At 47.2% G+C, this 67,500-nt stretch overlaps 2 protein-coding genes across 2 annotated transcripts in view; both read right to left on the bottom strand.

The window, feature by feature from the left end:
• The window catches only part of pdgfra (platelet-derived growth factor receptor, alpha polypeptide), a gene marked incomplete at its 5' end in the record, with an annotated part of 16,676 nt that extends 10,817 nt beyond the window's left edge, over positions 1 to 5,859 (bottom strand). The window contains 11 exons of the mRNA XM_084444204.1: positions 121 to 310; positions 900 to 1,068; positions 1,202 to 1,614; positions 1,786 to 2,085; positions 2,228 to 2,343; positions 2,497 to 2,689; positions 3,025 to 3,187; positions 4,345 to 4,475; positions 4,983 to 5,246; positions 5,367 to 5,651; positions 5,802 to 5,859. Of these exons, the coding sequence (XP_084300330.1) occupies positions 121 to 310; positions 900 to 1,068; positions 1,202 to 1,614; positions 1,786 to 2,085; positions 2,228 to 2,343; positions 2,497 to 2,689; positions 3,025 to 3,187; positions 4,345 to 4,475; positions 4,983 to 5,246; positions 5,367 to 5,651; positions 5,802 to 5,859 (2,282 nt within the window). The remainder of the gene's footprint in view (positions 1 to 120; positions 311 to 899; positions 1,069 to 1,201; positions 1,615 to 1,785; positions 2,086 to 2,227; positions 2,344 to 2,496; positions 2,690 to 3,024; positions 3,188 to 4,344; positions 4,476 to 4,982; positions 5,247 to 5,366; positions 5,652 to 5,801) is intronic.
• Positions 5,860 to 16,881: 11,022 nt separating this feature from the next.
• gsx2 (GS homeobox 2) lies at positions 16,882 to 17,832 on the bottom strand (the record flags this gene model as incomplete). Its single annotated transcript, XM_084444192.1, has 2 exons — positions 16,882 to 17,222; positions 17,454 to 17,832. The coding sequence occupies 2 exons, from the start codon at positions 17,830 to 17,832 to the stop codon at positions 16,882 to 16,884; spliced, it is 720 nt and encodes a 239-aa protein (XP_084300318.1).
• Positions 17,833 to 67,500: the final 49,668 nt, after the last annotated feature.

Below are 67,500 nucleotides of genomic sequence, written 5' to 3'. Positions count from 1 at the left end.
CAGCAGTACCAGGTGGTAATGAGAGAGCAGACCCAGGATTGACCGGGTGCAGATAAAGCATAGGTTCTGTCATTAGTCAAGGAGAGAAGATTTGGAGGGGGGGGGGGAGGGAGCTCTCACCTGGCCTCGCTGACCTGCCGCAGGGTGCTGGCTATCTCCGCCGCCACATCATTTAGAGGGCGGCCATCTTTGAGCCAGGTGACGCGGGCGCTGGGCAAGGACTCAATGTCCGCCCTGAACTCCCTCACCTCGCCCAGCATAGCTGACTCCTGGGGACTGAATGCCGGACGCACGGACACGAACGCACTTTCTGTAGGGAGAGGAGGAGAGAGGAGAGGAGGGGGGAGACGAGGAGAGGAGAGGAGAAGAGAGGAGAGGAGAGGAGAGGAGAAGAGAAGAGAAGAGAAGAGAAGAGAAGAGAAGAGAAGAGAAGAGAAGAGAAGAGAAGAGAAGAGAAGAGAAGAGAAGAGAAGAGAAGAGAAGAAAAGAAAAGAGAGGAGAGGAGAGGAGAGGAGAGGAGAGGAGAGGAGAGGAGAGGAGAGGAGAGGAGAGGAGAGGAGAGGAGAGGAGAGGAGAGGAGAGGAGAGGAGAGGAGAGGAGAGGAGAGGAGAGGAGAGGAGAGGAGAGGAGACGACGGGAGAGGAGACGACGGGAGAGGAGAGACGAGAAGAGGAGAGGAGAGGAGGGGAGGAGAGAGGAGAGGAGAGGAGAGGAGAGGAGAGGAGAGGAGAGGAGAGGAGAGGAGAGGAGAGGAGAGGAGAGGAGAGGAGAGGAGAGGAGAGGAGAGGAGAGGAGAGGAGAGGAGAGGTAACAATATTAACACATTTATCACTGCAAGTAAGATAATATTTATTCTTCTGGCATGGTATTTCCTGGGCCCATCAGTTGTGCGTTTGTACCGTAGACAGTGATTATGAGCTCCTTGGTCTGGCTCTCGTTGCTCATGATGTCAGTGATGGTGCAGGCGTAGGAGCCACTGTCCTTGACGGACGCCTGGGCGATGGTCAGGGTGTATTGGATCTCCTGATCCCTCTTGTTCTCACGCACCGTCTTCACCCCGCGATCCGCCTGACACACACACACAAGACATCACAGCTTAGAAATTAACTACCACAAGCATCCATCATAATACAGCACAATCTAAAAAAGATCATCTGCATAAAGACTGGGGTCTCGCGTCCGTCACGTCTGGCCGCCTCACCAGTTTTCCGGGGTATTTCCAGTGGTCATCCAGGATCTCGGGCCCCCGGGCCACGCAGGTGACGGTGAGGGCGTCGCCCGCCAGCAGCGCCGTCTTCTGGGCCCTCAGCTCCACGCTGAGCTCCGAGCCGCTCGTCCAGCCGTGCACGATGTACTCCTCGCTGTAGTGCTCCTCCCCGCCGACGACAGCCCTGCAGACGTAGGTCCCCGCCGTGAACAGGCCGACGGCGCCGCGCTTGCTGTCGTACTCGCTCGGCACCACCTGCTGGGTGTCGACGTTCACCAGGGTGACGTCGGCGCTGGGGTCGGACACGCGGCACTGGATCTCCATCTCCTCGTGGTTGGTGAGGACGTGGTTGTTGAGCCCGAAGGGCACCAGGGAGTGCCCGGACGGCACGAAGGGGACGTCAGGGTCTGATGGACGGACGGATAGGAGAGGACACGTTCAGCTGGTGTAGCCGGGGCCCTACCTCAAAACAGCCGCGGGACGTCGGCGTATCCGGCCGGACCGACGCGGACGTATCGGCACACGTCCCTAAAAGACAAAAGACCTTGTCCCGCGTCCCGCCGCGGCGTTCTCCGTACCTGGCACATAGACGTAGATGCTGCTATCCTCCGCCTCGTCGGTGGCGTTCCCCCCACTGTAGAAGCAGGCGTAGTAGCCAGTGTGGGCCGCAGTGGCGTTCTCCACCGCCACCGTGGTGATGAACAGGCCGCTGTTGTCCTCCTCGGTCTGCTCGGCCAGGTAGAGGGGCGTGTCCCATGCCAGCTCCGCCTCACCGCGACAGGTGAGGAGGAAGGAGGTGTGGAGGGGGACCACCATCTCCTCTCTCTGGGGGAACAGCAGTGGGGCTGAGGCCGGCTGAAACAACACCGGGCCGGACACTGGGACACACACATACACACACACACACACACACACACGGACACAGATACAGAGAGGGTCACACCTGACTCACGGGAGGAGATGTGTACAGAGTGAGATCGGACAGACGAAGATGAAGAGGAGGTGCATTTCTACCCTCACCTTTGACCCTCAGGCTGAAGGAGAACTGGGCCGTCTGGGAGTCGCTGATGGCCACGATGCTGTAGTTCCCGCTATCTTTCTCTAGGGGATGCCGAAGAGTCAGAACACTCTGGTACCTTGAGAGGGGAGGATGGAGACACATTCAGAGTTCCAAAGACAGATCCACAGACAGGGTTGCGGTTATGGTTATGGTTAGACGATGAGGTAAGGGTTAGACCTTAGGGTAGACCCCAACTCTGAACGTTATGGTAACACCGAGGTGCCCCTACCGGTTCCCTTCCAGGTGAGCGGTCTTGGTGCGGAGGTAGCTGGTCTCTGGCACAGGGCTGCCGTCTCTCTGCCAGCTGACCTTGGGACTAGGGTAGGCGTCGATCAGGATGGTGAACTCTGTCTCCTCCAGGAGGCTGACAAACTCCACCGGCCCGATTCCGCTGTGGTCCAGCGTGACGAAGGAGCTCTCCTCTGGAGAGAGAGAGAGAGAGAGAGAGAGAGAGAGGGAGAGAGGGATGGAGGAACGAGACGGAGGAAGGAAACGGAGAAGGGAAGGTGTTGGGTAAAGTGAGGATGAGATGGGGAGAGGGATGAGAGACAGTAGAGATATGGAGAGAGGGGAAAAGGAGAAATGAAAGTCTGGCACACATCTGTTGAACAAATCTGACAATCCTGGAACCTGATGATGAAAGCAGAGGTGTGCTCTGCTGAATGGGGGTGGGGGGGCCCTCGAATCTTCGACTAGAGGACGTCGGTGACCTGTAGGCGTGCGGTAAAACGTCATGGTTGAGTTTGTGAGGCCGTACCGAAGACGGCGACGGACACCCTGTCCGCCCGCAGCTCGTCGTTGAACTCGTTGGTGATGGAACATTCGTAAACGCCGCCGTCCTGAGCAGTGGCTCGTGGGATATGGAGGGTGTAGACCACCCTGTCTGGCAGCATCTGCTTCATCTGCACCCCATCCACAGCCTGTGAGAGAAGAGTCATGGGATTAATCAACACACACACACACACACACACATAGAGGAAGGCCCACACTGTCTGTTCACATCTTCCCGTCTGTGCTCTGCTATTTACAGGTTTGGTGTTCAGGTCTCCCTGGCTGGGGTGGAGAGGACTGATGTTTAAAACACGTGCTGGTCTACAGGAGATAAATCAGGATCACAGAGCTCTTTAAAAGCTTGTAATTGCAACTGAGACCAAAGCCAGGAGTCAGGGAGTCCTGCCTTTTTACCCTAACTGTCTCTGGAAAAGGGCTTAAAGGAATCCCATGCACTAAAACAGACGCTCTGGCACAATGTGCTGCAGGGATTACTGCATGGTGCGCACACACACACACACACACACACACACACAAGCACGTGCACACACATATGGAAGTGCACACTTTCACTCTTTCAAGTGCGCACTTCCACACACAGAAATGCAACATGCGTGGATCTTTTTTAACTATCTGAGGTTAACACAAGACACTCAGACACTCTCTCTGTCTTTCTCTTTCTCTCTCACACAAACACACACACACTTCTGTAAGCCCCTCTGGTTTACGTGGAAGTGGGGTATATATCTGTTCAACACACCCTCCCAGTGGGCAAGAAGGTCAGAGGTTTTATAGCCCTCCCTGTCTTTTGAACTTCCTCCTTCCCTCGAGCCATTTGTCCTGAACTTTACCACATCTCTTTCTCACCCCCATCTTCTGTCTGTCTCGCACACAGAGAGAGCAGGGCCGCGCCTCTGTGGTACTGACCAGGGTCTGATGAAGAGCATTTAGCTCGAAACGTCACTCGCTGCAATAAATTCTATTTTTTGATACTGGAGCCCAGCAGTGTACGATCGTTTTCTTGTTCCTGCTCATAGTCTGGTTTATTTTCGGCTCAGCACCTGCCCTATTTGGCAAGGGGATGTGCGTGTTTATCTTTCTGTTTAACAGACCAGGGTTTAGACTCCAAGACCCTCTAACCCTAACCCTAACTGACGGAGTGAAAGAGTTGGATAGCGGGTAGGTATATAGACAGAGGTAGAGAGACGAGACAGATTGAAAGAGGGACAGTGAGAGTAAAAGAAAGAGAGAGAGGTAGAGAGACAGGGACAGACGGACGGAAAGAGAGATGAGGCTCCTTGCTTGCCTGTTTCTTGGGGTGGAGCCACTGCTGCTGGAAGGCCAGTCCTGTGGGGCCCACGCAGGTGATGTTGAAGGGGTCTCCCACCCTCACAGCCTCCTCGCTTGCCTTCACCTCCACATGGAAGTCCTCCACCTCTGCAGAGCACCCAGGGGGGATGGGGGGGGGGTTGGAAACACAGTCAGAACAACCTCCCTCTGACAACTATGACCTCAGCCACGAGCGGAGCCTGACGCCATCATATTCTCGGAACACAGCCGGGTGAGGTCATCTCCCCGGGCGCTATGGTGTCAACCGCCTCTACCTTTCTCTCGCTCACACGGTGACATCACACTGCTCCGTCTAGGGAGACGTGAACAGCTGCTCTCAATATTGTTACCACTTATTCAATCAGTGTCTTCTAATCTCAAGTAAAGCCTTGGAGAATAAATGCTATGCTTTTTACAGAGTGTGAGCTATCATATGGTGCATGGTATCTGAGCATGGCGGCTTTTTTTTTAGTTACAGCATTAATTGTGCCTTTGTTACTGCTGCCCTCTGTGCACTCTGTGTCTTTTTGTTCTGTGGATTGTTGTGTGCATGCTACAACTCAGGAATTTCCCATCGGGGATCAATAAAGTTTATATCCATCTGCTTGGGCTGACCTTTATCATCCTGCACTGTGTAGGTGTCACTGCTGAAGGTCTCTCCCCTGACGCTGGTCTCACACAGGTAGCGGCCGGCAGGGAGGCTACCGATGAAGCCGATCTTGCTGTCGTAGGCGGCGGGTACTTCCTCCCCGCTCGGGACGCTCCTAAGGGTGACGTGGGACTGAGGGTCTGACACGCGGCACGGGATAATGGTTCCTCCGGGGAACACCGGGACGGCCAGGTTCTCCGGCTCCTCGGGCACGAACGGAGCGGCGGGATCTGAAGGACGAGGTACCGCAGACGGGTCAACACAACACACAGGCGAGATAGTCTTAAGACATTCTAGGGTATCATTTTACTTCATGAAAATGACAATCATCTGCACCCTGTAAAAGTTACCTGGAACGAAGACGTATATTTCCGCCTCGTTTTCATAATCGTCCTCTTGAGCGTCCTCTGTGGTTTGATATTTGCATGTGTAGTATCCGGTGTTGGCCGCTGAGGCGTTATAGATGAAAAGCGTAGATGTGTAGTATCCTGGAAACACAAATGTGTTGTCCGGAAGAGGCTCGACCCAAACTACGTTCCTCTTCCCCGTACAGCTGATGTTGAACACTGATTGCGGCTTGAGAACAAACTCGTCATCATTCGACACGAGGGTTGGTGGAGACATTCCACAGGTAACTGGTGGGGAACATGACAGTTACATGCATTATGGTCTGTCGCCACGAGTAGACCAAACGATGGATGGTCTGCTAGTATTGGCACAAATGTTCCCCGGTGTATTACACACTACAACTTTAAAGAGAAACTAACTCTATGGGGTTTTCTTACCTGATATAACCCCAAACAAGACAACCCCAAAGATGAGATGTGTCTTCATGTCATCCATGACCAAGGACGTTAAGAGAACTGTGAAGAGAAGAACCCAAGCACGTCATAAGCCAATGAGGATGTAAACTTTGAAACCGACAGGAGATACCACTGTCTCCTCCACTAGAGGAAGAACACACTATTCATATATCAGGAGCTTGCTCGATCGCCTCGTTGAGAGGGGTCAGGGAAGAATTTTTACAGCTCACTTATCTGGCCCCCGGGTGATTACTGTTTTTTTGCTTCCCTCTGGAATATGTAGGGGTGGGATGTCTGCACACCTCCCTTGTTCTCTGTAAAGCGCATTGTGTTGCCTCTGGGTATGAAATGCGCTATACAAATAAAGCTTTGATTGATTGATTGATTGATTGATTGATATAGCATGCCAATGAGGATGTGAGTCTTGAAACCAACAGCAGGAGATACAACTGTCTCCTCCACTAAGCCTCTAGGATAACATTGCAATGTAGCCTAATCAGTTAAAATCAATAGGCTGACTTTTCTTCCTCTTCACGTCCTGGTTGAGATTATGTTTTCCTGATTCTCTTTCACATTGGGGTGATGCAGGTATTGTGAAAAGCACTTATAGTCATGGACAGCTAAATGATTGCGCGGTTTCGGTCCCAGGAGGAGTTAGACATGGTTGAGTCAGCGCAGTGGCGCCAGCATCTTCTTTCCCCAGATGTGCTCATTAGCCGGAGCAGTGGTGTGGATTTTAGGCACCGTCGTTAGAGGGCGACATAGTCCACCCTTTTGTTTATTTCGGCCATCCTCGGATTAGGCCTAAAACTTTTCTCTCCAGTTGTCCTCAGAACGGAGGAAAGACTAACTTTTTTGTTCCATCAAAGTAGCATAACCTACCCGTAAATGTAATCTTTCCTTCGGGCTAACGAGACTTGTCCATTCCATTATGGTCCTCCCTATTTCCTATAAAAGGAACAAAGTAATTTTACGGGAAAAATATGAACTTTTGGGGGCATTTTTTTCGTTTCCTGAATTAAACCTTTCTCATTTCAATCCAGCAGTTGGCTAGGCTATAAAAACCTTGCGGCAGAATTCCATCATGGTAGATAGTCCAGATGGATGAGTCATTCGATGTGCGTTTTTAAAAGACCATTATTAGCCTACCTTTACGGACTGTAAAGTATTCTTAAATGGTTGCAGGCTTTATTTGAAGTGCTCTAAACTCCACAGAACCTCTTGACAAATAACTCATCTGCCTGGCTCTAATCACTCTTGGTCATGGACCTCTGGTCGACAGACATTCCCTGCCTGGTCTGCGTGTTATCTGTCTGTCTGGCTCGCGCCCTGTGATGTTCGGACACTGGATTCCATCAACGGTCAAGCGGAGCGAGACGGCAACGGCGCGCGGAACAGCCAACTTCTTCAGATGCGCCTTTTTTTTCGTTTCCACGCGTTTAATTAAACTCACTTAATTTCTGTTTGCAGTCTCTTCCAAATCGTAGACTAGGCCTAGTGATATTTCTTTAGGCTACAGGCCACAATTCATATTTTTGACACAAGTAATCTTTTATTAAAAGATAGCAATCTCAAAAGACTTGGAATACGCTTATCAAAGTATATAGGGAAACAATAGCTTACGGTCATAAAACTGTCAGGGCCTAAAGAGCCGTTTGTTCTCTGGCTCATCCGGACGTGCTAATTATCCCTGGCAAACCCGGGCTTGGGAAGAAACTATAATTAAGCGACCCCAATCTGGAGAGCGGCTTGCAAGGCAAACATTTTCGTGGGAATCCTTTGACAACGCGTCTAATCCGTTTTGACATGTTTGCGCACACTGGCTGTTTCAAAAAACGTAGGGATTTTCTGGGCTATGGTTTGCACACTAGGGCTTGCCCTCTTCTCTCCGCTCTGCTCCCCGGCCCCACCAAAAGCACAGTCCTAACAAATGTGCAGCTACCAAACGCTCCCTTCTGCTGTAGGCTCGACACTTTGGAGCAGCAGCTGCGGGTGGGTTGTTCTGTCCTCCACAGACACTCCAAACTGTAAAATTCAATCCCACATGTGCAGAATCGATTTTCATGGGAATATTGCAGAGATAGACGTAGCTAAAGATAGCATTGCAGGCAATCTTCAAACTGAACTGTTTGCAATTATCCCATAGCCCACAATTTAATATATTTTTTTAAACAATAGGCCTACACTGAGACTGCTACTCAGTTTATATTTCACAACTTTAACATAATTAATGTTTCTTGGTGGCGAATATTCAATTTCATAATCGTCAAAGTCCCATCACGAAAGGGGTCCGCTGCTGTTAACCAGAAAGACTGTAGGTCCATTCGGCTGCGGTCTGTGTCCCGTCTCAGCGAGTCATTCCAATGCACAATATTCCGTTTTAATTCCTCACATTCCACGTGCAGGAACGAAAACAACTTGAGATCCTCGTTTCCAATGTGTTTCCCATTAAATGCAGACAGCATCCCACAATGGAGCCTCAGTCCTCGAGGTGACACCTCCAGCTGTGAGGCCGACATCGAGCGCTTTCATCCAGCCGAGTCAGCTCCATCTCTCCGCTAGGCATCCGGAGGTGAGAGACCACATGTTGCAGGGAAAACGAATTCCGTTCGAAATGAATGCATAACCCATTGCCTGCAGATTATGCATTTTAAAAGTTTTGAGAAACGTTTCCACGTAGCGAAATTAATGAGGGGGGGTCGTATGGGTCCATTACGATGAATGCTTTCTTCTCTGCAAACGTTTTTCAAAAACTAGGCTACCTTGTTTGTGACTTTTCATAGGCTACATCAACTGAAATGTACATTCTCAACATTTTCTGAATTAAAATGTTGAGAAATAGCCTTTAACCCTACAAACACTGGATAAATAGCCTAAAATTTAGAAAAACTGAAAATATCACAGAATTTATATTTTCTAGTGTCTAGAATTTTGTTGACCTAAATCTCATACTATACCTTTTTAATTCCCCTTTGATTATTCCTCTTGATAAAAGAAATGCGATAATTAATATAGGCGCATAAGCGCTCCGGTAGGCGCAGTTCTCCTATGCAGTAATCCGCGGAGCCCGGTCCGTCTCTGTGAGAGCTAGCATATGTGCGCCGCTCCGTCTGCGTCCGCGGCTGCGCTCACAAATGCGCTTGAGCTACAGCGGCCTGTAATTGATTCAGTGTTACAGTCCATCCTTCCCAAAAAACTAATCATCTGGCTCAAAGTAAATAACTCTCAGGAAATGACCCCCCTCTCCTCCCCTCCAGCTCTGAAGCTACTTTCAAAATAAGAGTCCCTTTTCTCTCAGTGAGACTGCAGCGAGGGACACATTTCTCTGCTCTAGACAGAACGCGGGGAGACATTTAAATACAGTTATTATTTTATTTTTTTCTAAAAAGTTTCTAAGATGACGGAATGAGAACGTCGATGTTCAGCTGAAGTGCTTAAATACAACGTCAGAATGACCAAACTTCATTTCAAAACGTAGACTATTGTTTCGCGAGTGTGTCCGTGAGTTATAGGCTAAACTTTAAGGATAAAATAAAAAAAACTCAATTGTTAAGTCACCATGTTGTGTCGGAGATGCAGCGAGAGTAGGCTACGCCAGCTCATCTACAACGACGTTTGGCCCCATCTGAGCTCTGGACGCGTGTAGGGGGCGCTCCAACACCATTAAATAGCATCCTCTCCTCTCCTCTCTCTGCTCCACACACTCACTTCATTAAAACTTTGCAAGAGGAAAAATATGCCTATTCATTGTAGCCTACTGCTTTTGCGCAATTTGGGGAATATTTGAGGAAAACCGAAATGTTGGTAATATTGTTGGAACATGGTTTAGTCTATTGTCTATTCACTAACTGAAGGTAAAGGGGGGAGGGGTCCTAAAGGGCAAACTGCACGGCTCATCATGAATGACCTGTCTCACTGCGCTCGGTGGCGCGGATCCCAGTCAGACCAGACGGCCAGGCCGGGGTTCATGGAGCAGAGCCCCGGGGGCTGAGGATTGACCCCCCCCCCACCCCCACCCCAGCATCCAGAGGTGCCCGCCCCGCTGCAAGCAATCGCAGGGAAACACACCACTGCAGCCGCTCAGCGCAATTACTTCCACATGTTCCCTCAGCCGAAGCGCGTAAAAGAACAGTGTCCCTTGTTCTCCAAACAAAGAAGTCCAATTTTAGTACATCAATCTGGTTTAGGACCCATGCGCCGCTCTTAAATCGTATCATTAACACACAGGCATAGGCAAAAACATTGTTTCAAAACTGCTAGACGTTGTACTTCAAGTTAAATTGGTTATAACTTACAAATTGGTTAAATATTCTTCCTGTTCTCCCTCTTCTTGAGCCTCAGAGCTTACTCCAGAAGATCAAGCCCTGTTTGAATCACGTAGCCTACTGTAGAAAAGTAGTGCAGTACAGTCGTACAGTTACACACTCCTCTCTCGTAAACATGTGAATCAGATATGATTCAATTTGGATATTTAGACAACATTCCTCACATTTTAACAGAGAGGAATGTCCTCTATGGCACCAAAGTGACGTTTAGTGCGTCTGCTCTTGCGTCTCTTTCTGTCTGACAAACAAGCACACACACACACGCGCACACACATACAGGCCTACAGTAGCCTATAGCTACATATAGGCTACAGAGAGGAGAGAGAGGGTTGAGAGAGAAAGAGATGGCGTGAGCTGTAAAACATTCTTCCACAAGGGGGCGTTCAATTGATTTTTGGTTTTTTTATTTTTTTTTTATTTGTTTGTTTGTTTGACTTGTTTTTGTTGCAAATGTAGGGCCTACATATAAATCACTGTCATAAAATGTTATTTCACAGAGTTATAGATGTATGGGCTCTGCCCTGTAGTGCGGACATGGTCAAGTCAACATTCAGTCCGTCGCCTCCAAAGCTGTCCAGCGTGCTGAAATGGGCCCCACGCCTATAGGCCTAATTGGGATAACAAATCTGTGTGTCCCTTGGTTGTCACTTAGTGCTATGTGCGTGCGCAGCCTACTCCTATATGTATCTTATAACCTCTGACTCTAAGAAAGAAGACCATGTCATGCACATTGGTTACTCTTTTCAAATGAGTTTTTTTTTTTCTCGAAATATGGGGACAGCATACAGAAAGAATAAGGCCTAAAAATGTTCCTGACAATTTTAAGTCGCTTTCAATAAAAGTGTCTTCTAAATGGCTGTAATGTAATTTAATAATGTAACTGCAACTGAGATTTAACCTCATTGGAACAACCCAGTAGGCTATCAAATGAAGCTATGTGTATGTCAGACAGCAGCTTCTATCAGCAGTGGTTCTTTTTAGACCCTCTCCAGACGCCATAGTCACCTGCTCCTGTTTATGTCAGTTGACTTGAGTTGCTTGGAGACCTGGATTTGCACTTCCAACAGGTGATATTATTGTTTGCTCAAGCTCGATGGGCCGAAGTCACACAGTAGGCTATCCGTCATGCTGTTTCATTTGTGTTTTCTGAGCATTCTAAGCATTACATTTACCAAGGTCATGGCCCGCCCTTACATTCAAATGAGTTCGGCTATGGTGAATTCTGTAAACATTTCAATATTGAAATTTCTCCGTACACCTAACAGGTTTTGAGTCAAGTTATAAATCACAAATTGGCAAAATATAGAGGAGGAAAAATATAAGATGTTATATTTTTTCATTTCAGTAGGCTACAGGCCTAAAATGTGACGTCAATTATATTCAGGCCAGTCCATTTGTTGATCTATCACCTATCATTTTGACATTTGGTCAAGCCAATATTGTTTTCATAATTGCAATGAGAATGATTCAGCATAACCTAATAACATCCATGGAAATACATGAAAATTACACAAGGGAAAATACAATAGGCCTACATTTTTTACTCTAACCAGGCAGTAGTGATTGTGTAATTGATAGTTCTACTGTAATTCAATTATTACACATTTCTGTAGCCTACTGTACATATGTTTGAATTAGACTGTGAAGCCAGCCATCCTTTCAGTAAAATTAAGCAGTTTAGTGATAAATTGACTAATGGATTGACTGAATGGATGGTATACTCCCCACCAAGGCTTTCGACCAGCTTTAGGACCTCATTTAGAAATCATCAAGCACCTAGCTACACAATTAAAGCTCAGATAACTTAAACACAATGCACTGGGTGGCCTATTCCAATGTTATGATGTTGATCTAACTGGGGGTTCCTGGACGGGATCTGCGCTCCTTCTTATTTTCCTGTCCTCTTTTTTCCACTTCATCCGACGGTTCTGGAACCAGATTTTGACGTGTCTCTCAGTCAGGTTGAGTGCTGTGGCCAGCTGGTATCTGCGGGGCCGGGAGATGTACTTGTTGAAAAGAAATTCCTTCTCAAGCTCCAACAGCTGAGACCGGCTATATGATGTGCGGCTCCGTTTGTGTTCGTCCGGGTTATCGGAGTGACAACCATCTTGGAAGATAAAAAGGTTTAATGAAGGATGACAGTTGCTCTCTTTAAAGGTCCCTATGTTAAAGGATGAATAGTGCTTGTCATGTGAGGCCCTGTATGTACATCCCTAGGCTATTTTAATGGGACCTATAGCCTACGTCAGAATGTTTGGCAGAAATATGGCTGGTTATGTCTATTATTAGGCCTATACTTTGTTTTATTTTTTACAATACATGGTTGACTTACCGGTGTGTGACGAGTATGGATTTAACCTGGAGCTCCTCATCCAGGAGAATTGCACGGCTTCTGCGACCTCCCCCTCTCCGCTCTGCTCTGCCCGGTACTGCCCCCCGCCTCCACGGCCTGGCAAGCCCTCCTGACTGTGTGTCTGGCCTTGGGTCAAGTACTGGCATGGAGGTAGATTGTAGGACAGCAAATTCCCCTTGTCCCGCGATTCCATAGCGGTGCACGGTGGCGCGGGTATGCGCACCTGGCAGGAGCTGAAGCGGCAGGAGGGATTATAATCATACTCAACCTGTGAACGCAGTTGTTGACGCGCACCGTCATAGTAAATATCCGAGGTATCCATTTGACCAGATGATACTGGTAGGCTAATACTTCCAGTGCAGACCATGGGCTATGTGCTGGCGCCTCGAACACACCTAGGCTAATACAAAGCTACCTGGCGTCCTCACGTGACTGACTCGTCGGAATGGATCTCCTCGTTACCCTACTTGTTGCTCACAGAGGTTTTTAAGAAGGAATCTTAAAAGGCAACACAACAGCATCAACACAAATCAACGAACATCTAATTTTGAAACTTCCTTGTGGGCGATTTCCCACACATCGTACGCTCTGAGTTAGAGAAACAAATGTGCGTTCGTCCACCTTTCGTAAATATGTAAACTGTCATTCATTACGGGTTTAGGCGATAAGATTATAAACTGACTCCTTTTATGGAACAAGGCCAGGGCCGGACTGGCCATGTGGCGTACCGGGCAAATGCCCGGTGGGCCGGACCTACTTGTGGGCCGAACTTAAAAAAAAAAGAGCTAACGAACGGCCCATAGAGCAGGGACAGCGGCCCATTGGTCCATTTTCTATACTGACAGTGGGCTGGCCCAACTGGCCTGTTACCCCGTCACCAAATCGCGCAGCAGCACCCCCCCCCCCCCCCCCGTCAACAAATCGCGCAGCAGCACCCCCCCCCCCCCCCCGTCAACAAATCGCGAAGCACCCCCCCCCCCCCCCCCCGGTCAACAAAACGAAACTGAAGGTGTTCCATCTCTCCGCGTCAGCTCGGCTAGTGGCCTGACTGGGGCTACATTTCCCGGTAGGAAATATTCACCCAGTCCAGCCCTGGGTCCGGCCGATTGTGGTGGGCCGGTCTGGGCCAAAAATGCCAGGGCCGATTTTTTGTCCCAGTCCGTCCCTGAACAAGGCAATGATAAGAAGTGAAGTTTCCCAACACACCCACACACAAACACTATTGTCAAATCTGCTTCTATACAATTGAATAGTCTACCAATAATATTTCCATTTGTGGATTGTGATATAGGCTATGTTTAGGCTAAACTATATTTTATCATACGCCTATTCATACAACATCGTCTATACTCTTTTGAAGATCTATTCATTAAATCCGTGATTAAATGCAGTTGATGATTTAAGAGGCACGCTTTAACTCAACAAAAGAATGTTTTTTAAAGTGGTTGACACTTTAGAAAAGGTCTGTTCTGAATAGCACGACAAAAGCTCATGGCACATATTGTGTGGTGACCGGGCACCCACTAGATTAAGTCGCCAAAGACAGCATTGATGGGACGCGTGTCCAGAATTCACAGTTTCATCATCTTTGAAATGAGCACCTCACCGGACTCTCCTGGACCCCTGCCTCCGCGCTGCCCGGGGTGATTCATGGGGCCCCGAAGCTCTTGGACTCAGGGAAGGGGCGTGTCACATTTATCGAGGGCCAAAATTGTACTTGCAGATTCATGGCCAAAGCAGAGGTCTCTGCGGGCACAGACAAAACGTTGTCCCTTTTTACGCATTGACACTCGAGTTTCCTCCTATATCTCCACACGAGACAGCAGCTGCAGACGACTGAAAGGAAGTCTTATTTATTATCTTTTGTCATGCGTAATTGCCACATTTTCAATAGTAATTCTATTGTCTTTGGAGTGCTGGCCTTGTTCGCTTTTGTATTTGAGTGGGCGTCTTTTACCTCATCAAAAGTAGCCTAAGAATATCTTCATATAGCCTACTTTGGAAACCGTACCGGTGCCACATAGCCTACTTTGCGCAGGTCCGTGGCCCTGTTGATCACTGGCACTTTGGAGCATCTTGGACTGAGACCTGGAGGGTATTTTTGTTTTAGCGTTTACTCTTAACGGATTGATGCACGTAGGCTATATTCTCTCTAAATGAGCTTCAGGCAATTATAGCAGACTGACAGTCCGGGGTCAGGCCCGTCAGTCTGAAAAGGAGAGACATTCCCAAAACGGCAGTTAACTTCATTGTTAATCAGTTTTAATGGGACGATGGTCTTTCACTCTCACACCTGCAAGGGGTGAACTCTAATTCGATTAATAGGAACTTCAATATATATTCATTAGGTGGCTTTCCCTCAATAATATATGATCACCAGCGGGATGTGAAAAGAGACCATTTATTTCTGGTCTGAATGGGCCTGCGTGGGACCAAAACTTCACCTGCTTCCCCTCTCAATTAGGAATGTATCCCGAACTCCGACAGAAACGAGTTAAATTAACCGTTAGCTAATTTCCCATCACCCCTCCTACGTAATCCCTCCATTTTCAGCATGCCTCCTCAGTTTAACATAAGTTGAAAGGTTCAAATAGTGCCTAATGAAACAGTGACTAAATCGTTCTCTCGCGCTCGGAGGAACCCTGTAGCTGCCTCTTCAAAGCCCTCAGAGCCCGCAGCCGGCGGGGGTCCTCCGCTAAATGCGAGTCCCATGGCAAGACAATCTAACCTGTCAAAGCCTTTGCCCACTTCTATATATCCTTATTCTGTGGTTTTGAAGGAATTGCAGCATAATCAACCAACGTGGGACTGAAACTGCAATTAAACTCCTTTAGGACAAGCAAAATCTCTTCAAAAGCGAACATTAAATGGACGATTGGCTAGTCCCAGGGGCTTAATAAGGACCCTTTTGTGGTCAGGATTTAGGGTAAATTATGTAGGCCTACGTTCTGCTATCGTCCAGTGTTGGAGTAAGTTCCTAGGCCTATATAATAATAACGATATTCTAACAATAACGATATTAATATAGGCACAGTAATAGCCTACACATAGGCTACTCACCATTATTATTAATAATAATAATAATAATAATAGGCCTACTTTAATAATAACCTTCATCATCATCTGATCATCATCATAATTAGAAGAATTTAGACCTTGGGACTGTTTAAAACGAAAGGCGAGATTGTCTTATTTTTCTTTGGAAGAATTGTGAGGAATCATTAAGGCTAAACCCCATTTAAGGGATTCATCGCCATGACAACTTTTGCATAGCCTGCATGCAGAGAACTAGAGTAAAGTCTCTTAAGTTTAGACAATTAGATCAAAAGTATGTATATAAGATGTTGACGGTGTTTTCATTGCAGTGTATATTGATTTTATGTAGCCTAATACACTGTCATTCAGGACTGTCCTTTGTGATGAAGAAGTCAGGCTTGCCTGTATGCGGTAGGCTATTATACATTATAACAGCCTACAGTATTGGCCAGACTTTAGGCCATTAATTCGGCCTATAGGCTATATAATGACCATGCTGACCCGAGCTAACACACTTCCACTAGGCAGTTAGCACACTTCCATTAGTCAGCTAGCACACTTCCACTAGGCATGCTAGGACACTTCCACAAGGCATCTAGCACATTTCTACTAGGCAAAGGTCTGCCATCTATGGTGTCAACAACGGATGATGTCATGGTTTTTATGAATTGTTATGGTTTTTATGAATGGCTATGTTTGCCTGCACTGCTCTCTTTCTCTGCAGGCATAATAGACTGCGATCTCAGGTACCATGAGTTGGTAGAAATGTTGAAGAAACTAACCACATGAAATAATAAAACCCAGATAGGCTACATACAATTCACGTTTTTATTAAAATAAATACAAATATACATATTTAACATAACAACACTATGCACATTCACATTCACGTGAAGGAATGTCAGTTATCCAACATATTTTAACATTTCAGGCCGTCATCTAAGACTGACAGTCTAGATAACTGTGACACTGCACAGGTATGATCCAAGCACAAGGGGGGCACATCAAACATTGTATGACAACTACTGAAGATGCTCTGTTTGACATTGGCTTGATAGAACCCTGTAACGGATTAAACATCACGATTAAATAGGCCTACGTGTTTTTCAGATATGACAGATTACAACATCTAGGCTATATGTTCCCGAAGGTCAACGTGAAATTAAGTACAAATAGGCCCACATATTTGAAAACAGGGAGAACCTGTCATATTCCCAATACTCTTTTCAGGCCTGTAGCCTATGGACCTGAGGTCGTCTGAGGTTACGGATGCCACATTGAAACCAAATAGAGTATAAGTAAGAGTAAGTGCCAGCAGTGGAATGAAAGTCTGTAGTGTCTGATGCCTTCAGATGGGTGATATCTCTTTCTCCTCTAATGCGGAAGCAGGCGATAGGGATTCCTCGTCCTCTGACCTTGGGTAATCTGTGTGACCGGTTGCGCACTTGCAGCCGCTGTGCGCACTTCTCTGCGTGCCCTTGCCCTCCTTCTTGTGTTTCACCCTCCGGTTCTGGAACCAGATCTTCACCTGCTTCTCCGAGAGGTTCAGATATGTGGCGATTTCAATTCTTCTGAGTCGAGAAAGATACATGTTGGAAGAAAACTCCCTCTCCAATTCCAATAGTTGTGTACTGGTGAAAGCCGTGCGCATCCTCTTACCATTCTGTATGTGACTGCTCTCAGAGGTGCCTATTGGGGACAGGACAATGATTTAGTCAAACATCGTAGTTGTAGTCGAAATTACAAGCGCTGCACGGAATGTCATGCAAATTGGGTTCTCTGTTGCTGTGCGTAATTACTTTCGGTACACCGTCTGGCAGCATGATAAGTATGCAGAATAAGTGCCGTGTGCAATTCTACCTAAGAGCGCAATACGTCAGGTTATCGCAGAAACAATTTGTAGAAAACATTCACTTTTACCTAGGGTGAGACAGTGGTACCTCCTCGGATCTGTGACGCTGTAGGTGGGCGTGCAGACAGGTGCGTGTCCCGGGTGCGCCAGTGCCGATGAATGCTGGTGCGCTATTCTCTGACAATACTGTGCCTCCGCACCCGGGAACTGAGTCTTCAGCATCGGAATGCCGCTGCGAGGAGAGTGGATGTGGGACGTGACGCACAGAGGGCAGACGCAGAAAGTTCCGCTCTTCCTGGAGGGGCAGAGCGGCGCGGTGACAGTCATGATGCTGGGCGAGTGTATACTGATGGGCACAAGGAAGTCTTGTCCGGGATGCTCGTGAATAGGCGCAGGACGCACCGTATCCTTGATTATCAAAGAGTCTACGTAAAAGGACCTCGACATGGCTGCACAACGATAAGCGCTCTGTTATATGGCTCCTTGCACAAGATGTTGATCGTTCCTCATCTGAAGACCTCGGGATCTCGGAAGGTGCTTATGTTTGATGCTTAAACAAAAGGGACCCCGGAGAGGGCTGGCCCTAACGTCACCCACGTGCGCTCCAGGCTTGAAGGGTTTCAGAACTGCAAGTGACCCACACCACGTGATGCCCCAGAGAATTCCCAATCGCAATCTACCCCCGCTCTCCCCCCTCTAAATTGCATTGAAAATGTATTGTCAATGCCAACTCTCAGAACATCTTAGGTCCATGCAACCATTACAAAATATGTGAAAAATAACACTGCTTCATATTTTACAAACAGTTTCTTTATTATGAAAAGCCAAACGAGATAATGCAAATGTCCACACTGATGCTATAGGCTAGATATATTTTATGTATGAATGATCAATTCTAAGTATTTTGAAGATATTACATGTAGGCATGTGCTTTTTTGGCAGCAGTAAAATAAAGAAAACCACTTTTTAGTCCATGTTTTAGGCTAGTATTCAATTGCCTCCAAATAAAGCATATTAGACTATTTGCAAGTTGGATGAACAAGGATATGAATAAGGATATTTAGGACATGAATGCCTAAATGGTGACCAGAGAAGGTGCTAACAGTGAGAGAAACAACATAGAAACTCAGTGAATTCTGTCCTGAAATAGCAGAATTAGTTGCTTTGTCGTATCTGGCTTTGTCATATCTGGCTTTGTCATATCTGAATAATAAATTACTGCCTGTATCCAACTCTTGTTTGGTAGTTGTACTCAAGGATCTCAATTAATTAGCAAATTGTGCATGAATGAATAAACCATGAATGCTTTATTGCCCAAGTAGTTAAGCCTATGTTGAAAGTAGGCTATAGGTTTAAATCTTCTTGTGTTTGTGAAAGTCAAGATATTTGTAGAAACGCGACTTAAGCCGCAAACAGTGCATGTGACTTAAGACTTTAATTTAATTGCTGTGTAATCATACCCTGCGTCCGTTTGGGAAAGATTTCAAGGTCTATCAATAAACAAAAAAAATGAATTGCTGCCGAGTCTTGTGGCTATTTGAGAGTGATTAGGATTCAATTAGAAAGTGTTTATTATGGCCAGTTTCTGCCGGGTAAACAGGCAGCTATTTCAGAAATGCGTTAATCCCTCATCTTGTGACAATAATTAGCGAGTTTGATCTCCTGGCGGGTCACCGTTGGGTTTAGTTCCTACTTTCATCTGCTAAGTAACGCCTCAGAGTACAGACAGCGCGAGGAGGCGAGCGGCGCGCGCTGTTGGAAGGGTTTAATGGGGCGAGCATTTCAGGTGCAAACATCCAACAACATATTATTTTATTGTTTGTGTATAAATGAAATCTGGATCTGGAATCTATCAAATATCAAGAACACTTAATTACAGTGCACTTTCATTGTTAATTAGAATTGGAAGAACTAGCCAATAACTTACAACTATATTAGCTGAATTCTTATTAATCTAATTAATGAGTCATTGCGTATAGGTGGCCTTTGTTCATGTTAATTCAATTGATATCTTTAAATAAATAAGAGTATGACTTTAAACTTGGAGAAATGAGAGAAAAACCCAACACGTCTGTTACGCATTTGTAATTGCATTAATAAAGTGTACACAGCGTATGACAGGAGCGGAGCACTGGGCGGCTATGGTACAGAGAACCATTTCAAACAAGAGAGACAGACAGAGAGAGAGATAGGGAGAGTGTTGGAGAGAGAGAGAGAGAGAGAGAGAGAGAGAGAGAGAGAGAGGATCAACCAGGCGGAATGATGTGTGGCGCGGGCCCTCATCACACTATCCATAGCTCCGATATTATCTTTCCATAATTCTGCACGATAAAATTTCATTGTCTATTAAGTAATCCCACAAATGAGACCCTTTATGAGTCTATAATGAGGTCTAATTGCCTCGACTAGTGGAGCCACGTGGAGGGGTTTAAGAGGCATTACGCAGTCGGTAGAGCACAGACTGTTACCTAGCCATTACTTTCATAATTCAAGGAGAAAATTAGTCCTTTTAAGGGAAAAATCCTTTGATTCTTTTAATTCTGCTCGGGGTGACAGGAGGACTACAGCTTTCTTCACTTTGGTTAAGAAGCGCGTGCAACAACGAGACCTTAAAAAATAACCTTTTAAAACACATTTGAAAGGAATTTCAGAAATCTATACAGCTCTCATGCAGGGCTTCACACAGATGACTTCCCTTTCCCATGTTGTGTGTAAACTACAGGCCTATCATATCATCAGCCACTCTGCTCAGCCCTATTCAAACGGGGATGATGAGGCGATTAATCATGTATCCATTCAATATAATGAGTGTTATTAATCGTAGATTTATGCCCCCAGTGATATGTTTTTCGTCTCAGTGGGTAAATAATTATTAGGTTTAAAGCTCTTTTAATTGTTTTTGTTTGGCTGATTGTGCATGTGTGTGTGTATGCTCGCTTGGTGCGTGAGTATGAGAAAGAGTGTAGGCCCATGCGAGCGCACAGGCTCCCTGAGCAACAAAAACATACAAACTTGTTAAAGCGCAGTGCTGAAGCAGCCCCCTCTCATTCAGAACCCATCCCATGCCATATTAGACCGTGAAGAAGTCCATTAATGTTTTGTTGAACAAGCGTCATTAACTTGTTTCAACGCCTTTTTACAAAAGTTGTATTGTTGCTCGGCCGGCTTGCCCATCTTTGCCAATACAGTGGATGATTTCTCCTTTTATTAGTAACCAGGCAACAGATCCTGAATACCAAAATTCTAAAGAAACACTATGGTCCTCAATATCGTCCTCAATGGCGATGGGAAAATGAACAATGATCCTGTGGACAACATAATGCCACGCAGTGACTTTTCATCAACAATTATCTCGTTGATGTGAATAGCAGCTGCAGTGGCCACTCTCCATCTCCAAAAGGAGGGAGAGAAAGAGCCAGAGTGAAAGGGGTCCTGCAGGAGTTGGGGTCCCACCAAATGGGAAATCTAATTTATATCTCAATGAATGATTAGATTTCTATGCTAAAATGAATGTGAAATAATTGCACGTGTAAAATAGCGTGACACTAAAGTGCACCAGGCACTAAAACACTAAAGTGCACCAGATGATCTGTTTACGCATGCGCCAAATAGCCTACCCTGTACTACAGTGAGTTATTATGGACCCATTGCTAGTTCAGGATATTTCTTTGCATGGATGTGTTGTCTAATTTATCATACCCCCTGGTTGGATGATGGCGGTTGGGTTAGTTAAAGAGCTGTCAAACTTGAGAGAGCCACCCAAACGATGCTTTGCCCATTGGTCCTACAGTATGTGCCAATTAATTTAGCCGTATGAACAATATAAGCACTTTCACCATGAATGTGAATAGGAAACTCAATTCTAGACAATCCTCTTCTGTGAAATAGAAAAGGAAAGTGACACCCACAACACCGGGAGAGCCTCGTGAACAAAGCCAATCCGCCTCTATTGTCGGCTAGAGATGCGCTAGGCGCGCGCTAATTAAGGAGAGGTCCCCCCCTTCTCACGGAGCTGCTCAGCCTAGACACTCCAGACTGAAGTGTGTCCGTCCGGCAAAGAGTCTGCGTGTCTACACTCAGCACACACAAACACAGGGCTACTGTGTTTGTCTACAATTTGGTACCCATGCTCAATTAACGAGGCTAGAAAACGAGACAAACACCAAGCAATGATGATGTTGACTCTCACGACGATTTTAGTTTGCAGTGTGTTTTTATCAAAGCCTCCCATTAGGGGCCTGCTTGTCTCCTCCGCCTTATCCGTTTTTTCCCCCAAAAGACTAAGCAGATGCCATTATAGGGCCAACATGATCGAGCAACAGAAAACAGGCTTGTCCTTATTCCAATCTCATCTTGCTTGAGTTGTCAAAAAGTATTGAAAATCCATCCTCATTTTAATAGGAAGATATTTCTGAGGTTGTTTTGAGATTCATCTCTGGCCTGGTTTCATCTTTGGTCTGGCCTCAATTCCTTTGCTCCTGTTGTTGAAGCTGAGTCTCATTGCTCGGTCCTACTGGTGGCTCTGGTCAACAAGATACTGTCCCTTTTAATGGTGGTATTTTACCCAAAAAATATTAGTAATACTATGAAGGCCATCTGTAGACCCTCAGCATGGGTTCATTGATGGTCAGAAGGTGAATAACAGAGGAAGATGCATTTAATATATAACCACACACCCAAATTGATGTTTCTATTAAGCTTACAAACATAAATCAAATCGTATGTCCATTCATTCGCTTGCATAGGTCACACACTCCCATTCCAGAGGAATTCCTATTGATAAATAGGTGTGATATTAGGAGCTTCTCCCCAGGTAAGAGGATTCTACCAGCTGTTTGGTACCTTGCTGTAAGCTGGTCCTCACCCCTGCTTTAGTTCAACAGTCATTAATTTGAACTAGGAAGTGTATCACTGAGTGAGTGACAGGGCTCTCTCTCTGGCCAGCCATCCTACCCAGCTCTCCCCCAACATAAAGAGGAGATATTGTAACCGTTTTCTCCCCCCCTGAAAGGGGAAATCCCTGCGACTGAGCTTGTTTGCTGAAGCGGAAGCAGGCTGGAATGTGTGCTAGGCCGTGTCTTTTGTCACCAGTCTGTGAATAGACATGGGCTGCAATCTCTCTGCTCCCAGTTTAATGGATGAGGGCAATGGCAATCTCTCTCTGGTTTTGCCGGCCCTGGAGAAGCAAGCCAACGATTAACACCCCCCCCCCCACACACACACACACACACACACACACACACACACACCTCCCACATCCTCTTATTCCACTATTCAATATCTACACCTGCCATCTTCCCTGTCAGACATGGGGCTGGCGGTGACAGAGGTGAGGCCTATAGCCCTGGACTGGAGGGCATCTTCAATGGATGCTCTCAGTGAGGGACCATTAGATCAGGACTAGGCTGGGAAACCAAGCCAATCAACTTTTACCTGATAGTTCGTCACACCCCACCTGTCACCCTGGACTTGTGACTTGTCATTTCTTGTCGTTTCTTGTTTGTGTCCCCCTCTCGAGTCCCTCTCTGGTTCCCCTCTAGGCCCCCTCTGGTCCCTAGTTTCCCCCATAGTCCATAGTCCCTGTCTGGTCCCTCTGTAGTCTCCTTCTAGTCCTAAATTCCCCCTCCAGTTACTCTCTGGTTCTCCTGTGTTCCCCCTCAAGTCCCTAGTTCCGTTCTGGTTCTCCTGTGTTCCCCCTCAAGTCCCTAGTTCCTCTCTGGTTCCCCTGTGTTCCCGCTTAAGTCCCTAGTTCCTCTCTGGTTCCCCCTTGATCCCCCTCCAGGCCCTTGTTCCCACTCCAGTCCATAATACCACCTCTAGTCCCTAGTTCCGATAGCTTCTCTCTAGTTCCCCTGTGCTTGAGACATCCCTGACCTGATGTTGATGAGTGTTCTCTCTGCTTTTGTGTCACCTGTTGGTGTGTCTGTGTTTTCTGTTGGCGTCTCTGTTTGTTTTTCCTGTTGGTGTCTCTGTGTTTGTGTTTCCTGTTGGTGTCTCTGTGTTTGTGTTTCCTGTTGGTGTCTCTGTGTTTGTGTTTCCTGTTGGTGTGTCTGTGTTTGTGTTTCCTGTTGGTGTCTCTGTTTGTGTCTCCTGTTGGTGTCTCTGTGTTTGTTTCCTGTTGGTCTCTCTGTTTGTGTCTCCTGTTGGTGTCTCTGTGTTTGTGTTTCCTGTTGGTGTCTCTGTGTTTCCTTTTGGTGTCTCTCTGTTTGTGTTTCCTGTTGGTGTCTCTGTGTTTGTCTTTCCTGTTGGTGTCTCTGTGTTTGTGTTTCCTGTTTTGTTTGACTCATTTAAACCTTCCCTCGCTGCCCTTGTGTCTGTGAGTTTATTAGTTTCCCCTGTTCCTAGGTGTGATTAGTCCCCACCTGCCCCTCGTTTCCTCGTTAGTCCTCCCTGTGTGTGTTTATATACCCACTGGTTTCCTTTGTCCATTGTCTTTTTTGTGTTCCAGTTTCTCCGTTTTTGGATTATCATTTTGTGTTTTGGACTTTCCTCATACTCTTGCCCGGGACTATCGTCCAACCCCTGCTTCTATACGCACCGTTCATGGCAAAGTTCTCATCTCAGGGGGCTCATTTCTATTACAAAAAATATAAGCTCAAATGATAGATGTATCACAATGAGCCTTAAATAGAAGAGGCCAACATTCAGGACCTTCCAGCCTCTCTGTTTGAAGAGTGGAATGGATATTTGCCCCTGAGTTCCATTACTGGACCTGTGTTCACTTAGACAGCAGAGCTCTCCAACCAGTCCGAACTGTGAGACATTAAGCAAATTCACTCAACAGCCTTTGATGATAAGGAAGTTGATTTTTTTCTAAAAAAGTACTCCAAAGTATACCCCAAAATACCACAAAGTACCCTAAAACACCCCAAAGTACCACAAAATACCCCAAGGTGCCCCAAAATACCACAAAGTGCCTGTAAGTACACCACAAAGTACCCCACAATACCCTATAGTACACCAAAATACCACAAAGTGCCCCATAATACCCCCAAAATGCCCCAAAGTATACCCCAAAATACCCTAAAGTACCACAAAATACCACAAAGTGCCACAAAATACCCTAAAGTACCCCAAAATACCCCAAATTGCCTTGGAATATACCATAAAGTACCCCAAAATACCCTGAAGTGCCCCATAATATCACAAAGTGCCCCAAAGTATATCCCAAAATACCACAAAGTACCCCAAAATACCCCAAAGTGCCTGGAAATATACCACAAAGTACCCCAAAATACCCCACAATACCACAAAGTACAACAAAATACCCTACAGTACCCCATAATACCCCAAGGTACACCAAAATACCCCCAAAGTGCCCCAAGTATACCCTCAAATACCACAAAGTACCACAAAGTACTTTGGGGTATACTTTGGGGTACTTGGTGGTACTTTGTGGTTCTTTGTGGTACTTTGGGGGTATTTTAGGGTATACTTGAGGGCACTTTGGGGCATGGTGGGGCACTTTGGGGTACTTTGGGGTATATTTCCAGGCACTTTGTGGTATTTTAAGGTATTTTGGGCTATACTTTGGGGCACTTTGGGGTATTTCGGGGTACTTTGGGGTATTTTGTGGTACTTTGTGGTATTTTGGGGGTATACATTGGGTCACTTTGGGGTATTATGGGTCACATTGGGGTATTCTGGTGTACTATAGGGTATTTGGGGTACTTTGTGGTGTATTTCCAGGCACTTTGGGGTATTTTATGGTACTTTGGGGTATTTTGGGGTATACTTTGGGGCTCTTTGGGGTATTAGGGGCACTTTGGGGTATTCCGTGGTACTTTGGGGTATTTCTGGGGCACCTTGGGGTATTTTGGGGTATACTTTGTGATTCTCCGCTCACAGGCCAGTGCGGAGATGTAGTCCCGCCACCTGGTCCTGGGTCTACCCAGCGGCCTCCTCCCAGCCGGACATGCCTGGAACACCTCCCAAGGGAGGTGCCCAGGAGGCATCCTCACTAGATGCCCGAACCACCTCAACTGGCTCCTTTCGACGCAAAGGAGCAGCGGCTCTACTCCGAGTCTCTCCCGGATGACTGAACTTCTCACCCGATCTCTCAGGGAGACCCCAGCCACCCTCCGGAGAAAACTCATTTCGGCCGCTTGTATCCGTGATTCATGATTGTAATGAGTCATGTTGTGTTAATTTTCATCATTGCCAGTTAGTCTCCTGTAGGAGTCTGCAGCATGGGGAGCTCAGAGTGGGCCACACACCTGCTCCTTGAAGACCCCTTGCTGCTTTGGATGGCCAGGCACACACCTCTTCATGGAGACAGTGTCGGCACTTTCCCAGCCATTATCCATAGTATTCCTTTAATGTGATGCTGAGCTAGATGTGCTGAGGAGGGCAGAGTTCTCCTTAGGGAGGGAGGTGGGATGTGGAGGGTTCAGCCGTCAAGATCCAGCCCCACACTGGGCCGATGCTCTTACTGCTCTTATTTGGACAATGATGAGCGGACCGGTTTTGTTTAGTGTCTCTGTCGTCTGCAAAGCTGTTGGCATTCTACTGTTCATTTGTATTCATTTCTCAGTACTGCTAGCACAAGCAGGTCAGGATAGCTGAGATCTTCCTCATGTTGAACCCAATGATGAGACTCATTTCTATTCCATCCATAGAGGCCTTGTGAAGACCCAATAGCAGGCTTAGGCCAGCCCCACACATTATGATTGCACTTATATCAGTACATTTCTATACACACACAAAACTGTGACACAAACTGTGACATATCTGACCCAAAAATCTATTTATAATCAATACCTTGGAGATCACAGTAGTATTAGTTGGGGCTAAGCTGTGATTTAGCCAGTCGGGTCCTGTACAGTAGCTGTGAGGTTCTCAGGCGCTAAGGGATTTATCCTGGACGTCATCAGGTCTTGCTACATGCTGTCGAAGCCTTCTGAGGTGTTCTGATAGGGTTCCATCATGGGTTTGAGAACCGCATGCTCTCATATGGTCCCATGGGTTTGAGTCCTGCATGCTCTCATATGGTCCCATGGGTTTGAGTCCTGACATGCTCTCATATGGTCCCATGGGTTTGAGTCCTGCATGCTCTCATATGGTCCCATGGGTTTGAGTCCTGCATGCTCTCATATGGTCCCATGGGTTTGAGTCCTGCATGCTCTCATATGGTCCCATGGGTTTGAGTCCTGCATGCTCTCATATGGTCCCATGGGTTTGAGTCCTGCATGCTCTCATATGGTCCCATGGGTTTGAGTCCTGCATGCTCTCATATGGTCCCATGGGTGTGGAGCCTTGTGAGACCATCCTGATCTCATGAGCTCAATGCTGCATTCACATGCTCCTCAGATGGTCCAATTTCCCGAGTTGTGAAGTCATTCTTCCGACTTCGGTGTGATCATGAGCTTTTAAGTCGTAATATGGTAACAACATGGATGCTACAAAGAAGATAATGTATTTTATTGCCCAGGGCGTTTAAACAACTTACTCTACGTGGACAGCAACTAACGGTTACAACCTAATACCATATAACTTACCTTACAAAATACATGTGAGCCAAAAATAAACAGTTTATTGCCACCACAACTAAACATTTGACCTACTTTTGTTTGCTACTTCCTGCCTATGACATCACAAGTCAAAAAGTCGTGTACCAACATTTTTGCAGACTTGCCGACTTGTTGTTCCGACTTAAGAAGGCATTCATGTGAATTTTCCCAGTCGGGAGCTAATTTTTCAGACTTTTACGACACCACATGAATGCAGCATCACATTAATTTTCTCTCCACAGATCAGTCTGGACTTCCCCCTATCTCAAAAGATTATTCTCTGATTACATTGTGACCAGGCCAATCAGGGAGTGTGTTCTGACTGCTGTTCTGCCCCCCAGGAAATTAGCTCTCTAGCGCCCCCGTTTGGTTTGATCAGGGCAATAATGCAGCGTTAGCCTCAGTTTATGTGTGTTGATGTGCCTATAAAGTGGTCTTCTGTCTAGCCTGAAAAGCCAAGCCCTCTGCAATCTTAATTGGCTCATAGTGGCTCTTGTAATCAACTTTTCAAAGTTTTGCCAAGATGGAAATGTAGATATTGGCCCCTAGATTGTGTGTACTGAGGTTCATGCAGATTGGTGGAACTTGCTTGGAGGAGATAGATTTTAAGCGTTTATTTTATTTTATTCAAAATGGCGGAAAATCTTCATAACTGGAAGTTATGGGTTCTTGAGGCAAATTTGTTCTTTGTGAGGAGAGACGGGTGTGCAAAGTTTCATGACTCTATGTCAAACAGGGCATGAGATATGCCTGTTCGAAGTTCGCAATTTCAATTGGTTGCTATAGCGCCTACCTTTGGCCAATCGATGTAAGACTTGTTCCATGGCCTCTGCATGATCCTCTTGTGCAAAGTTTCATAAAAAGCCCAGTGGGTAATAGGGGCTGCCATAGACTTCCGTTCAGAATAATAATACTAGTAATTACAACATGCCTCGCACATTCGTACTTGGCCCACTAATAATAATAAAAAAATGACAAGTATGCACTAGCGGAGTTTCTCAGAGTAAAATATGTTTTCACTGTTCATCCGACAGAATTTGGAAAAAGTTTTTTTTAATGCTGATTGGCTGAAGGAGATAAGCCTGCGGTATACTTGCTGTTTAACAACGCGTACGCATAGACAAATGCATATTTTAATTTCATATTTTAAGCACGTTAATTTCTGAGGACCTGCACAGTCACCTGCAGCCATCGCTCCAAAGAGCGCACAAGACATGTCTTTAAAATTTGTACGCGTAGTTAAAAGAGGTATACTGTGCGCTGAGTCTGTCAAGCCAAGTATTCTCTCCCACAATAATCGTTCGTAAAGGTAAGGGGAAGGCCAGACTGATCTGTGGAGAGAGACAGAATGTGAGCTCGCTAGATCAAGGTGGTCTTATGACGCTAATGGATTTGTGTCCTGCATGCTCTCGTATGGTGCCATGGGTTTGAGTCCTGCATGCTCTCATATGGTGCCATGGGTTTGAGTCCTGCATGCTCTCATATGGTGCCATGGGTTTGAGTCCTGCATGCTCTCGTATGGTGCTATGGGTTTGAGTCCTGCATGCTCTCGTATGGTGCCATGGGTTTGAGTCCTGCATGCTCTTTCTGTGTTTTACTGCTCTCCGTTGAAGCATGTCTCAGTTTAGCTAAGTCATCTCTGAATGCAGTGAGGGATATGGGATAAAGTGAACTGAGGGAAAGTGGATTAGTGTGTTTTAACAGGATACGATTAATTCAGAAAGATTAGGAACATTGATGAGAGAGGCATAATGCCATCCAGATTATGATTTAACCTCCCAGGGTCTTAGGGTCCTGACACACCAAACCCCCCTCCCCAAACAGTACCACAAGGGAGTAGGGGAGTTGTGGTAGTCGTCGGATTGAGGGCATCACAAGGTTTAATGACACAGAAAGTCATGAAGTGTTTTAAGCCCAGCAGAGCTTGTTATACAACAGGGGCCTATTTGTGCAGTAGGTAGATTGGTACATCACATGAACTGGCTGGCCCCCAGCCCCCCTTCCCCCTCTCTGTCTCTCTCTCTCTCTCTCTCTCTCTCTCTCTCTCTCTCTCTCTCTCCCTCAGAGCTCTGCAGCCCCGAGCCAGACAGCTAATCAGGAGGCAGGGAAACTGGGAGGGGTAGGGTAGCTCATCCAAGCCCAGCTTTTTATCAAAGACTCCATCCTTAATTTCAACTTTCTTGAATGAAATAAAGTTGAAAAGTCAAATCCAGAAGAATGAAGAGTTCCATAGGTACTGGAAATTAATGATACAATCCCCTGTAGTTTTAATATTCGGAGCTACATATATTGCTGGTTGCCTCAATGACTCGATAAGAGTATAAACAATGGTATTACAGTAACAGAGTCTTGGACTTTTAGTGCTACAGATTTTGATGAATGGTTTTATTATTGTGTGGTTCTGTTGCGGTATGGACCCAGTGGTGCTAAACTTGAATTGTGATTGTCCCAGTCTCGGTTCAGAAGAGCTCACGCCTGCTGCACGGTCTCAGCAGTGTGCCAGGCAGAGAGATGGAGAGGCCTATCTGGGCTGGCTTAGCCTTGTGTTTGCACTGAGTCACAACTCTGTCTGTATCCTCGTATGGCAGTTTGTGGAGGAGGGGGGGAAGGGGGGGGGCAGAGATTTGTATGCAGACTGCAGGGTCCAGTCCTCTGTCCTCTCACCTGCCTGGAAGCATAGAGCTGTGAAGTGAAGCGTGTTAATGTGGCTGCACGTGCTAGGGCTTTTCTGCACCTGTCAGTGTGTGTTTGTGTGTGTGTGTGTGTGTGTGTGTGTGTGTGCATGTGTGTGTGTGTGTGTGTGTGTGTGCGTGTGTGTGTGTGTGTGTGTGTGTGTGTGTGTGTAATTGAGGAGAGATTAGAGGATCAACATGTACTGGTGTCTAGCTTGTGTCTCTTCCTTTTATGTGTGTGTGTATGTGTGTGTGTTTATGTTTGTGTGTGTGCTGTGCACGTGAGTAGTCTATCTGTGTGTGTGTGTGTGTGTGTGTGTGTGTGTGTGTGTGTGTGTGTGTGTGTGTGCGCGTGTGAGCGTGTGCGCGTGTGTATGTGCATGTGTGTGTGTGCGTATGTGCGCGTGTGCGTGCGATATGGCTGTATTCGTGTGTGCCTGTGTGTGTGTGTGTGTGTGTGTGTGTTGTGCGATGTGTCAGACAGGAGTTCTGCAGATGCCTGTCCGGCTGAGAGCTGAGAGGTCCCTCCCTTTGACAGAGTATCCATTCAGAGTCAATGAGCTGGGTCAAAGCCTGTGCGCCAGGCCGCAGCTCTGCCTAGCACTGGGGCGGTCCGAGGGGTCAGGCCCATTCACATGGCGCTGTCATGCAAATGAACCCACCCACGCTTAAACAACTCTTGGAATTTTTATGTCTACTCCCTGGCCCTTTTTCCCCCTTTTTTCGCCCCTTTTTTTCACTCCCTCTCTCCCTCCCTCTCTCTCTCCCTCTCCAAATCTCTCTCCCCTGTGTTCACAAAGTCATTGACGAGACATTCAGGGCTTTTTAAATTGGCCAGCTTCATTGTGTTTGAAAAAAGAGGGGGGGGGCTAAAGCGAAAGGAGGAGTGGGCCTAAATATACTCCCGTCTGAAAGTAGTTAGATCATGTTCTTTTCATGGTCCGATTAGAATCAAATCGATCCCGCCGCCCCTCTGGCACTCCAAGGTTTTAAGAGGACGGCCCAAAAAAGATACTTGGTGCAAGACGGGGGGGGGGGGGGGGGGGGGGGACTGAACCTGAATGTTAAACACACTCTTAAAAGTCTGGGGCTTTAAGCTTTTCCATACTGCAGAGAGAGGATGTGATCAGAAAACGACTTGTGCTGCTGGCTGTGAGATCCAAGTGAAACATCTCTGCAGCCCAGAGAGGCAATGGAGGCTTTATCTACATTCTGATCGGACGAACAGACGAACACCAGCAGTGGGACTTAAAAGTCTTAATTTGACAAGGGGGGAGGGGGGGGGTTAAGAGCTTCTTCAGAGTAAGTGAGGATATGCTAGAGACTAGAGAGTACTTTATCAGCTGTGTTGGATGAAGAAAGGTACATTCTTCTGTAATGGACAGTGCTTTATGTGCCATTTAGGCTAAACAAGCTACTTTGTGTATAAAGGGTTTTGGACTTGGGCTGGGGGGGGGTTGTTGTTTGAAGGAGGGTACGGGCTGATAGCAGGGTTGTGGTGGTGGGCGTGGGTCTTGGTGAGATGGGAGTGGGGAGGGAGGCATCGCGCTTTGTCCTGAGGACTTCTGAGTGGGCAAAAGGGAGGGGTGGGGGGGGGGGGGGTGAACTTGGTGACTCCATCCCTGTGTGGATCTCTCTCCATCACCTGCTTAGCCTTTCACCACAGAGTCCTAACTCTCATCTTAATGGCTCTGCTCTCTCCAGCTAAGCTCACTACTAACTATTCTCTCAGCTCTGGCTTGATGTCATGGATTTAGATGTGTCCAGTGTCCAGTATGCAAACTGCTGTTTGCTCTGTAACTGTTGTTCTCTCCGTACAGTGAGAGGAGTGTTTGAGTGTGAGAGGGGAGGCGAGTGGGCTAGAACGGTAATCTAAGTTAAAGCCTCTTTGCTGAACAGAACAGTTAAGATAACTTAGTAATTAACCTCTAATGGGTTTTGTTGCGCTCAACTTTATGTTTGTTTGTTTGTTCGTTTACGATTGCGTGTAGGTGCATTTGTGTGTCTGTGTGTCCCTCACCCAGTCTCTCTCTGGCACATATACAGCCCCAGCTCCTCTGTCTCATTCACACTGCCCTCTACCCCCTCTCATTCTCCACCTCCCTCACCTCCTCTCCGCGTCCCATCTCTCTCCATCCCTAACCTCTCAAATTCTCCCCGTCTCTTTTTTAGCCCCAGTGGGCGAACGAGTTGTTTGTGTCCTGGTTCCAGTGTCGCGGGACAACACTCCATGTGATGGAGGAACAGAGGGGTGGAGGGACCACCCTGCAGCTGCCCCACTCCTCCTCCTCTCTTCCCCTCCCTCCTCCTCATCCCATCATCCCCTCCGCTATTCATTCTGCAGCTGCAGTTCTGTGCCCCTCTCTCTCTCTCTCTCTCTCTCTCTCTTTCTCTCTCTCTCACTCTCTTTCGCTCTTTCTCTCTCTTTCGCTCTCTCTCTCTCTTTCGCTCTCTCTCTCTCTCTTTCGCTCTCTCTCTCTCTCTTTCGCTCTCTATCTCTCTCTCTCTTTCGCTCTCTCTCTCGCTCCCTCTCACTCTCTCCACTCTATTTCTCTCTCTCTCTCTCTCTCTCTCTCTCTCTCATTTGTCCCGCTGGACACCAAGATGGATGGAGAAGCTTCTGGAATGGGAGCACAAAAGGCTGAGCCACAAGGTGAGCAGCTGCAGCTGCATGCTGACCGGCGCTGCTGGCTTTTTTTTTTTTTTAGTGCTCGATAGCTCGACCCGGGTGTGTATGTATGTGTTTCGGGGAGGGGGGGGGGGGGGTCTGGATTCTGAACACCGCAGTATGGCAACAGATGCTTTTGTTCGGGCGAAAGTCTGAAAGGGGCCATGGGTGGGGGGTGCTTAGCGGTGTCAGAGCCCAGAGTCATTTTTCTCTCCTTTTTTCTCTCCTCCTCTCTCTCTCTCTTTCTCTCCCTCTCCCTCTCCCCAGCTGTGCCTGCCGCGGAGGCTGAGCCAGGAGGAAATGCGAGGGCAGTAGTGTGATGGAATACGTAAGTGGGGCGCGCGGTTTGGGCCTGTTTCGTGGGCGCCTTCATTAAAGGATCGTTTATCTGGCCTGTGATCCCTTTGTCCGGCTCCCTCTCTGTCGGGCCCGGTGTGTCAGGGGGGTGTAATTGGCCGATTGGCCACGGTCCGCGCATGCTGAGGTGATTTATAAAGCCGTGAATGGAGCTGCCTCCACTCCGGGGCCGGCGCGCTCTCTCTCTCTCTCAGACAGGAGACACGGCGTTCACCAATAACGCTGAATCAACGATGGGGGGAAAACGTGAAAAGGATGAAACATCCCCAAAGCGCTTTGTGCGAGTGTGAAATCAGAGAGACCTGAACAAAGAGGCCTCTGGACTCACTCGCTCTCCCTCTCTCTCTCTCGCTCTCTCTCTCTCACTCTTCTCGTCAGTTTTTTTTCCCACCTTTCTACTCTATTTGACTTTGTTGTTTCACCTCTCTCCATTCTCTTTCTTCGCTGCCCCCCCTCCCTCTTTCTCTCTGTTTTGTCTTTCCATCTCTTCTTCTCTCCCAACCTCTTCTCACCCTTCCCCAACCAGTCTCCAGGGGAGTTCCCAGAAGAAACTATTGCTCTTCTGCTCGTCCTCTTGCCATGCTCGTGGTCCTGGTCCAGTATTTGAGTGTGGATGTGTTGACTTATGGACGTCCTGATCCAGTCATCACCTGCTTCTCACGGCCTGTGTTGAATGTGGATGTGTGCACTACATCTGTGTATAGTGGTGCTGCTGTCTGTGTTGGGGATTGAAATAAAAACATGCATGTCTGATTGTGTTGGTGTGTATGCGTGTGTTTGTGTGTGAGAGAGAGTGTGTTCTGGTGGTATGTGAACCCATGGGGTGCTGAGGTTGGCTCTTAATGACCTCCTAATTAAAGCCGGCCCACCGCTCAATGGGCTGATCGTGTTGTGGAGGTCAGGGGTCATTTACAGGCCTGCTGGTGGCCAGTGGTCCTGCCCCAAGCTAATTACCCTGCAGATGCACAGCCAGCCCCTGCCCCAGCCTAGGCCCCGACCCCGGCCCCAGCCCCGGCCTCCACACCAGCCCCAGCCTCAGCCCCAGCCCCAGCTGCAGCCACATCCCCGGCCCCAGCCCCAGCCCCAGCCCCAGCCCCGGCCCCAGCCTTAGCCCCAACCCCGGCCCCAGCTCTAGCTCCAGCCCCGGCCCCAGCCTCAGCCCCAGTCCCGGCCCCAGCCCCAGCTCCAGCCCCAGCCCCAACCCCGTCCCCAGCTCTAGCTCCAGCCCCAGCCCCAGCCCCAGCCCCAGCCCCAGCCCCAGCCCCAGCCCCAGCCCCAGCCCCAGCCCCAGCCCCAGCCTCAGCCCCAGTCCCGGCCCCAGCTCCAGCTCCAGCCCTAGCCCCAGCCCCAGCCTCAGCCCCAACCCCGGCCCCAGCTCTAGCTCCAGCCCCAGCCCCGGCCCCAGCCCCGGCCCCAGCTCCAGCCCCAGCCCCAGCCCCGGCCCCAGCCTCAGCTCCAGCCCCAACCCCGGCCCCAGCCCCAGCCCCAGCCCCAACCCCAGCCCGAGCCCCAGTGGATGAATATAAGTTTGTCTGAATCCCCAGTCCAGAGCTCCTCCCCTCTCTTGGCTGTCAGGGGGTTGGGGGTGGGAGGGGAGGGGAGCTTTAATGTAGTTGATTGTGCTCCTGTGAAAAAAGGAACAGTTTCTTCTGTGTTAATTTTCAATTTTGTTGCTGCCTGTGTCTCCAGCTTTTGTGTGCAATCCCCCCCTCCCCACCCTAAACGCCAGACCCCCCCTCCTTTCTTCTCACTGCTCTTCTCGTCAGGCCATCTAGATTATGTTGCTAAGGAGATTTTTTTGCTTTTTTCACTGTTTCCCATTGATTTGGTGTTAATGCGTTTAGAATGCCCCTTGGTGTGTGCCGAGCGGGTTTGTAGGGGGGTCTCGCTGAGTGGAGGAATTTCGATCTGAAGCAGGGGGGTGGCAGGAGGGGGGGGGGGGGGGGTTGTGTGGGTTAAAGCCCAAAGAGAAGCACTCAAGTGAGAAATGAAGTGGTTTGCAGACCTCAGGGCCCAACCCCCCCTCTCTCTCCCCTCCACACACACACACACACACACACACACACACACACACACACACACACACACACTCCTTCTCAGGTCTTGTCTGCACTGACAGGCCCCAGGTGCTCTGTCTACCCCCCCCCCCCCCTCCTACTGCAGAATCCAGATCCACACCTCTAACTAGCAGGTGATGCCCTACTACAGTGTTATTGTAGCACTAGTATGGCGCGGTGCCTTATTCTGCCATGCTCTCTAAACGTCTGTGAATATTGAACTGTGTGAACTGGAGTCTGCCGAGGACCCACTGTTACATCTGCTAATGGCATCTTAACATAGTGTGTGATGTCAGGAGAACTTTAAGAAAAGGGTGTGATCTTCTTAATCTTGGTATGTGTCAACGCCTTTCACACACACACACACAATTTAAAATGGTACCAGATCACTTTAACATATAAAACCAAACACAAACACACACACACACACACACACGCACACACACACACGACGAATTGATCATCAGCCTTAACTTAATGAACAATCAGGGATGGCCTCTGACAGGCCTCCCCGTTTCAGTGGCGACAGTGTCCTGAGGCAGCTGTGTGGTTCTTGTCTGGGTGGTGCCTTCTCGATTAATCTATCTGGATCAACATACTGTGAGATCCTGAAACAGTTATTATTATAATCATCGTATTTCACCCCTGCTGCCAGTCTATACACAAAATTTCATAGAGGCACGGATCGTAATATGAGTATATCTATAAGAAGCTTATCTGTACATTTAAAATGTATGTGTGGTGTGTGTGTGTGCGTGTGTGTGTGTGTGTGTGTGCCAGGATACACCCTGACTGTCTGTTAAACACAGCAGGGGGACTGATGGATTGGTCACCATCTCCATGGTATATCCAGGCCGTCTGTGGTACTGTACATGTAGTCTGCGGTAGTCTGCGGTAGTCAGGATGTCAAGCAGATTAAGGATGTAGAATCGTCCTGGAGCTTAACTGGCGGGAAGTCATTCTGGTTCACGTAGAGAGTGAACCTATTCATAGTTTATAATGACTGAGCACTCGGTCTTCACTCACAAAGCTGTATTCACTTCCATGAGGTAAGATGGGTTCAGTCTGGCAACAACAGAAAACACACACAGATTTCTACCAAAGCATGTTGTCCCAGTGACGGGAAAAGCTGCAGGGTTTGAACTTTAATTCAATTCACCTCTGGCTAGAGCATTTCATCTAAATTAGAGGCTTATCATTTTCCGGGAAGAGTAAGCAAATGGTGAAAATATTATTTCATATTTTAAAAGGTTTATTTATTTATTTACTTATTTACTTATTTACTTATTTACTTATTTACTTATTTACTTATTTATTTATTCATGTATGTATTTATGATCTTCATTTAACCAGGCAAAACCATTAAGAACAAATCCTTATTTACAAATAGCAGCCTGGCAAAAGGCAGAGCATGTTTTTTTTGCTTGACAACATGCTGACACATTCCCGATTGAGTCTTTGCCTTGCCTTGCCTTGCCTTGCCTTGCCTTGCCTTGCCTTGCCTTGCCTTGCCTTGCCTTGCCTTGCCTTGCCTTGCCTTGCCTTGCCTTGCCTTGCCTTTTATTTTGGTAATGAGAGTGTTTGTGTTGATCTGAGGAGGGAAGGAAACACAGATACAGGTTACAGTGTTAATAAGGAGACCAACAAGACAAGCGTTAATTATGGTCAGCTCTGTCTGCTCAGTGGTCTGTTTGTGATCCCAGATAAAGACATGCTGAGCCAGGCTCTCGCTCAACTCTTAAACTCCATGACCTTTATGTTTTATGTTGATCATGAGATTTCTGCATGAACTGTGTCTGTGTGTGTGTCTGTGTGTGTGTGTGTTTGTTTGTTTTATATGTTAAAGTGATCAGGTACCATTTTAAATTGCAGCTCTGTAATACCAGGGTAATACCAAGGTAATTCCACGATAATACCATTAGTACTAGTACTAGTACTACTAGTAGTAGTTACCAGGTAATACCATGTTAATATTTACATTATTACGAGGAAATTACTAGCAATTACCAGTCGTTATTTGTAGTATTTACCTGTGTAGTTTTCCTCCAATCCTCTCCTATCATCCTATGTAAGCCCATGATTTGTCACATGGAAACAGAGACAGTAGTTTCTATGTAATAATGTGGAATCAGAGCTGGAAATTTCAACATTGCCTGTTTCTGTTTAATTTTACAGTTATAACCTTACTAACATCACAACTAGCCCCGTGTGTGTTATTGTAACATGGACCCATGAATGGACTTCTCAGTGCACAAATGCAAGCTTTATTGACTCCAGGTCATCAATCATTCATTCATAGTGATGTTTAGACTTAAAGGGATAGTGTGCTATTTTGGATATTTTGCCCTATTTCTGATATATATGTCTAACATCAATCTGAAATATAGAGACCATAATTTCACTAAACACTCAAGTATTGAGCAAAATTGAGATTTTCGTCCAACTCAAATTTCTTTACAACGGAAGTGGCCGGGGCACTTTAATGTGTAGCTTTTTCTGACACGGGAAGCTCATGGTTTAATATTACCTGATCTCAGTATGCCGACCTGATAAATGTAGGCTACTGTACTTGCTAACCAAATGTTGAAACAACAGCTCGTTTGAACCAGAACTATTTCGCCGACCGCACTAGGTCACTATGCGTGATGCACTATAAACTCCTGCTTTGTCGCGTTGTAGAGACGGGCGAGCGGGGGGGGGGGGGGGAGTAATGAGACGAGAGGAAGTCCGCAGTACAAACACAAAACAAGACGAGGAAGGAGTTTACAAGTAGCCTACAGCAGAGCTATTAGTATTGGGACGCCATTTATAACAGCAATGATGCGCATATGTACAGTCCCCAGTTGTGGAAACAAAATGAATGCAACACCGCTACACATCTCACACATTGTCAGACCCAAACCGATTGAATCTTTGGCTTGTTCTGGGGATCCACATAAACACTCTAATCCGTGTGCTTCGTAGGTCAGACTTGCAGGTTTGTGGAGAGCATTTTGCTGAAAATAATTTTACTAGCGGTAACGTGATGTGGAACTCCATAGTGGTTTGATCCAATGGTAGGGTGTTTTGTTTACAAGTTTTATTCCATGTTTGTTTGTTACCAATAAAACGTACCATTTTTCGAACATTACCACTGTTTCCTGAATTTAATAAACAATACACAAAGCTTGTTTTGGGGTGGCCTGGGCTTGTATTCAGCAAGTTATAATGACACAATAATGTTAAGAGTAAGAAGAATGCTTAAAATATTGCCATCAGGATTATCAGTCTGTGTTGTCCAGAGAACAGTTTGGGAAAGGTCACAGCAGGTCACAGCATTGCAAAGGCATCCACAGCCTATTTGAAGCTACATTTTCTCCGGTGAGGAAGGGGTAGGCCTATTTATCCCGAACTACGTAACTTGGAAGAACTCGTCTGTGTCCACGGTTCAGCAGCTGCGCTTTCAGGACCCACACAGTAGGCTACCAATCTGAATTGTGTATGTCCTGTGTATGTCAGGCTCAAATCTGTGGGCAGTGCCATCATATTCAAAATCAAAATCAAGTTCTTCATCATCATAATAATAATAATGATCCATTGTCCACAAATAGCCTACGTTGATTCAGCTCAACAAACATAGAATGTGCTCACCTAGGTAGATTCCTAAATAGCCTTGACTACCCCTCCCCCGAAACCCTCCGTGAGAGTAGTGAAAGTGAGCCTGAAGCAATGCTCATATCCAAGCCTTGCCAAACACCTAAACGGATTGTGATACATTTCACAGGACAGCATACTGAGACTGGTAAGATTACACACTGAGCTTCCTGCTAATTTTTCTTGAGTTTTTCAACACGTATTAACTTGCCCCGGCCACTTCCATTGTAAAGAAATTTGAGTCATCTTCTAGCCAGCTAATTTAACGTTACAGGGATTAGTGGCAGAGTGGCTATCTAAACATTCTAGAGCTCATTTAAATATTTCCCAGCAGGCAGTTGGTGAGATGTTTTTCTCTAAGGGAGGGAATCGTATTACAGTTTGTTCATTTGTAATTCGTTATGTGAAATTAATTGTAATTAATTGTAACTAATTGTTAGACTAGTAGTTCTCACATGCCACATATTCGCTGTTCACCATTACTGACATTTGTGTTCTTTTAGAAGTCTGTACATCAAGCTATGAATGAATGCAGGTTTATTGTTTCCAGGTAGCAAACCATGAGCGCAAGTTGTGATTTGAGGAATATAACCATATAATTAAATAGAAACTTTTTCCAGCTCTAATTCCACATTATTACAGTACATAGAAACTACTATATCTGTTTCCATGTAACAAATCATGTGTTTGGATTGGAATTAGATGTTAGGAGGGGATATTGGGGGTAACTACCAGATAACTACTACTTGTAACTACTGGTAATTGCTGGTAATTTACTCGTAATAATGTAGATATTAACATCGTATTACATGGTAACTACACAGGTCACTACTGTACTACTAGTAACTAATGGTAATTGCCATGGTATTACCTTGTTATTACCCTAGTATTACCATGGTATTACGCTGTTATTACCGAGATGTAATGTAAAGTGGTACCATTATTATCTAAAACTAGAAATGGTGCTCAGAGAGCACAGACTTCCACTCATGAATGCATTTTGTGGCTCTGCGTGCGTGCACATGCGTGTGAGCTGGACATGTTTGGTATTGCTGCATTCATTAGGTCAAGAGCTTTATGTCAGTCCAAACCCTGTGTCTCTGTGACCTTCACATGTGGAGATATGACCTTTTCAATTCCCACAATTGACAATGAATGGGGGGATTTTTTTCGCTCCCCAAGTCCAAAAAATGAATGGAGGTGAATGGTCAGCCATGTTTGGGCAGCAAGCCCACTCCTTGATTTAGCCGAGTTCCCCATAGGTCACATGGGAAACCGTGTGAAAACGTTCACCAGTGTGGACACCTCATGGTCAAAATAGCGGCATACGAACAAAGAGCTACATATCATACGTGTGTTAAATTAGTAGACAAGCACCAACAATACTCCCAGACATGAAGACATCATTTTCAACCGCCACCTGCTTTGCACCTCCTCTGTCACACACACACACACACACACGCACACACACGCACACACATACACACAGTGGACCGGTAGCTGTACAACAAGCAGCTGATCTGTGAGGGACAGGGAGAGTAGGGGTGCCATCATCCGTCATGTCTTCATACGTTTGATCCCTTAGGCCGAGAGCTTTTACCGCTGCAGGAGAAAAAAACTGCAAAACTGAGCTAATGTGTGTCTTTGTGCTCCGTGGGAGGGGAGAGCCTTTCTTCTCTCCAAGTACAAATCGCAAGACTGTGGCTGCATTCTCCTAGGACAGAGGGAGGCAATGGCGGAGAGAAAGATCTCAATCAGACATTGATCTGAACCAAACTAATCCCCTATTGGTGCCAACGTGACCCTAAACAATCGGCTTAGAGCAGCTCAGTTAAACTGGACACGGTTTTCTATGTAGACACCCCCTCCCTGCCCACCCACAGACATGAGTAGAGGGGAATGAAGACTCATACATTCATAACACTTTCATTAGTGTGTGTGTGTGTGTGTGTGTGTGTGTGTGTGTGTGTGTGTGTGTGTGTGTGTGTGTGTGTGTGTGTGTGTGTATGTTGGGGGCAGGGGGGGTGTCTGATGCCCTCACACAGAGGTACAGCTCTGCAGACAGGAGAGAGCTGTGGGCATAGAGGGATGAGGCCTGTGGTGATGAGGCATTGTGGGATAGGCCTGAGGAGATGAGATCTAGGGGTTGAGGCCTGGGGGGAATGAGGTCTGGACGGCTGAGGGGATGAGGCCTAGAGGGATGACGCCTGGAGGGGATGAGGTCCGAAGGGATGAGGCCTGAGGGGATGAAGTTTAGGGGGATGAGGTCTAGAGGGATGAGGTCTGGAGGGATGAGGCTTGGGGGGGTGAGGTCTAGAGGGATGAGGCCTGAGGGGATGAGGTCTAGAGGGATGAGGCTTGAGGGGATGAGGCAGTTCTCAGCCTGGTGGGATGAATCTGTGCTCTACCTCTCCTCTCACTATTTCATTGAAATAACAGCATCCAATGGAAGCAATGCATTCCCAGTTACACAGATCCTCTATGATTTCATACATCTGAAGAAAACGATTTCACCTCTGGTCAGTGAGCGGTCAGTGATGAGTCGTAAAGACCCACACAATATTGTTTCAAAATCCTCTCAGGAGCTAGGAGTGAAACATTATTCTACTTGTGTGTCTTGGCGTTCATCGACATCCCCTCTGTAACAGCTCATCCCCTTTGACACACCTCATCTGTTCTGCCTCCGATTAGCGAACCCGGGGTCAGGAAAAACCCTGAGAGAGTTGAAGCTGAAGCTCTGAGTGTTTCCATCATGCCTACTGTAAGTTGCGCATGAATACAAGATCATTGGTTGAGTTTCTGCGCACTTTGGTGAAGTGAGGGAGCCTTTTCACGAGTAGATTGTTATGAGAGACAAAAGACTTTCGGCATGTTGTGGCGCGGTGTGTCCTATAGGCGCGACCCTTTCACAGCCTGGCTCTATCTCCTCAGACCAGAGAGAGAGAGATCAGAAGTCTGAACTCTCTCTAACCACTTTGCAGACACAGACAAAAATGCAACCGCAATCAAAACAGCCATATCCCATGATTTACTGTACTGTATGTACGTCCCAACGTGGAAATGCTCTCTGCACACCACTTCCAGGGATTAGCGGCTAAACTAGTGGCCGACAGGAGGCGTGTCAGGAGCCTGGCAGTGTGCCAGGACTCAGAGAGGGGTTCCCATGACACAACCAGAGCCTTCCATTATACACCACACACCGCGAAGACCAGGGACAAAGACATGGGGAGGGCACAGACACACACACACATGCATGTGCACACACACACACACACATGCACCCACCCCATCACACACACACACACACACACACACACACACACACACACACACACACACACACACACACACACACACACAATCTGCTAGAGTGTCAGAAAAGGCCAGAATATTCTCCCCAAGGGCTTTTGCCCTTGATAGTGCATACATGTACATAATAGAGTTATCGTCTTGGATAAAATGAACTCAAAGTATGTTTTCTTTTACTTTTTTTCTTTTCTTTTTTTTAATCGTGGAAAGAAAGGTATTCATAGCCTAGTAAGAGCATGAAGGTGTTCTATGGTTTCCTGTGTGTTTTTATACCAGTAGACTTATTTTGAATTTATTTATTGAGGATAGCATGAGATAACATGCAAGGTGTTTATCTCTAATGTGTGAGTGATGGATTGTTTGTCTAGGTAAATGGAAGGTAGGCATACTAGTCTGTGGCCCTGACTGCTCAGTGTGTCGCTGTGTAAACTCTGACTGTTTCCAGTGATGTGTTTGTTTACTGTTTAGTCTGGCTTGTCCCGACAGCACAGCCCCTCCCTGGGCTTTGCCTGTCCTAGCTCTGCAGGGAGGCTGTGTGTGTGTGTGTGTGTGTGTGTGTGTGTGTGTGTGTGTGTGTGTGTGTGTGTGTGTGTGTGTGTGTGTCTGTGTGTGTGTGTCTGTGTGTGTGTGTGTGTGTGTGTGTGTGTGTGTGTGTGTGTGTGTGTGTGTGTGCACGCGTGTGCATGTGTGTGTGTAGCTCTAAGAGATACAACACTGTCTCTCTCTCTCTCTCACTCTCACTCATTCACACCCACACACACACACACACTAACACACACACTAATGCTTAACACACACAGGACTAACCCTATTATGTCACTGGCTGTCACAGTCTCACATTTGTCTTGTCAGAGAATGATGCAAGTTGCCACGACAAGAGGGATGACTCCTAATCTCGTGGTTCTGTAAGTGTTGGTTGGCTGAAGAGAGGTGGACAGAAGCTCATTGAATAAGGTCACTTAACCCAGACTGCGGCTCCTTAAGCTCAAGCTGACAAACAGACTCTAGGGCAGACTGGCTGACTCTAAGAAGAGAGGTTACATTCACATCGCTATCTTACAGGGAGGAGATTAAGAGCCTGGAACATGAATAGCATCCTGACTAACTGCTCTGAAGTTCAGTCTGACCCAGTCTACTTCATCAGGGGAATCGTTATCGCACAGTCACTCACCAATGTGAGACAGACTATCAACCCACAGACCATCAGTCAGAACGACCTTCCGTGCTGTTTCAAACGATGGTGGTGTTGTACGACCTGAAGCTTTGCAGTAGCCTACATAGCGACGGGCCTGTCTCAGTATCCTATCTGACTGTCTGAACGTCAGCACTGTTAGAAAAGGGAAACACTGCCCTCTATCGCAATGATGAGGAACTAGCCTACCTCTGAGCAGGAAGGGAGGAAGCATCATCACTGGACGGATCTATCACATAATCTGGATTTTTCACAGACAATCATTCTACTCTCAAACGCCGGCAGAGTTAAATAATGATTAGAGTCAGTGTAAGGCTCTGTAGGACGTCAGGGGGGTTGTGAGCGATTCTCTCTGGCGTGTGTCTGTTTAAACAGCTAACTTCTGCTGCGGTGCATGGACCCGGAGAAGGCAGCAAAATGTTTAATTGTTCCTGAGAGAGGGTCATTAGAAACTGAATGACTTCTCCAGTGACAACATGAGGTCTGTGAGCTGCAAGGGGACACCTGGGAGGCACGTCCTGCGGTGGCGTCGGCCCTGCCAGGACAAACAACCACGGGCATGCTGCCCGCTGGGGGGACACTGGGCCTAGGCTAGGCTACATATCGTAGCACATAGTTCGGCTCTCAGTCGTTTGTTTCAGAGACTTGTAAAGGACATTCAACTTTATAAAGGCTTTTTATGCTTACAGAACCGAGTGAAACAGAGTCCTTGCGAGTCCCGAGTAGCGAGTTGTCGGTTAAACTCACTTCTCGAGTATAAATACCGCCCACCCCGCGCTGATGAAGAGCTAGCTTTTCATCGGCATAGCTGGTTAAAACGGTGTCTGCTCCTTAAAATACACAAGTTGAACAGGAAATGATTATTAAGCATTTCCTGGTTTGGACTGAACTGTGCTGGAGTAAGCCCAAGTAGCACAGCGGAGCGGAAACATCTAAATGTGACTCGATCCTAGATGACAAAGGACAAAGCTTCTCTGTTAGCCTCAACAACGCACGGCTTTTACTCTGACGGTTATATATAGCCGTACGCAGTAAGTGGGCTCTCTACAGGCATATTCACATCATTGTTACTGTATCTAGCCTAGTCTTCTTTCTTAATGTTACATATTACATTATCTCTGACAGTAAAAAAAAAAAAAAACATCTCTGGATCACCATCAGACTATATATTGCACAATCTCCAAACCACTGGTGATTTTACCCACCTAAAATCTCATTGGAACGGATGCTCTGGTGGCCATGTTGGGGGAGCGGCCTAAATAGTGTGTTTAGGGTTGCTGGTTACTCTAGACTCAGACAGCGGGCGACTAGGGCGACAGTGGTCGCTCTGGTTGCGTGCATCGCGTCGCCAGCTCCCTGGCAGCCAAGCCAAGAGCTGCAGACGCCGGGGGGGGGGGGTTCATTCATGTGTCACTCACATTATGGAAGATGTATTCTACTGCCATTCTGAGGTAACATGATCTGCTATTGGTTGCTGCTTCGGCGATGTCGCTGCTAATTTGCATAAAGTTGAACTCTGCCCAACTTCAAATCTACCCTCAGATCGCTGGTATCGCGTCGCTCGCTGCCGCCGAGGCGTCCGTTGCCCTATATCGCCGTTGCCCTATATCTCATCGCCCAAGTCGCTCGCTATGTGAGTGCAGTTAGTCTTGCAATCATGGCTGAGCAAACAACAAAAAAAACATTGCTCGCAGGTGAGTGTTTTAATGTATAGTGATGTTTGTCTTGCTTAAACCGAGCTGTATTGCTTTTAACATGACATTTGATTGACCTCAATTTATTTGACAATTAGTAGATTTCAGAAAATACAGAGTCCTGGTCCCACTGCCAGGATCCTGACACGCCTCCTATCAGCTGTTGATGTATGGTGACGTTATAAAATGTATTAAATGAACAACACAGTGGTGGAACATGACACATAGCCTACCAGTTATCTTTAGGTAAAATCAAAGTGAATATGTCCATAAGTGTTGTTATTCCATAATTTTTAAGTACTATAAATCAATGTATTGATACTGTAGTCACTTTTATATCACTTGCTATTAATTAAAAGTTTTTGGCTCTAACACTGGTTCTTCCCCACACTGTTCTAAAAGTACTGAACATGACATCATTCATCTGCATCGTGACAGCTCATCATTCCTGGTCCCTCCGGCACCCGTCTCACTGTATGGTGATGGTAGAAGACGGGACGCGCTGGCACTCCGGGGAGACGTGACATATCCAAGACGTGTGTGTGTGTGTGTGTGTGTGTGTGTGTGTGTGTGTGTGTGTGTGTGTGTGTGTGTGTGTGTGGTCTGATATGATACAGACCTCTGTCACTCAGCCTGTCACACAGGCTATATACACAGAGAGATGAAGATCAGCAGTCGGCTCATCCCAAACGTCTCCTCGTTTTTGTCCTCATAGGCTGATTTCTTCTTTTCAGACATGAGGAAAGAACAGTGTGCCACAGAGGAGAGAGGCGGGTTAGACAGGAAGAGGAGGCGGGAGGGATTTTTTAACCCTGGTCTCTGGTGGGAAACGTGTGACACTCAGGCCGTGGAAACCATTTGGATGCCACTAGTGAAGCCCTGTGATGACGCAGTAGCGACGGAGAGGGAGACGGACAGAGCTAACCTGCCCTGGCGTGTTGATGAAGATAATTGATGAGGCTTTTCTGTCTCTAGTGCCTTAGCTATTCTCAGCACAAGAACATACTGTGTACATGCCTTAGTTGGTTATGGTCAGGTGTCTGGAGGAGATCAAGTGTACATCCATGAGAAGCACACTGCCCACTGATGCATAAGGTCATAGTTGGAGAGAACTCTAGCCATTGGACTGAAACTATGTATAGGTATAGACCACTGACTATAAAGGTGGGACAAACTGATTACCATGTTGTCTGATCAGGGAGCGTTGACTGCCAAAGCATTTCTCTGTGACTGTTGAATTTGATCTACAATTCAGTTCCGGCGTTTACTTTCCTCTCTGGTCATTGACTCTTCAATACTATTAATCAACATATCTATGATGATGCTTTTTAAACTAGGACAGCTTCAGCAGAGCTCAAAGAGTGACCCTGGTCAGCCAATCAAAAGGTGTGGATTACACCTGGTGGATGTGTAAACATGGGCCACCTCAGCCAATCCCCTGGTGGGAGGTCATGTGGGGGGTGAGGATGTGGGAGACACACATGTACGGGGGTCTGGACATGACTAATTAGGGGGTGATGGGTTCAGTCATACCCCCCCTCTCCCCCTCCTCTCTCTCCCCAGTTGGGTTGTCTGTTTATGTGACTTACTACCACTCTCTCATCTTCTGGGGACTTTCACCAACTCTTTAACGCCATCTTGTTTTCTCAGGTTACGTACGTGTCTGTCTCCCTCTCTCAGGGGCTTAGGGGGGGTCCTGGTGTTGGGCTGGCTGGCGGGGGCCTGGGTTATCCAGTCATCCTGGTGAACTGACCTGGTCCTCACCCTGTGGGTCAGGGGTTAGAGCTCAGGGGTACTGGTGTGCTGACCTGCAGTAAACACCATGACAGTGGGACTGGGTCATGAATCATCGTGAGCCCTGTCCCACCGGACCACCAGCACCAATCACTCTGCATCCTGACAAACAGAACCCTAATCCATCATACTCTCTCTCTCTCTCTCTCTCTCTCTCTCTCTTTCTCTCTCTCTGTCTCTTCTCTCACCCCACCTCCCACCCCCCTCTCTCTCCCCCCCTCCCTCTCCCTCTCTCTCTCTGCCTCCCTCTCTCTCTCTTCTTCTCTCACCCTCTCTCCTTCTCTCTCTCCCTCTTTCTCTCTCTTCTTCTCTCTCTCCCTTTCTCTCTCTCTCTCCCTGTCTATGCCGCCCAGCTCTCAGCCAGCCCCGAACCACAGCGTGAGAGTCATCTAACCACTGCAGGCTCCCAGAGATCAGGGCTCTGTCTGTTCCCTCTGTTGCTGTGCTTTTCCAGAATCATGTTCTGCATTCCAAACATGCAGCGTTTTACGGCTGTTGGTGTCAGCAGTGGGGAAAAGCCAGAATCCAGGCAGCCTTCGTCTGCTGAAGTCGTTAGGTTCATGACGGACAACCTCTGAAATGTTTTACTGTCAAAGGCCCGGTGCCGAGGAACTCCCACCATCCCCCATGACCCCCCACAGACACATAGATACACACACACACACACACACACACACAGCTGAAGAATACTTGCACGCGCACACACAGGCCAACTTGCTAGACGGTGCGCACACTCACGTATATCACGCCATTGAAAGCCATTGAAATTCCCCTTATGACACGCCATAACACAAAACACACCCAAGTTCAAACCATATCATATCAGGCACTACCGGCACACACATGGCACACGTATGCCCCACTTCAGCACATGGCTGGATTTTACCGTCGTCGGCGCCCCAACATCAGAAGCTCTGCCCCCCCCTCTATCTCTCTCTTAGGAGCCCAGTCTGACCATCCCAGTAGCCTGGAGGAGCTCCGCTTGTGGAGACAGGGGTCATCTCCCTGACAACACAAGATTAATGCGATGTTTACCTCAGCCGCTGACGACCAGAGCGCTAATCTGTCGTCGGCCATCGACGTTGAACACTTTCGCAGAGGTGTCTGCTCACCCACAATCCCCGGGGACAGCTCAGAGTAAACCGTGATGACATGTGGAATAGAGGTTTACAGTGTAGGGAAGCCCTCTGTCCCGTGGCTGGAGTCAAACCCGATGCTGATTCTTTAGGACTTACGAGGAGCTTCCTGGTTAAGCGCATTTCTTTCATAGAGACTCAGCGTTGACTCACGCTGAAAGCAGTCCCCGATATTGTGAGATTTACTGTTGGTTTTGGGGGTCGTTAAAAAGGCTGCTGTCTCATATGTGAAATATGGCAAGTACAAGACATAGAAAAATGAAAACATCTGCAAACATCAACACTCACAGAAAGACACACTCACAGAAACACAGACACAAACACGATCCTCTCCTTCCGGAACTGGGAAGGTGCTGGCAGAGATGAATATCAGATTCTGTTTATCTCCCTCCAAGTCCTGGTCCTGAGCATTTTTGGGGGAGCTGTCATGGGTGTGAGCTCTGGAGCTAGTGACATTAAACAGACTCCAGATGTGGAGGATAGCGAGGGGGGAGGAGAGGAGGGTACATGGGGAGCAGACGGGAGTAGGGATCCGAGAAAGAGAGCGGGAGAGAGATGGAGAGCGAGAAAGAGAGAGAGGCCCCTGGACCTCACAGAGGACGTGACTAGCGGCTGGGTCACATCTGTCTCCTGTCCTAGCTTAGCGTCCCAACTTTTAAGACAAAGCTTTTTAATCTCGCTTTCATCATGTACTTTTACCTATATCTTTTTTTTTTTTTTTTACATACTCACTTTTAATTTTTACTTACGTTCTATTCTCTTACTTTCTATTCTCTTTCACAATACAGTATATGATTTGTCGTGTTTTATTATCTTATTATTACCAACTATTTTAACTCTTTTTAATTTTTCTGTTAAGCACTGTGTGCTACATTTGTTTGTGTGAACATTGCTATATAAACTTTGACTATGACTTTGACTCTCTTATTCTCTCTCTCCATTCGAAATTATGTTTCATGTGTCACACTACAATCTATCTGCCAAGCCCGTTCTCTCACTACTACAGTAGTACCAATACGCTTCCCATTGCTGTCCCAAAATTATAGTCAAATGGGATTGTCTGAATCTCTGTGCAGGGCCTCAGGACCGCGGGGCTCCTGTACAGCCATGTCTCTGTCTGAGTACCACAACAGGAAGACCAACATGAATGCTGATTACTCCAGGACTCCCTGTTTGTCCTGGCTGACAGAGCCAGCCTGTCCTCTGCACAGGGCAGAGAGCGGACGGGGGGGGAGGCTGCTGTTTCCATCACCGGCGTCACACACACACACACACACACACACACAGGCACACATACACACACACAGGCACACACACACATGCACGTCGCACACGGTTTACAAGTAACACGTGTGTGTGTGTGTGTGTATTGATGTGTTTATGTGTTTGTATTTATGTTTCAGTGAAAACTGTAAATGATACTAAAACTGAGTTATTGCAGGAATGCACGGCATGTCTCCCTTAAAAGGATTTCTCTTGGTTATCAGGAGATGGTATTTACAAAGAGAGGGAGAGAGACAGATGGAGATAGAGGGAGGGAGAGAGAAGGCATGTGTGTGAGAGATGGGGGGGGGGATAGATAGAGAGGTTTCACGAGCTCTGTGCTATACTGCCATCTACAGAGCCACCAAAGCTATTTCCTGCAGCTTCAGATGAGGCAAATGTTTTCCCTGCTAGTGCGTGCGCATGCGTGTGTGTGTGTGTGGGTGTGTGTGTGAGATGGCGAGGCAGTTAAAGATGCCGCTCATTAGATGCATAACCTCCTGAACTGCCACGTCTGACTCACACACCTGCTGATTGGACGGCCCCTGCACAATCCCCCTTGATTACCCCCACTGATCCCCGCTGATTACCAGAAGCTCACGCTGGCCCCTTAGACTCCGCCCACACCCACCCGCCTCCATTGTCGCAGACGCACTTCAATCAGAACCACCATCCAGGACCTTACTGACCTCCATCACACCGGCCAAATTGGATTCAACTGCTGCCTCAGAGACACACCCGCCAGTGGCACATATACTGTCCATCACTCGTAAACACCCACGTAACACAGACTGTAACACACTTCTGCGCCCAGAAACGGTTCCGCCCTGACGCAATCATTCACACACAATGTTCTTCACCGTCCCACTCTCACCGCAGTTTTCTTTCTGTCTCTCTCTCTCTTATCTCTCTCTCCTTCTTTCACAGACACACACACACACACACACACACTTAAACACGCAAGCAATCACACACAAACAGGAGGAGGATATATCAGTAAAACCTATGTCCTCATCTATTCTCATTTCCTCCATGCCCATCACCACCAATCAGATTACAGCCTGGGGGCCATGGTAACAGCAGTAACCCGTGGCCTGAGCCTATCAGAGTCAGGGGAGCCTGAGGTCAGAGGGTCCGGTACCTTCCAGTCAGACTTCCGCCAAGCTATTAAGTTGTTCATCAGTGGGTTTATTGATTGACCCCGAGAATGACAGTGGGAAATCCAAACCCACAAGCTATCACTGACTTCTCAACGTGGGCCACATCTCCAGAGGACTCATAATTACAGAGCACCACTGGCCTTTACACCAAAGTTTTTAACTAAGAGAGTTATGGTCTCATAGTGTCCTGATAACATTAGCTATCTGGTCCCAGTGTGTGTGTGTGTGTGTGTGTGTGCGTGCGCGCGCGTGTTCATCGTAGGGCTGCCTTCTGAAGATCTATATGTCTCACCGTCCAGTTTCCGCTCTGACGCCCGTACGCCATGATGGCGACACCTGGTCAACTAAGCATGCGTGTGCCGGTGGTCAGCAGAGAGGACATGTTTACGGTCACGTAAACCAGAGCAGCTCGTGTTTGCCATTCTTTACTCATCATCAAACAGCGCGGCACAGAGAATCTGGGAGGTTTGTGTTTCTGCAAAGCTCCAATCCAGATGTTCATGGAGAGAGAGGAGGTGGAAAGACAAATATTAGTCTGCTGGTGGAGGCCGAGTGGGATGTGGGGTTAACAAAGATCAACAATGCAGAGAGAAAATAAGATGAAAGGAGGGCAGAAGGAGAGAGAGAGAGAGAGAGAGAGAGAGAGAGAGAGAGAGAGAGGAACGCAGGAAACAGGAAGTAAGGGCCGGTGTTGGTGACATTGATCTTGGATCAGGGGAGAGAGCTGCACTCGTTTCACACACACACACACGCACGCACACACACGCACACACACACACTAGAACTGAAGAAAGTAGAATGAGTATTACTATTTGACCTAGAGCCAGCAGAGACTGTGTGGTCAGCAGAGAGAAACCAGGTCACGACCAGCCTCCCTATGACCTCACCAGATGACCTCATTAGACTAGCTAGTGAGTACAGTGCGAACGGAGCGTTTCGCTCAGAGCCCTAGTAAATATAGAGGATTACGGCATCGTAGGCCAGGGATAATAACTATGTAACTGTCTCACACAGCACAGGAAAGCATGGAAGAATACAGTGTAACTGGGAAGAGCAATGTGTGTGTGTGTGTGTGTGTGTGTTTGACCAACTCCCACAGTCGCCCTTACCACCACACATGAGGTCAGCAGCAATTTCTGCCAGCGTGGCAGATTTTCCTTGTCCAGCTCCTAAGACACAAGGTCAGGGTCATCTGAGTGTGTAGAGATCACAGGATCCCCACAACCCAGCACCCCACCACTCACCATCCCACAAACCACCACCCCAGCACCCCACCACCCTCCCCATCATTCTACTACCCTAGCACCCCATCATTCTACGACCCCAGCACCCCATCACTCTACCACCCCAGCACCCCATCATTCTACTACCCCAGCACCCCATCACTCTACCACCCCAGCACCCCATCATTCTACTACCCCAGCACCCCATCACTCTACCACCCCAGCACCCCATCATTCTGCTACCCTATCACCCCATCATTCTACCACCCGACCACTCCATCACTCTACCACCCCAGAACTTCAATTACAGCTCCATCCAACAGGGACTGATCTGGAGTCTGCACCGTTGATCCACACCTGCCCCCGAAGGCCTCTGAGCCAATCGAACACAGTGACACTGAATGCTAAATCAGTAGGTAATATGCGGGGGCCACAGTAGGGTAATTTACCTTGTCAAGGCCAATTGATTAGTGCAGATGGCAGTGTGTCCATAGCAGCAGTTCAGTCGTTAACCAAAAGACCTATATTATCTTAACAACCGCTTTCTCCATTGCATTTTAAATTGGTTTATATTTTGAGTTACAGAGAGTTCGAACACAGAGCAGTTCGTAAAGACACGGTAATTCAGTCTCTAGTTATCATAGAGTTATTTACACAACTACGGGGACGAGAACTGGAGACCATCAGACCAGTTGTGTTGTCACGGAAACCAGAGTCGTTCCCGGAACCCGTTATTTCCGTGCTGCTGATGGCAGCGTTTCCATCGATGCAGTTGATCGTTTCTCCGTGACCTACCCCCCCCCCCCCCCACCCCGCTCCCCCCCCCCCCCCCCCCCCGCGCTCGGGCAGCAGGTATCTAAGTACAGTATGTGTGTAGCTGCCAGATAATGTGTTCTACTCTGTTGATGCGCAGGATGGAGGGGTGGAGGGAGACGGAAGAGTGAGAGAGGAACGACATTTCCAGGAAACTGTCCTGAGGTGAATTTCTTAATTTCTCATAGGAGTACAGTATGTAGCTGGTCCCCAAGCCTTCAGATAAATATTTGGCTTCTCCTGGTGTATCTAATAAAACTGTTTATAATGTTTCCCCAGAGTGTCCCCATAGAGGAAGGAAGTAAACCGTTTCACAGCAGGAAAAAAGTGGAGACACAGCGAAGAGAGATTGAACGCCAGAGCACACCTTGTGTAAATATTTGAGACATCTGTAAATCTTGGATAACCTTTTCTGTCTAGAGAGAGATTAACTATTTCCTGTGATAAGTCCTCCATCTCACCTACCCTATAAATACTGTCTCCTTTGCTATCATTAGCACTGGGAAGGAGCATTCATCTATCCCTTTATATCCGAGGAGCTGGGGATCCTAGTGCAGATTCAGACCATTTTATTGATCCCAAGATAGGCACTCACAAGGTATAACAAAACAACAGATCAACATACATAGGTCAATACAAGGAAACAATGAGCAGCAGGAAATAAAAAAAAATAAAGCATTTGTTCTAGTTGATATAAATAACCAATGAGTCAGACTTCACCATCTGGGTTAGTCACTATAGGAGAACATGCAAACTAAGAGGACTGTTAGAGAGCATGCAAACTAAGAGGACTGTTAGAGAGCATGCAAACTAAGAGGACTGTTCGACTGTCTTTGATAATCTACATATAAGAGAGAGAGAGAGAGAGAGAGAGAGAGAGGGAGGTAGGGAGAGAGAGAGAGAAAGAGAGGGAGGGAGCGAGAGAGAGAGAGGAAAAAAAGGGAGAGACGAAAGAGAAAAAGGGTGAAAGGAAAGAGGGAGAGAAAGAGAGAGAGGCCCCCTTTGAGGTGGATAAAGAGAGAGCGACAGAGTGTGTGTGTGTGTGTGTGTGTGTGTGTGTGTGTGTGTGTGTGTGTGTGTGTGTGTGTGTGTGTGTGTGTGTGTGAGAGAGAGAGAGAGTCATGTACAGTATGTATGTGCATGAAAAAGAGAGAGAAAGTAAAAAGCGAGATCTGAGTCTGTGCCTGGCAACCTTTATGAGTCACTGCTAAAAATTAAAACAAAAAGAGCAACCCTCCAAACATCAAACGTCTCATGTTGATGTGTGTGTGTGTGTGTGTGTGTGTGTGTGTGTGTGTGTGTGTGTGTGTGTGTGTGTGTGTGAGCGTGTGTGTGCGTGTATGTGTGTGTGTGTGTGCGTGTGTGTGTGTGTGTGTTTGTATGTGTGTGTGTGTGTGTGTGTGTGTGTGTGTGTGTGTGTGTGTGAGCGTGTGTGTGCGTGTATGTGTGTGTGTTTGTGTGTATGTGTGTGTGTGTGTGTGTGTGTGTGTGTGTGTGTCTTCTCTCCCTGGTGTAGGAGCTTATGTACTGTAAATAACATCAACAGATCAGTGCATTTGTCTGTTTTCAGTGTCGCACCAGCCTGGTTATTATTTCATTCTTCTCAAGATGAGAAGACATCAATGAGATGTGAAATCATGTGGGACCCCAGCAGGACTACACTAGGACAGCCTCCCAGGCGGGACTACACTAGGACATCCTCCCCGGCGGGACTACACTAGGACATCCTCCCCGGCGGGACTACACTAGGACATCCTCCCCGGCGGGACCATGCTAGGACAGCCTCCCCGGCGGGACTACGCTAGGACAGCCTCCCCAGCGGGACTACGCTAGGACATCCTCCCCAGCCGTCAGTAACCCCCTCCAGCACACCGCAAGGAGACCACGAGATGTACGGTATAATAGTCATCTGTTGTTTTACTGGGATGTAAGAAAACATACAGATTCATTTGCATTCATGCTGTCTTTGATTTTCAAAAATCATGAAATAGTCTTAGGCTAATGTAGAAAATGACCAAGGTTATATTTTACTCTAAATGCGATGCTTTTACTGTTTGCCTGGCAACCAAAGCACCAATATGCAGCGCATTAAGTAAAATATAACCTTGGTCATTTTCCACACCCATAAATCTTAAAGAATTGACTTTCGATTTCTGCTGCATTGCTTTGAAATTAGATTATGTAAGTCTTCATAGCGGGTCTTTTCACCTCTCTATATTGCTTAGTGTGTGCGTAATCTAGGAGCACATTTCGTACTGTACCTGTATGATGTAGCATGCAACAAATAAAGCTTTGACTTTGTCATTTTCCTCCAGCCTAGGGGCAGGCCCTGAACTTCGATGAGAGGGCCCCTGACAATCTGTCACTCACCTCTATCTCTCTACTCTGATAGGTCCTCTCTGAGAGGGGCGGGTCCCAGTGCTCTCAGAACATTCACCCACCTCATGATCACTGTTGTGATCCTCTGAGATCCTTTCATCCCTTCCAGGGAGGTCAGATCCATCTGCATTTAGAACGGTCCTCACATGCCAGGATGACAACAAAAACATAGAGGAGATTATATATATATACACGTTACATAGTTATAACTTTCATTTATATAGCGCCTTTCATAGACCCAAGGTCGCTTAACAGGAGGGAGACTAACAAAGCACAGACATCACAGAGAACATGAGTGCAACAGCTTCTACTAGATTAGATAGAGAGTTAATTAGCAAAAACAAATATGTGCGTTTTGATAAATTTTTATTTAAAAAAATGCAAATATCAATCAAATTGCAGTTGGTTTGTTTTGATTGAAAAAAATATTTATCAAAATTTATCAAAACTCACATATCTGATTTTGCTAATGAACTAGATCTAAAACACACGCATGTAATGAGCGACATGAACACACACACACACACATACACATACACACACATGCAGTAAGTGGGCTGCCGCCAATGAAATGTTCTCTGCTCTTATCCCAACCCATCCTCCCAAGGGCAGCCGGGAGCAGACAAGGGCGCGTGCATGGGCCGCGCCCGCGGGCCAATCCAAGTGCTCCTGTCCGTCTTCACGATCTGTTCTTCTACATGTTTTTCATATTGGGTTCTTAGGGAGGAGACCCTTGCGAACACGGGGAGAACATGCAAACTCCACACAGAAAGGCCCAGAGACCTTCTTGCTGTGAGGACACAGTACTACTGTAGTAGGTACTGCCCGACCGTGCTGCATGTCTGCGATCCACAGCCGCAATATACATAGAGAACATACATAATGATGACATCACTACTAAATGATTAAGTCACAGTTCCTTACATGCTGTGTTGTGTAACGAATCAGTAAGGGAGTCTACATAAGGCTCCATTACAGTAAAAAAGATGCATGATTAATATTGGAGTGTGTTTAAGACGAGACACTGGCTCAGCCTCAAAGCTGAGAGCTGAAGGAACATAAAACACTTCAGAACACTTCAAAACAGAAAACACGTCTATTAATTACAGAAGGGTTTCTGTAGTGGCTAGTGAATGGAGGAATGAAATCACACAATGCCTTCCCTAATTAAATTTCACAGATTATTTTGTTCCTGAATGCAACTTTAAGGATAGCTACTGCAATGTTGTTTCCTGTGAGGTGTGAGAAGCCACCAGGGTGTCAGACCATGGATGTTTAAAGGTGCATTATCCTGAACTCATTCAGCCGCGTCCTGTAAACCGCACCACAGGACCAGCCAGACATGCATTATAACTGTTTGTGTCATGTGCAGGGGTGTGTGTGTATGTGTGTGTGTGTGTGTGTGCGTGCGTGCGTGCGCTTGTTTGCGCGCGTGTGTGTGTGTGCATGTTTTTTCCTCTCTGTTTGTGCACTTGTACATGTATGTGAGAGAGAGAGTGTGTGCGTGTGTGTGTGCTATCAGCACACACGAGAGAGAGAGAGAAAGAGAGAGAGAAAGAGAGAGTGTGTGTGTGTATGTGTGTGCGCGCGTGTGTGTGTGCATGCGTGTGTGTGTGTGTGTGTGTGTGTGTGCGTGTGTGTGTGTGTGTGTGTGTGTGTGTGTGTGTGTGTGTGTGCATGTGCTTTCAGCACGCGTGTGTGGGAGGGATGACAGGCCGTCACAGTTGATGAAAGTGATGCTGAAGAGGAGGAGAGCTTGAGGGCGAGCTTGGAATAAACAGCTCTGTGACGCACTTTGATACACACTTCTGAGAGGAGGGCAGGGAGGGATGGGGGGGGGGTTGTTTTTTTGAACCATTGGATGCACTCGGAAAAGAATCTATTATTGACCAAGCAGCAGGCTTTTAGATGGACACCAACCTAGCTCACTGCACTTAACTTCCCCTTAGGGTATCCCCTTAACACACACACACACACACACACAAACACATGCACACACACACACACACACACACGCACATACAATGACAGGGCTGAGGGGAGTACAGCAGGTCTGAAAAATGGAAGGTCGTCTTTTATTCAAACTGATTGAATTTCACATTTAAACCAAAATAGCCTGTTATTGTGTGTTGACAGCAGGGGAAACAGCCTCCCAGAACCGTTGGGATACACACACATTCACACATTCACTCACACACACACGCACGCATGCATGTGCGCAAAGATACACACACCCAGTCCTGGTACGACCTCCATGTTGTGATTAATGTGTTGTTGTATAAATATAGTTTTTAAAGAATTCACAAGAGTGTAGGATTAGGGCCATGTTATTCTTTTGAGATGAGATTAATTGTGTCTCTCTCTCTCTATCTCTCTCTCTCTGTCCCCTCATAACTTCCCATCACCCCATGCCACATGTGAGGAAAACTGAGCCAAGTCCATCCAGTGTGTGTGTGTATGTGTGTGTGTGTTTGTGTATGTGTGTGTGTGTGTGTGTGTGCCTGTGCATCACTAGGATGACACAGGTCTGAGGCTATAGTAATTAGCTATGCCTCTGGCTGAGAACACCGGCATTAATGAAGGACAGGCCATACACTAATTCTGATTAAACCAACAGCACCAACAGCGACTGTCGAAGCACATGTGATGACAGGTTGAGAATTGCAGAATGAACCTCTGTAAATGTTATATGGAGCTGAAAGTTACATAAACATGCTATGTAACTACACAACCAATAATTGATATACCTTAGGGCTCACTGAGGAGTCGTGCTATCCTGTGTGTTTGTGCGTGTGTGTGTGTGTGTGTGTGTGTGTGTGTGTGTGTGTGTGTGTGTGTGTGTGTGTGTGTTCATTAGAGGGCTGCCTCTGAAGATCTATATGTCCCAGCGTGCAGTTTCAGCTCTGACGCCCGTCGGACATGTGTACCCAGAGAGGTTGTGTGAACAGTCTGAGCACATTCTGGGAAACAGCCAAATAGGGCTATAGCTGAGATCAGGGGGCTGTCACGATATCAACATTTTCACAATACGATTGTCATAAAATGACATCTTAAATCACATAAAATGCATCTCAAATGTTATTTTACTTCATTGTTTGTTTTCTCTTCAAAAACTGTGAAAACAGCTGATTACAATGAATTAAATCTTCTTTTTTTTAAATTTACATTAGTATTTCATTTTAAAATGTCATTGTTGTTAAATACATATCATGACTGGATTATTTACACCATATTAGTATTTTCATATTTAATATCATGATTATCACAATATTTCAGTATATCGCGACATCTCTAGTTGAGATCTCCACATATACTTCATGTTGTCGTTAAGTAGACTATGATGACCTCATGCGACTTTATTATAAGGAGGGGGGGGGGGTGAGCACACAAGCATCAGGACACCTGCGATTGCTTTCCAGGGAGAGCTAAACGTTCTCATGCAGAACCTTTACGCTAACCCCTTAACATTGCAGTTGACATGTTGGCATTCCGCTCACACGTTCTACCGCCGCCGGCCAAAGCGCCGATACGCTGCATGTTTTGAAGCGCCGGCAGACCAGACATGGTCGGACGGAGCCGTCTCGGAGTTTGTGCTGAGGTCGACGGTGTGAAGGAGGGGAAAGCCGGGGCGGCCAGAGCTCCTGGCGTGGCTGACCACAGAGCCGGACCAGGGGACACTCCTGTAGCGTGGCCAGCAGTGGAGCTGGGCGGAGCTTCTCAGCAGTACCCAGAGCATCTGGACGTGCCGAATTGTTCCGCGTGTGACAATGACGGCGTGAGAAACCGTTTTAAAGTTATAAAGGAGAGGGACATTGTTGTTGAGAATGTTGCTAGGGGTTGGTCATCAGGAGCCATTGAACGGTGTTTTGAGAGTTTCAACGCTTATGCAGGCGTGTGTGAGTATGTGTGTGTAGGCGATGAGAGTTGCATGCCAGGGGGTAGGTGTAAGTGTGTCATTATGCAGCCTGTCCTTCCCGTGCAGGGTGAACTCTGGGTAATCTGACAGAGGGCATAGCAGTCTCTGGGAGGCCGAGCACAGGTGGTCAGAGGGCTGAGGTAGCACCACAGAGAGATTTTCCAAATCCCTCTTTAAAGGGAGCGGTAGGTGGCCAAGTGACAGACTGGGCCAAGCTGGGCCAGCTGACAAGGTGTGATCTCAACTGGTGCCTGGAGGAAAAAACAAAACCCTGACCCCTGTGGCTGGAATGGGCTGGTTAATACCAGTTCTGACTTCTTATAACTGGTTATGACCGGTTTTGACCAGTTCTGACTGGTTATACACGGCAAAAGTGAATTCTTGGCATCTGGTTTGCCTGGTGTCCACAGCACTGCTCATCCTCTCCACACCGCTGCCTGCTGGCAGCAGTCAGGGAAGCTGCTGGTTGCGGGTGACCGGAGGCCGTTGACAGCGAGTTCCCCAGGGTCCCGTCGGACCTGTCAGCAGCAGCGCAGCAGGAAATGCCCAGGCTTCGGGCCTATCAATGGACCCTTTCAGCACAACACACCGGGCCTGTTGTAGGGAGGTAAACACACAGTTATTCACACCTCCCATGCCAACCCAAAGCCTAGACACACACACACACACACACATACACATACACAAACTCACACCTCGCACACTCACACCAAGCACTCTCCCAAACAAGACTAGTCAGGTCAGGATCTGTGCTAGGGAAGCGTCTTTCCTCCACAGTTGCTGATTAGAAATTAGTTGTTTTCAAAGGATCAATAATCCCACCTGCTGCTAATGGAAATGAAGAACCTCAGAATGAAATGTGACAACGGAGAGGAAAAGAGAAGGAGATAGAAAGAGAAGTATTAGAAGTATTAGAACAGAGTGGGAGAGGTGAATTACCTTTACATTTACAGTTATTTAGCTGACGCTTTTATCCAAAGCAACTTACAATAATTGCATTGAATGAGGGGAAATCAGCAGAGGAGAAAAGAGAGAGGGAGAGCTCACCTAAGAGCTCCCAGCAAAGCTATAATAACTAGCAATGGTGCTCGGGCAGCACAGACCTCCTCCCATGAATGCATGTCATGTCTCTGTGCACACACGTGCTATATGCAGGTCTGAACCCCGTGTCCCTGTGACCTTGCTGCGTCAAGATATGGCCGTTTCAATCCCTCCTCCCCTTGACAATGAATAGGGGAATTTCTTCACTCCTCAGCCTAAGTCCAAAAAATGAATGGAGGTGAATGGGCGGCCATGTTTGAGTGGCTCTGCGCTGTTGCTGGGGCGGAGGTAATAACATAATAATATTTTATAAAGCGCTTTTCATTGAGACAATCTCCTCCAGACTGGCCTGGGGTCAGGTGATACACCCATGGTCATAAGACACCACCATCCAATTACCCAGAGGCTGGTCTGAGATATGATTCTCATAGAGGCAGACTATTGTCCTGAGAAGAGGATTGCAGGGGTTTTATATAACCCCACAGCCAAGTAATGAGCCAACATACCAGTGCTGGGAAACAGTGACCGAGCATGGAGCAGAGTCTGTCCAATCACTGATGATCAAGAATAGATCCATTGTGGAATTCTGTCCAATCGGCCATGCTTGCTCAGTGAATGATGGCTGAAACAGGGCCAGCAATTGAGTTCAGAGTTACTACTTTTACTGGGACATCATGTTCTCTCTCTCTCTCTCTATCTCTCTCTTTCTCTCTATCTCTCTCTCTCTCTCTCTCTCTCTCTCTCTCTCATTTATTTCCCTCCTACTGTCTGTCTCTACTCGCTCTCTCTCTCCCTCCACCTCTTTTTGGCTGATGGGCGAAGGCCGCAGCCCTAGATTAGCATTTGTCGGGTGGTCCGTCCCATGGTCCACTGGGCGGTTGCTCCTCTAGCTGCCCTGTGTTTCTCCCGGGGGCGGTGCCTTGTATAGGCTGGGGCGGGGGGGGGGGGGGGGGGGGTTGAAAGAAATCTATCTGACACAACAGCCTCGCTAGCTCTTAATGCAAGAGTTTCCCTGAATGATACAACTGTCTACTCTCAGCCCGCTGCCTGCTGCAATGATGGGGGAGAGTAGGCCTGCAGAATAGCACTAGTAATCACTTTTCAGTAATGCGTAGTAGCCTAAATTAAATGGATAGTGTTATTTTTAACGTGTGGTCATCCACAATGATATGAATCAATTTGATGTGACATTACGGCTGACGCACAGACATGTCAATCATGTTTTTGCAGTGCGGTTTGCGTTGGTGTGTTGTAACTGTGTTATTTAATTCAAAAAGTAATTAGTTACATTACTAGTTACTGCCAAAAGTAGCGGAGTCCCGACACTGGACAATACTTAATGCAACCTGCTGACTCACTCAATTATGTGTAGATGTCTAGATAAGCCACTGTGTCTTACTTACTTCACCACCTAAAGGGAAGTGCATGGGCATGAAATTTGTTCAGAACTATAAAAAGAAAGATCTCCTCTTTGTCCTCTCTGCCCCTCCATCTCTTTTTCTCATCTTTGTCCTCTCTCTCTCTCTCTCTCTCTCTCTCTCTCTCTATCTCTCCCAGGCCCTCTGATAAAAAAGACAGAAGACAAACAATGTCTTCAGCATCAGCATCGATGGCCTGGGAGACAAGCTAAAGCAATAGCACAAAAATAATTATCTGACATCAACGGTACCCTGAGCTGGGGGAGACGGGTCCTTGTGTTAAGTCTTTGTGTTGGCTCTTTGTGTTAAGTCTTTGTGTTGGCTCTTTGTGTTAACGCTTTGTGTTGGCTCTTTGCTGGTGTGTTGTAGTCGTCTCCTTGTGCATATACTGTACAGCACTTGTACATGTATTGTACTCTCTCTCTCTCTCTGTCTTTCTCTTCCTCCCTTTAACACTCTTTCTGTCACTCTCTTTCTCACTCTCGTTCTCTCTCTCCCTCTTTTTCTCTCTCTCTCTTTCTCTATCTCTTTCTTTCTCTCTTGCTTACTCTGTTCTAAAAGAAGCCACAGTCAGTCAGCTCTTCTCTCATTATGCAGGGTACATTGTCTTATTAATAATTAATTCTCCTGGAGAATAACACTAGATCATTCCACCAGAGATTCATCTGCCTCCCTGAGATCATGCTAACATGCCTCAGGCCAGTGCCAGTTAGAGTGTGTTGCCCGATATATATGCCACGATGAGGAGATTTTGAAGCTAGTCCGTCGGCCTGTTGGTTAAGCTGTCTAGAGCAGGGGTGATGAGGTGATGGTGAGCAGAGGCAGGCCTCTCTCTGCTGCTGAGGGAACAGGCCTGACCCCTGACCCTGGAACCAGGGCCCTCTGTGGTTGGCTGAGTGTGTGTCTCATGGTCACTAACACTCACATGGGTCCTGGTGGGCTGTGATGGATAAGACAACAACAAGTGTCATCAGTGTTTGGCAGCCTGGGTCATGTCCACACGTTCGTAGTAGTTGGCACTTGTGGCGTAGGTGTAAAACATTACATTGGTAGCCTAGCCAGCTCTAAACTCCAGCTCTAGTGCGCTCTACTCAGCTGTAAGCTTGGTGCTGTTCAGATACAAACAGCTTGCCGGTGGACACACAGCCTGACACTTGTTAAACGGCCAAACAACTCTCTTTTTTGCCAGAGTCATCTTTTCATGATGCTGGCCTCCTCTGGTAAAATTGATTACATCCTCAAATGAAAATATCACACTGTTCCTACCCTGGTAGTATAATGGCCTATATCAACCTCTATATGTGGACTTAGGCCATTCTATTTTTTGATGGCGGTGGGTTTGACATATCTCCTCTTCATCTCTCGCCGCCAAAATCTCGTTATTGAGTGCATCGTTTTGTTAAGGAGGTCTCCGGAAACCGCGTTGTCTGTCCAGGACCATGGTCAGGATGAGGCACAGAGATAAGTCAACCACTCTTACTGAGGAGTTAGCCCAGCACAGCCCAGCATGGAACAGCCTAGCACAGCACGGCCCAACACGGCCCAGCATGGAACAGCCCAGCACGGCCCAGCACAGCACGGCCCAACACTGCACAGCACAGCACAGCACAGCACAGCACAGCCCAACTCTCAGCCAGACAGACATACAGTACAGACAGAGACACAGAGACTGTGGCTGTAGTAAAAATGTGGGGAGGCTTTTAAAATCCCTTTAACAAGTTCACAATGATGGCTTCCTGTCTTGTGGTCAGCCTTCAAAAAGGAGGCTCATTCCAACCATATTTACCCACAATCTCCTGTGGTCTGATCAGGCTCACTGCTCCAGTCTTATTGTAGCCTCCTGAGTGCTAGGGCTGGTAAAGGCTCTGCTCTACTCTACTCTGCTCAGTTCTATTCTGCTCTACTCTTCTGTGTTCTATTCTGCTCTACTCTCCCCTATTCTGCTCTGTCTCTGCTCTCCTCTGCCTCTGTGTGTACGGACATGGCTGTGATGGTGGGTTCTGTGTAGCAGGAGGACGTCATCAGGAGAAGATCTGTTTCCAGTTTGTGTGTAGAGAGGAGGGGCTCCATGACGCCTCTGATGTGAGAGAGAATGAGGGTGAGAGGAGGGAGATGAGAGAGAGAGAGAGAGAGAGAGGAAGAGAGACAAAGAGATAATTAGAGAGAGAGGAAGAGAGTGAGATAAAGACTGAATGAGAGAGAGAGGAAGAGAGAGGCAAAGAGAGAATGAGAGAGAGAGAGAGAGAGAGAGACAAAGAGAGAGATCGCCTGCAGGGTATCAGGGTACCAGAGGCCAGTGAAGACTTACATTAATAGTGCCAGGAGTGAAACCTCATGTAGAGAGAGAGAGAGACTCAATAACACCCCCGATCTGAGGAGGAGAGAGGGAGGGAAGGAGAGAGGGAGGGAGGGAAGGAGAGAGGGAGGAAGGGAAGGAGAGAGGGGAGGCAGAGAACCTGCAGGGAGGAGAAATGAAGGCTACAGATTACCGAGGACAATGAGAATGTAAGGATCAGACAGAGAGAGTGACGCCAGCAGAGCCGCTGAGCACGGCGGATCAGAATACTGAGAGGGACATTACATTCCAGACGCACATCCAGATTACGCTCCCAGTGTGTGTGTGTGTGTGTGCGTGTGTGTGTGTGTGAGCGCCCCTGTGTAGACAGCCAGGGCGTCGCATTCAGATCAATGGCAAAAGAAGAGTCTGTTGGGGTGCAGCACACATCAGTATGATGCTCGCTTGCCTGCTGAGGTGTGGACTTGATGTTCTAATGATACTGAGAGCAAACAATAGTGGCTGAGAACAGAACAGAACTTTTGGTATATTGCCGGGTAACCTGGACACACACACAGACGCACACACACACAGATGCAGACGCACACACACACACACACACATACACACCCAGGCACACATTCACTGCGGTCTGTGGAAAAACAAAGCTATCTGAAACTAGAAATGCTGGCAAGTAGGGCTTGTTTGGTATTGCATTCGTTAGGTCGAGAGCTTTATGCAAGTTCACACCCCATGTCTTGGTAAGCTTCCCATGTCGAGATGTGGCAGAGTACAGAGTACAAAGTGTGTGTGTGTGTGTGTGTGTGTGTGTGTGTGTGTGTGTGTGTGTGTGTGTGTGTGTGTGTGTGTGTGTGTGTGTGCGTGTATGTGTGTTGAAGGGGAAGTCTAATCATTGGACCTGCAACCAATCAATTCCCCCCATTGACAATGAATGGGAGGAATTTTTCGCTCCAGAGTCCAAAAAATGACTGGAGGTGAATGGGCCGCAATGTTTGGGCGGCTCTGTGGCGCCCCTCTCAGGTCGCAGCCAGCAGGGGGCAGTGCGGTGCATTCCAGGCTCTCCACCCACATACCCCAGTCCAGGCTCTCCCCCCCGCACACCCCAGTCCAAACCTCATGTCTCTAGCACCCCCACACAGGGAGCTGGCTTCATTCGAATTGTTGTTCTCATTCATGGAGTTTTGTTTTCATTGTGAAATCGTGATTCAGATCCACTCCAAAATTGAATGGTTTCTAAGGTGGCCCAGGATAAACCCCTCCACCGAGTTTCATAAAAATCGGTTTGGTCGTTTTTGCATAATCGTAGTCCAAAAAATAAATGGAGGTGAATGGCCAGTTCGGCTGTGTTTGGGGGCCCCGCAGATCCACCCTGTGATTCCGATCCACTCCAAAATTTAAGGGGTTCTTATTTGGACCACTACACCCTTCCACCAAGTTTCTTGAAAATTGGTCCAGTAGTTTTTGCATAATCCTGCTAACAGACGAACACACAAACAAACGCACACACACACACTGGCCACCGAAAACATTACCTCTGACGCTGCGCTGTTGCTGGGGCAGAGGTAATGGAGGACTCTGGAGCTTTTATGAGCTTTTCTGTACAATATGACGTTTTTCAGCTGAGTGTATCTTACACTACACTAGTACTCTTGACTACCTACATTGAATGCACATACAGTAAGTCGCTTTCGATAAAAGCGTCGCTAAATGAAATATTAATAAATTATATATGTACAGTAATATAATGAGTCTGTTGGCAAGCATGCATGCACAAACACACACACATACACAAACACACACACACACACACACACACACACACATATAGACCCCTACAGGGCTGTATTGGCTGAAGCATCATGGGTATGAAGCTAGAGCAAAGATCACATATTGAAGCTGTCTGTCTGAGACCTTTGAAGAAGAGGTCTCGTACGTCATCATGGGGAGTCCACCATGTCAGACCCAAACCTTTTGCTTCCACAGCCATCCTTCGTGCGTTTGTGTGTGTGTATGTGTGTGTGTCTGTGTCTGTGTCTGTGTGTCTGTGTGTGCATACTTGCCTACTGCTTGAAGTGAAAATCAAACTTTCTTCTCAAGCACTGGAGCTGTGTCTTTGACAGCAGGTCGACGTTTCGGGCGGAGCTTGAATTACACAGCGCTCACCGAGCACCGTTTGAAAGAACACACTCTCTCAACTGTCCCTGTTTTTGGAGCCCTCGTAATTTGTTTTGCTAAAACAAAAAGACTGATATTTGGGAAACCGTACTTCATACACAAACTGAACAAGTCATTGCTTTTGTCCTCATCAGGAGCCCCTGCGCTGCTGCCTCCTTGAAGTCCTTCGGTAGGTTGTTGATGATACGATACATGATACAGGCTTCTTTCCTCGGGATTTGGGGATTCAACCAGCCAGTGACTGATTGGTTGCAGGTCCAATGATTAGAGATACACACTCCTCCACCCCCCCAACCCCCCCTCCCCAGCATCCCCGTTGCATAATATCACTGAGGGAGCAGACCACTTCAATCAATACATCAATACTTCAAACATTCATCCCAGAGCAGCCAGCCCAAATGCCATGACACCATGAGAGGGCAGGGGGAGAGAAAGGGGGGTTTTGGGGTAGAGAGAAAAGAGAAGAGAGAGAATGGAGGGAGTAGGATAGAGATAGTCAGTTAAAAGAGAGAAGACAGTGCTGATAAAAACCCAGACGCTTGAGGCTCGTTGTCTGTGTGACTCATCCGTCTGACTGAGATAGAGCGGAGAGAACAAACGGAGATGAAATTCATAATTCATACGCTGGCACCACACACCAGAGCCGGCTCTGGAGAGGACTCCTAGTTTGTTTACCCGCGGCTGGCCAACACCGGGGCGATGGGCCGCTGTGTGATGTGGTCTCCGCACGGGTACAGCTCAAGCGTGTGATGCATGCGTGTGTGTGTGGGTGTGTGTGTGTGTGTGTATCCAGTCACCAGAATCATCTCCACCACTGCTCACCTCTCCTGGTGTGAACTGGAACCAGCCGTGCATCATATTTCCTTCTGGGCATGAGCAGGCGTCATGCCCCACTCCACCAACCACAGTGCCCTTGCACCCCCAGACACCCCTGTAGGAAGGGGGTAGGAAAGGGGCAGATCTGACTCTACTACCTCTCTACTACCCCTCTACTATCTCTCTACTACCCCTCTACTATCTCTCTACTACCCCTCTACTATCTCTCTACTACCCCTCTACTACCTCTCTACTACCTCTCTACTATCTCTCTACTACCCCTCTAATATCTCTCTACTACCCCTCTACTATCTCTCTACTACCCCTCTACTATCTCTCTACTACCCCTCTACTACCTCTCTACTACCTCTCTACTACCTCTCTACTACCTCTCTACTACCTCTCTACTACCTCCCTACTACCTCTCTACTACCCCTCTACTACCTCTCTACTACCTCTCTACTACCTCTCTACTACCTCCCTACTACCTCTCTACTACCTCCCTACTACCTCTCTACTACCCCTCTACTATCTCTCTACTACCCCTCTACTACCTCTCTACTACCTCTCTACTACCTCTCTACTACCTCTCTACTACCCCTCTACTATCTCTCTACTACCCCTCTACTACCTCTCTACTACCTCTCTACTACCTCTCTACTACCTCCCTACTACCTCTCTACTACCCCTCTACTACCTCTCTACTACCTCTCTACTACCTCTCTACTACCTCCCTACTACCTCTCTACTACCCCTCTACTACCTCTCTACTACCTCTCTACTACCTCTCTACTACCTCCCTACTACCTCTCTACTACCCCTCTACTATCTCTCTACTACCCCTCTACTACCTCTCTACTACCCCTCTACTATCTCTCTACTACCCCTCTACTATCTCTCTACTACCCCTCTACTATCTCTCTACTACCCCTCTACTACCTCTCTACTATCTCTCTACTACCCCTCTACTATCTCTCTACTACCCCTCTACTATCTCTCTACTACCCCTCTACTACCTCTCTACTACCTCTCTACTACCTCCCTACTACCTCTCTACTACCTCTCTACTACCTCTCTACTACCGAATAAAGGTTCAAGGTTCCTTTATTCGTTCCCAAATGTAAATTAGTTGTGCAGACAGGAGACTCAGCAATCCGGAGTTAAAAACACATCAATACAGATTGATAAAACAACAAAAAATACCTTAAAACAAGTTTAATTACAGTATAAAAAATATACTTAAAATATATGAACATAAAAACTCCAATGAAGGTCATGACAAAGTGCTTCTACACACACACACACACACACACACACACACACACACGCACACACATACCCTCAAAGGCTTGAAATGCAAGTCATGGACGAAGTATATCATCTTGTGCTTGATTGGTGCAACGGCTTCAGGTACAAAAGTATTTCTGTTTCATTTTGTTCTCCATCTAGGGGCCACAAACTGACAGCCAGAATGAAGGAGCTGGAATTTGCTATATAAAGGATGGGAATCATCTCTGCTGCTGTCTCTCTACTGCTGTCTCTCTGCTGCTGTCTCTCTACTGCTGTCTCTCTGCTGCTGTCTCTCTACTGCTGT

This window comes from Borostomias antarcticus (assembly GCF_949987555.1).
Source record: "Borostomias antarcticus genome assembly, chromosome: 10".
Taxonomy (NCBI): Eukaryota; Metazoa; Chordata; class Actinopteri; order Stomiiformes; family Stomiidae; genus Borostomias; species Borostomias antarcticus.
The sequence above is the reverse complement of the archived record's forward strand: the minus strand, read 5'-3'. Positions and strand labels throughout refer to the sequence as shown.